The sequence below is a fragment of the Helianthus annuus genome, chromosome 2 (genome assembly GCF_002127325.2).
Source record: "Helianthus annuus cultivar XRQ/B chromosome 2, HanXRQr2.0-SUNRISE, whole genome shotgun sequence".
In the NCBI taxonomy this organism is placed as follows: Eukaryota; Viridiplantae; Streptophyta; class Magnoliopsida; order Asterales; family Asteraceae; genus Helianthus; species Helianthus annuus.
In genome coordinates, this window is record NC_035434.2 from 85235118 (window position 1) to 85307206 (window position 72089).

Below are 72089 nucleotides of genomic sequence, written 5' to 3' on the forward strand. Positions count from 1 at the left end.
CTCGAACTATCAGCAAAATGTGAATCTCTATTACCGAGGAAACATGCTAATGAACAGTCAATCATCGAAGATTGTTACAGCTTATAATGTTAAAAGCTCAAAAGATTCACCAAAAGGAAGGTCTTCAAGTTATGATCCCGGTTATCATTCCTCTTTAGCATCAAATCAAGCAAATCCCGATGTGATTCAATGCAACATCACCTTGAAGTTGAAAAATTCTCCAAGTATGAATGCTGATGCAGCCAAACAATAGATGAGTTTCTTAGCATCAATTATGGAATCATATGAAAGTATGGTGGCGGGTAGAATTGGAAACCTAGAAATGACCAAGGAAGACTACGACCAGATCGATCCAGAAGAGATGGAGCTTATCAACATTAGATGGTGCATGCCTAGTGTCATCAGGAGGGCACAGAGATTCATGGAAATTACCGGGAGACAATGTCTTGAAGGTCTAAACACAGAACTGGTATTTGACAAATCCAAGGTTACATGCTTCAGATGCAGGACACTTCAAAAGAGAGTGCTCAAACCGGGAGGTAAATGAAAATGTCAATCCGTTCCATGACGACTACTACCAAAAGGCAATCTATCATCGAACCAATGAACAACCGCCAAAGCTGAATCAAATATAGATTGACGAAGGGTCTTCAAGAGAAAGAAAAAAAGCTTTGGTGGTTACTCAAGGTGACGAAGGATTCAATTGGAATAAATACATTCCAAAAGAAAACAAAAGCAGATGGATGCAGAAACAGTAGCAGATAAAGCAGCAGGGGATTACCTTGTAAAAATAGGCCTTAAACAGATGACAGCAGAAAAGATGAATTGACACAAACTACAAGTACTGCTCAACCAGTCATTACCAGGCCACCATCTCCAAACTCATCATCAATAAAACCTCTCCCAAGAAACCCACTGGATTTAAAAATACTAAAGTGGAAATCTGACAAACAGACCCACATATTGACTTTGATCAAATCCAGTGGTGAAGTGAATAAAATATCAAGGGAACAAGCACTGGGCCTGGGTGTTGAAGATCTGCAAGATCTCCTTGATCTTACACTGTGCAGGGATGAGGATGATACAGATTCCTTGGACTTTGAATTACAATTCAAAGGGCAAGTCAGGGAATTATTGATGAGACAATAAAGATCCACAATAATGAAGGGTTTGGCATCATCTGTTCCAGAGGGAGATTGTTGGGATTGAACCCTACAGAAGAACAGTTGATTAAAGCCAAAACTGGATCAGAGCAGTGGATCCAGAATAAGTAGATGTTTGTATTCAATCTTTCCCTTTGACAGTGGCTCCAACACCTGATATACTCCAAGTACTGCCCTTCTCAACAACTGCTGATCCTGTAAACAACTGTTAAGTCAAAGCACTGATGAAGCATAAAGATTGAAGCTCAAACTACTGATGGGATCCAAGCACTGTTGAAGATCAAAGCACTGCCCATTCAAGGTCTGATCATCCTTTGAAGAAAGCACTGATGCTCAACATCAGTGCTTAGATTACAGCAGTGGAATGTAGAATCAGTGTTTATGTATCAGTGGTTAGAATATAATCAGTGTCTGTAGTGTCAGTTGTTATAGATCAGTGGTTAGAGTTTGTTAGTTTGTTAGATGTCACTTTCATGGTGACGTCAGCTTAGATTCTCAGTGGTTTGATATGTACTATAAATAGAACAGTTTGTACTGTTCTATTCAAGGAGTTTTCTCCTTCATCACCAGTTATCTTGTACGGTCAACCATTGAGCTCAGGCTGAGGGGGAGCTTAGTATGTATGCATGCATATAATCTTTTGATTGTAATCCTTCGACTAATGAGAAACATGTGTTTCCATTTCCGTTGCATCTAATCTCATTTTACTTTCATTCATTTGTTCAATTATGACAAACAAACACAATCATGATAGCCTCAGATCCTAACACAATATACTCGGTTACTCGCTCGAAACGATTCCTTAATTGAAAATATAGTACAAACTAATAGCAAAATCATGTTCAAAGTTATAAGCGCTATTCTTTGACAATGATAAGCTGGTTAATTATGCCATTAAAGGAATAAAAACATCGAGATATATTCTCTGATAATCATTTCAAGCAAATAGAAACACTGTAACATGTCGTATTTTTGATCCTTCTATTTTTAGTGTTATGGATTGTACTTTCCAGTTTCAGTCGTTTGTACTCTCGTTTTATCCTATCTTGTATTCGAGACTTAGATCATAATGAAAAATTGCATTGTTTTGATTATATACTTGTTTGGATTCTATGTTATGGTTAAACACGTTAAACTATGTCAAACGCGTAAAAACAGTGGAAAGATATCCTAATTTTGACTCTCGAAACAAGTATTATCAAGAGATTATCCTAAACCGTACAAAAATCGGGAATTCGTATGAAATTTGGGTTAAATCAAATAATTATAATAATTATCGACATTAAATAAATAATTTAATAATTTAATTGATTAAATAAATAAATTATTTTATTTATATATCATATTTTGTTAAATAAATAAATAAAGAAAAGAATTTTTATTAGATTAAACTAACTAAGTTAACCTAGTTCAAGTATAACCTAGTTAAAGATTAACTTGGTTAGTTTTATAAAGGAACCAACTAACTGAGTTAGAAAACTCAGTTAGTACAGTTAATCAAAAAAAATGAAGCAAAAAGGGGGTTCCTTGTACGAACCGCCCTCTCATAGACTCGAACTCGCGCCCCTACTGCCAAACAAGAGTGCCTTAACCAGTTTATCCTCCTTTCCGGAGCTGATAAACTTGGTTCCTGTTTAATTATATACGCGTTTTCCCTCCTTTCCATTTTTAAGATTTACCGCCAACCAACCACAACCGTTGACCTCCATCTTTGCAGCGAATTTTCCTGGTTACCATAACAGCAAATCATTTCCTTAATTTCCAATCAATCAAGATCATTTCCTGAATCAACCGGTTCAATCACAACCATTTCCAAACTTATCGAGACCTCCGAATAGTATAAAAGCCGAACGTATCTTCCCTCGAAACCACACCTCATTCCTCGGAGAACCACCCACACCTTCACCCGAAACCCACACCGTAACCACCTCGACCCACAGCCACTCTCCTTTCCTCACCGGAGAACCCACACTTCGCCGGTGAATCGGAGGCGATACCGGATCCTTACCGGAGTTCGAAGATCACGTCGGAACGCGGAACTCTCGTCGGAATCCTTTACCACTCGCCGGAACTTCCTGCTGCCATCGGAGACCACCGCCTGCCACCTTCTTCTCCGGTAACACCCTCATCCTGCTCTCCGATGCTTTCCGGCTAAACTCCGGCCGACTATGTTGATATATAAAACGTATCGTTGTAATATTATAACATCAGTGTCATTGTTAATCTTATTATTATTATTGTTATTATATATAACAGAAGCATTATTATTATTATTATTATTATTATTATTATATATTCAGTAACATATATATATTTAATCAAAATTTTCAGTATTAATATTTATATATAATCAGAATTGTTATTATTACTATTATTATTATTTCTAATAATAATATTATTATCATTATAATTATCATAGGAAATTAATATTGTTATTGTTAATGATATCATTAAAATTAGAAATTTATATCATTGTTGGCTAATTATTTAAATAACAAATCAGTTATTATCAAGTATAAGATTTATAAAATTCAGTAATTATGAAATAGATTATATATATATATTTATTCGGTATTATTGATATTATTATTATTAATAATATTACTTTTATTACTAAACAAAAATCAGTATTTTAAGTAAACCCAATTATCATTATTGTTATTACTATTAATAATAAATTAGGATATTTCAATGTTAGTTATAAATAATTCAATTATTAACACAAATTGTTATATCATTACATAAAAACCAGTAAATACTTAGATCATTATTATGTTAATCTTTTTCCCAACATTAATTAACGAATTCCAAATCATCAAATAGGGTAAATCTCTTGTGCTTGTTGCCACACTTTTGGATCCAACTCAATCTCTTCTTACTTTCCAAACGCAACGCAAACAATGTGAGTATACTCGATCCCATTTTCGTTTTAAACACTTTGGGTGCAACATGTATTCCATATTCAAATTACACAACACTTGAAACTTGTTATATGCACACTCTATCCATTTTAAACATGACTCAATTTGATGCTTGTTAATCTCGTATGCTAGGTAAACTTTTCGTGTCTATATGCTCATTAACCTTGTTAAACTTATTTAATCTTGTTAGACTTGTTAAACTTGTGAGACTTGTTAGACTTGTTGTACTCATTAAACTCCTATGCTATAGGAGTACGCATCGCCCTTGAGTGAGTCTTGGGGTGTTTGCATTTGAAACTTGGGTTTGACATATAGTGACACTGTTTCAGCATATTAGTAACTTGTATTATGTTGTTCATGTTGGATATGAGTACTTAAACTATTTTATTCTACTATGCTATGTATCAAACTTGTATACTCGTCAACATTTTTTGTTGATGTTATTTTAATACATGTTGCAGGTTGATAGATGAAGAATTCAAGAATCAAGTTAGGGTGGATTAGAAACACACCTAGAAATAAACTATGTTGGAATCCTGTTTTGTTTATTTGAACGATGTATGACATTTTAGAATTTATGAAATTGAATTTAAATTATATTGTCACAATTAGTGTTATGTTGTTTTGAGCAATTTGTTCGTCTCATCCCGATGTTTCCGCCATCGGTTGGGGTGTGACAAACACATACAGTTTCGATTATATTAAGAAACATATCGCCTTTTACTTGGACTGGTGTCCACAATTTCCAAACTAAAACTGAAATTGATCAAATGAGACATGTTAAATATGTATAAGAAATCATGTATGGGTCACTTCGTTTGACTTTTGGTGAACATCTGCTTGACTTTTGGTCAACATCTGATTGACTTTTGGTCAACATCTCATTTAGTATTCAACAGACGTTTGAATAACTCAAACAGTGGTTTTAACATCTGTTTGACTTTTGGTCAACAGTTCATGGAAACCCATGTTAGGTTGAACAGTGTTTTGAAAAGGAAAACAGTGCTAAAATATAAGAAGACAGTGGATCTGGTTGAACATCTGTTTCACTTTTGGTCAACAACTGTTTGACTTTTGGTCAACATCTGTTTGCCTGATCAGATTGGGTGTTAAAATATAGTCATTGTTTTGTTTTCTTGAATTTTATGTAATTTTGTTAAGAAGTACAAGAACAAACATTTTTACAAAATCCCAAATCACCCGATCACGTAAGTGAATTGAAGTAAAAGTGGAATTGATGTTATTCATGTGGTCCTGTTGTGCTTTTGTTTAACCTCTAATATGGGTTTATGATCTAATCCGGTGATGTGAAGACATTGTTGTTGAATCCAATTAGATGTTTGATGTAATGAGGTCGTATTAATAACAAATAATAATTGATATAACTAAGTTTCCCGAGCCCGGGAAGCAATCCCGGGTAATAACCTAGTATATATATATATATATATATATATATATATATATATATATATATATATATATATAGGGGTAAGATCAAGTAAAAAGTTCATTTTGCCTAAGTAGGATGAGAAGTAATCTTAACCATTCATTTTTCAAATCAATGATTAAGATGAAAGTGTAGGAAAAAAGAGGAGTGTAAAGGTATCTTGAGAAAATCCTATTTATTTACGTTCTCTCTCCACATGCAAGACACGTGCATATTTCACCCTCATTTTTTAAACGTTCATAACTTTTTTATACGACATTATTTTTTCATAAAAATTTCATTATAAAATCGAGCGTTTTTTTGTCTTTAATTTGAGTACCATATTGCTATATAAAATATGACGACTAAAAAAACCCATAAAAATGTGTTGTATTTCTAAGTTGTATAACATTTTTTTGTGTTAGATTTTTGTACTATATTTTTGTGCTAAATTTTTTGTGCTGAATTTTTTTGTCTTAATTTTTTTTCTCAATTTTTTGTGCTAGATTTTTTGTACTATATTTTTTATTTTTGTGCTGAATTTTTTCGTGTTATATTTTTTTTTTGTACTAGATTTTTTGTGCTATATTTTTTTACTGCATTTTTTGTGATATATTTTTTTGTACTGGATTTTTTTGCTACATTTTTTGTATTGGATTTTTTTGTTGTAATTTTTAGAAAACAAAAGAGGGTGACACATGTCATTTTCACACTCCTATTTATAAGGACTAAAATGTCCTTCCTTCCTACTTATATGGAATGACACATGTCGTCATCACAATCCTTCTTAGTCTACTTAGCTAAAATCTACTTTTTAGTGGATCCTTTACCTATATATATACATATATATATATATATATGTATATAGGGAGCCGCTAGAATAAGAACCACCTCCAGTTGTAAGAATCGTGAGAACCACTCTCAGCCAATCAGATTCAGCCACTAAAAAGGGTATTTTGGTCTTTTACTACAAAATGTCACTTCCTTTTATCTCTCCTCATTTAATATGTCACATCATAACCTCTCTCTCTCCTCTATTTAATGAATTCAAAAATTCATTTCTCATTTCATTTGTGTCTCTCTCTCTTGAAGTTGCAGAACTTATTTTTTTGAAGATGAATGTGTGATGAACACCTCTCTTCCTTCCCCCCACCATCCGATGAACATGCAGCCGCCACACCCCACACCGGCGACCCCCCCAAAAACCCACTACCATTTCTGCCGAAAAAAAAACCATTCACAATCGGTTCAGATGACCTTAGATCCGCGTTCAGATCCACGTTCAGATCTGCTTAGTAGGTGGTTGGTCGGTGGTTGGTAGGTGGTGGAAGACGGTGCTGGGAAGTGGTTGGTCGGAAGACAGGGGGTGGTGGGTGGCGGTGGGGGCAGAGGTACATTGTTCAAGGATGATTGATGGTGGGTGCCACCCCTGTTTGCCGGCGACCCACCCCTGTTGTCGGCTACCCCCAAACACTACACCTTTTTGGCTGATTTTGAGGGGGTTTTTTGGTGGTGTGTGGCAGAGGTGGGTGCCAGGTGTGCGGCGATGGTGGTTGAGCCAGGTGGTTTGTGGGGAGACGGTGGGGGTTTTTTGGTGGTGTGTGGCAGAGGTGGGTGCCCGGTGGTTTGTGGGGAGACGTTGCCGGGAGACGGGAGACGGTGGTGGGGCAGGTGGTGTTTCCGGAAGCCGGTGGTGGGGGCAGGTGGTTAGTGGGGCAGGTGGTGTTTCCGGAAGCCGGTGATCTTTGTTTCATCTCCGGTGGTGTCGGCGGAGGCGGAGGTGACCTTTTTATCACCGATGATGCCCCGGTGAACTCAGGTTAGTAGATGAATTTTTGAATTTTGCGGTTGATTTTTCTGAATTTTGATTTTTGCGGTTGTTTGTTTGAATATGGTGTTTTTTTAATAGGTTTCAAACAGTGATATGGTCCTTGGTGCTTTTTGATCTTAATATGGATATTTTGTTTTGATTCTGAGTTTAGTATGTTGGGGATTTTTGATCTGTGGGTTTTGATTTGTGATATTTAAATCTGTGGGTTTTTTATACGATCGATGGGGTGGCGATGATGTAAAAAAAAAGAAAAAAAAAACAACGTAGATTTTGATGACGATGGCGTGGCAAGGACGGCGGAGGGTAGGGTTTTTGATCCTGCAACCCCACTTTTGCAGCCTCTTGATTATTGGACAATCTGAGCCAAACCCCGTTTTTTTTTCGAGATAACCTTTGTTTTTTATGTTTGTTGGGTTTTTTATATTTTTTTTGAGGCGTCGATGATGATAGCAATCTATCTGAGACACTTACCAAGTAGCGATTTTCTGGGTGCGTTCGTTTTTACGTGAAAAGTAAAACGTAAAAAGTTTTACGTAAAACGTAAAAAATAAAAAGTTTTACGTAAAAAGTAAAAAGTTTTACGTAAAACGTAAAAAGTTTTACGTAAAACGTAAAAAGTTTTACGTAAAACGTAAAAAGTTTTACGTGCGTTTGTAGAACGTGAAACGTAAAAAGTTTAACGTGAAACGTAAAAAGTTTCACGTGAAACGTAAAACGTAAAAAGTTTTACGTAAAACGTAAACCGTGAACTTTTTTATCGTAAAACGTAAACTTTTTGTCGTAAAACGTAAAAAAACGGCGCGTTAAAACGTAAAAATTTTAACGTAAAACGTAAAAAAACGGCGCGCTAAAACATAAAAAATTTAACGTAAAACGTAAAAAACGGCGATTTTCTGTTGCGTTCGGTTTTGCGTTAAAACGATTTTGTAAAAAAAAAAAAAAAACCGTCAACTTGTTAACGTAAACCGTAAACTTTTATCGTAAAACTTTTATCGTAAGCGTAAATTTTTTCGTAAGTTTTACGTAAAACGTAAAAAGTTTTACGTAAAATGTAATTTTTTTTTCGTAAAACGTAAAAAGTTTTACGTAAAACGTAATAGTTTTACGTGAAGCGTAAAAAGTGTTACGTAAATTTTTTCGTAAGTTTTACGTAAAAACGGTGCATGAAAAAACGGCGCGTTGAAAAAACGGTGCGTAGAAAAACGGTGCTTGAAAAAACGGCGCGTTAAAAAACGTCGAAAAAACGGCGCATTAAACGGTGCTTAAAAAACGGCGCGTTAAAAAACGGTGCTTGAAAAAACGGCGCGTTAAAAAACGTCGAAAAAACGACGCATTTAAAAAACGGTGCTTGAAAAAATCGGGCGTAAAAAACGGCGCGTTAAAAAAACGGTGCCTGAAAAAATGGCGTGTTAAAAAACGTCAAAAAAACGGCGCGTAAAAAACGTGTAAAAACGGCGCGTCAAAAAAAAGGCCGATTGAGAATAACGACGCCTTAAAAAAACGACGCGTAAAAAACGTGTAAAAACGGCGCGTTAAAAAAACGCCGATTGAGAATAACGACGCCTTAAAAAAACGGCGCGCAAAAAACGACTCTTGAAAGGCGGCGCGTTAAAAAACCGCGTTAAAAACGGCGCATCAAAAAAACGTAAAACGTAAAAAGTTTAACGTAAAACTTAAATTTTAAAAAGTATAAAAATCTTTTAAAAAAATCTGAATTCAAAATTGTTTTTAATAAAGAAATTATGTTTAAAAAATAAAAGTATTTAAAAAGCAATTAATAAATAAGACAAAAAAATTAAATATAATATATATAAAAAGACAAAAAAAGTAATTTACTTAAATACCCTTTTCAATTAAAATATTAAAGACATAATAAGACAAAAACTACTTTATATTATTTTTAAATACTTTTAATCTCATCCATCCATCATCTTGATCTAATGGCTAGAAAGTGGTTCGCGCAGTTATTACAACTGGAGGTGGTTTTCATTTTAGCGGTCCCATATATATATATATATATATATATATATATATATAGGGGGCTGCTAGAATGAGAACCACCTCGAGTTGTAAGAACCGCGAGAACTACACCCCACGGGTGGGCGTTCACCATGATTTTTTTTTACAACTAGATGTGTGTATTATAAACACAGCCGTAAAAAAAAAAAAAAATTAAACGCCGCGGCCGAGGGGGTAGTTTTTTACACTACAAGTTTGGTGTTTTTAATTTTTTTTCTTTTTTCTTTTTTTTTCACCAAACTTGTGGTGTAAAAAATTACCCCCTCGGCCGCGGCGTTTAAATTTTTTTTTTTACGGCTGTGTTTATAATACACACATCTAGTTGTAAAAAAAAAATCATGGTGAACGCCCACCCGTGGGGTGTAGTTCTCGCGGTTCTTACAACTCGGGGTGGTTCTCATTCTGGCGGCCCCATATATATATATATATATATATATATATATGTATATATATAGGGTGAGGTTATTGTAAAAAAAGTGTTTTTTTTGTGAGAAGGGTAAGAAAGAATCTAAACTATTAGATCTTTAATCTAATAGTTGAGATCTTGATGACAATCTTGTAAATAGTGTAACAATTAAAATAATTAATTTTCTAGATTAAGGGAATAAAGGTAAAACTAACATTTCTAAATTTAGAAAGTCATATGCAATCCAAATGCAAGTTCCCCCTCCTTTTTTAAACGTCAATAACTTTTTAGACGTAACTCTTTTTTTTTAAATTACACCATAATAACGAATGTTTTTTTTATCTTTAATATGAGTACCATATTGTTATACTTATGTAGAGAAAAAAATAATGTTTCGATTGGATGTTTTAGTCCATGGTGTTTTTTCTATGTTCATACAACTGTGTTTTCATTGTATTGTGATTCAAGGTATTGTGTTTTACAATAAAACACCATATGGAAATATACAACTAATGCAGAAAACACCATTCAAAACTAACGATGTGCAAAAAAAGACACTGCAACGTAATATCTACAACATAACACCATACGCAACTAATCAAACTGTAGAAAAGAAACAACTGGTATAAAAAAACACCCTTCAACTTCAATAGTATACATCAAAACACCATGTACATATAAAAACACCATCGAAGGATTACGCATGGTGTCATTAAATAAATTTGATTTACTTTACGTTTTAATTCAATCACAATACTTATATAGGTTACCTCGGGTTCAATTCGATACGTCAAAATGCGCATTTTCATACAATTAACGCATTACACGACGTTTGGACTAATCCATTTGATGTTTGTGATGTTCTCGTTCTATACATCTTGAAAACTAAGTATTTCAAAAATTTAGTAGGGGAATGTTCATTGGGGAACACTAAAAAAGTGGGGAACAGCGGGGAACCGACTCAAACGAACTCCGATTGGACTTGTTCCAGCGGCGTTGGAACCGGCTCGTCGAACCCTAACTAGGATCTCTTAACCCTAAATCCTAACTCCTATACTCTAAACCCTAAAGCAAAAAATAAGGCTAAAACCTAAGCTAAGCCGTAAAATCTAAACTATAAACCCTAAAAGCTAAACCCTAAAGGCTAAACCTAAAGCTAAACCCTAAATCTAAAACCTAAACCCTAAACCCTAAAGCTAAACCCTAAACCCTAAAGTTAAACTATAAGGCAAAACCCTAAAGCAAAACCCTAATATATTTAGGGTTTAGGGGGTTATGATTTAGGGTTTAGGGTTAAGAGATCCTAGTTAGAGTTCGACGAGCCGGTTCCAACGCCACTGGAATGAGTCAAATCAAAGTTCGTTTGAGTCGGTTCCCCAATGTTCCCCACTTTTTTAGTGTTCCCAATGAACCTCATAAATTTAGTATTTATCACCGACAATAAATAGAATTAAACAAATGTAGCGATCGTTTCCATCAAGATTAGCGGGAAGAAGATGGGGAAGCAGTAGTTGTTTGTTTCTGAAGAAGAAGAAGTGAAGCGAGGCAGCGATTGAGGAATTAATTAAGGGATTGTGGTGGTGATGCAGCCGCTAGAAGTAGGAACTCGCGTGCTGTGCCGATGGAGGGACGGTAAACATCATCCGGTGAAGGTGATCGAGCGCCGTAGGCTTCAATCCGGTGGACCCAATGACTACGAGTACTATGTTCATTACACCGAGTGTAAGCAAGCCTCTTCTTCTTAACTTAAATAAATCATCTCTCTCTATCTATTTATTAGGTTTTACCATTTAGGGTTTCTTCCATCTAGGGTTTGTTCTTAGCTTGGTTAGGTTTCAATTGCCCAACTGCTAGGATGGGTGACTTGTTATAACTTTTGTTATGCATAATCATTGATTTTGGTTATCTCCATCTAATGTAACTGGCAAGGTTACTATAGCCTTAGAGGACAACAAATATATCATAACACAAGTCTGTTGCTAACTTCTTTTAATCTTATCATCTCTTTATTTTAATTTGCAAAAATGCAACAGTCCTCATTCACATGGCACTAGAAACAAAAAAATAATACCCTTATTGCTATCCAATTTTTTAAACAAAAAACAAGATACCACTGAACTATTCAGACCATTTTCTCACTTTTTTCTTGGACATTAAATTTTGATTTTTTTTTTCTTTTTTGATAAAAAGTTCAACTTATTTCAAGTCTTCTTCTTTGTTACATTATTGGTTAATAATAAATTTCAACAATTCTGGAAGAGATTTTATGTATTTGACAAATGGACACAAGCTATTAGTCTGCTAGTTTATATGTTAGAAAATGGTAGGTACTAAAGGATTCACATTCTGACTTTATCTGAGTCTAATTTCAGCAGTTATGCTATAATACATAAATGACCATCACCATGGACAAACCAAGTTTTAAAAAAACTATTAGTGCCTAACTACTTTTTTTGTTTTTTTTTGGATTTTCTTTTACTTCTTTTGGTATTTTTTACTGTATTTACGATTGAGATGTTTGTACGCGGTTAATGTTTTGCAGAACTAATGGTGTGTGTATCATATGTCATTTCTTTTGTTGACAGTCAATAGGAGGCTTGATGAATGGGTTAGACTTGAACAACTTGACCTGGATTCAGTAGAAAATGATGTAGATGAAAAGGTCGAAGACAAGGTAATATTTGATGTACTTTGCTCTTCTTAATGTTTCATCAGTATCTCGTAAATGTATAATGTATTGAAGTTTGGAAGAGGCTACCTGATTTACTACTCTTGGTTTGTTAATGTGTTTTAGGTAACAGGTTTGAAAATGACACGTCACCAGAAACGCAAGATTGACGAAACTCATGTTGAGGTTTGATTAACCATTTTAGCCTTAAGCTTTGTTGACGTTTAATCTGAAGCATTTATTTATATAATAGGGGCATGAAGAGCTTGATGCTGCTAGCTTACGTGAACATGAAGAGTTCACGAAAGTTAAAAATATTGCAACTATAGAACTTGGAAGGTATGAGATAGAGACGTGGTACTTCTCCCCTTTTCCACCAGAATACAATGATTGCCTCAATCTCTACTTTTGTGAGTTTTGTCTCACTTTTATGAAGCGCAAACAACAGCTTCAGAGACATATGGTAAGATATGTTACATTTTCTTCTCTTTCTTTTAATTTTAATTTGTCAAGTTAGATCATAAATTGTCATTCATCTGGAAATTGCACAATCAACTTATAACGTGATTGACTTTTGTTCTTGTAGAAAAAATGTGACCTGAAGCACCCCCCTGGTGATGAGATATATCGTAGCGGCACCTTGTCAATGTTTGAGGTATATTTTAACGCATGCTAACTCTCCAACATGTATGTATGTTAGTTAGTATATGCATACAACATGACCGCTGGGACTTGTAGTTTTTCTTCTGGTTTGTTAAAGGAATTTCACGGCACCATTTTGCATTAGTCCACTTTTGCGCATCTAAATTATTAGGCTCTCCTCTTATAACAATTTAAATGTGTAAGGTTTTCATCTAATAAAAAATTTGCACACAAAGCTGTTTAGCTAGTTATTATGAACTTTGTATGTATATTATTACACTTTTGGAGGGTGTGCAGTAGTGTAAAGTGAAACTTACCCTATGATGCACTTCAATAGAAGTAGGGCTTAATGAGTGTAAATTAGTCGTGTCATTCTTTTAGGCATGGAATGCTAGCTGTCACTCCAATTCTGCAATATCATTTGAGTAACAAATAAAATGATATAAAAATTCAACAACCAATAGTAGAAAGTATATCGTTACATGTGAGGTCCGTCCAACTTTGAGAAAGTCCTTGCTGCCAACTGTAAATCCTAATTAGTTAAGATCACCTCATTGAGCAACATGAATAAGCTAAATAGTTAACCAACATAATTAGCTAATAATAAGACCGTAGAGTTGTGACACTGGCTATTTGAACCAGCTCTGTGGAAAAAATGCATTGAAGGATGAGTTTTTGTGTGTTTGGACAGGTTGACGGGAAAAAGAACAAGGTGTATGGGCAAAATCTTTGTTATCTAGCAAAACTGTTTCTTGACCACAAGACCCTTTACTATGATGTTGACTTGTTTCTATTTTATGTGCTGTGTGAGTGTGACGATCGCGGCTGCCACATGGTTGGTTATTTCTCCAAGGTAACTAATTATCTATTAAAGAAGCTTTCCTGATTGGTTAATAGTAAAATCATAAAGTTTGATTTATTAATATGTTGCAGGAGAAGCATTCAGAGGAGTCATACAATCTTGCTTGCATTTTAACTCTTCCTCCCTATCAGAGGAAAGGCTATGGCAAATTCCTAATTGCATTTTGTGAGTTTCTTCTTCTTCTTCTTTTTTTTTTAAGCATTTTCCAACTTTCTTGTATATCTGTTCTGTTTGTATACTTGTTATTGTAATACTTTACAACATATTGGAGACTTGGTATAGATATAGCGTTCTTAGAAAGTTCTAGCTCCTACGTTAGTCATGTGTATACTTCAATGAACACTTGATAAAAATATCTTTCTGACATTTTAGTCTATCTTTTAATGTACAACTTTATACTAGAATTCTCAGTTGCTCACAACAAAATTACTTCATGGAGATTGTAGCATTTTATGGTTTCTGAGACTATGGAAATGCACTACACTTTTGTTTTCTTTTAAATTATAGAATATGGCCTATTATTGTCAAGTTTCAGCTGGTAGATTATTAAAATCCCTACAAGTGAGATGTAACTAGATAACTAAAGTGATAAATAGCTCTTGTAGATATGCTGCTATCTGTGTATATGAAAAACTATAAATCACAATGCTTTTAACATAGTGTTTATTCAAACTTAGATTCTTTAGGCTCCAAGGTGTTCTTTCTTTAGGTCACTTTGCCTTAACATGTTTTGTAGTTTGTTATATGTAGGGGTGGCAAAATGGTGGGTTGGGCAGGTTTGGGTAATGGGTTAGGATGGGTATGGGTTTATTAAGAAATAGGTTAGGATGGGTTTAGGTGAAGATGGGTTTTTGTCAAGATGGATTTGGGCATGATAGGCTAAAAATATAAATAAACAAAAAAAAAAATCAAAAAAATAACTCCACTCTGCGTAGCGCCATAGCAGCAAACAAAACAGGGCATGGAAATGCCAGTCAAAATATGCAACATTTACCTAATTAATTACGGGTGGGTTGGGTTATGGTTTATCTCTAGCGGGTCAAATGGGTTATATAAAAGAACTTAAATATTAACGGAGCAAACGCATCTCCAAAGTATATTCTATTTCGTAAAACCTTCTAAATTATATAACTTTTGTAATAGTAGAGTTTTCATAACCATTAATATTATATAAAACTGGCAAAAACCGGATAGAAAGTGTTCTTGCAACCTAACCCAGAATAAAAGTTTACCCATTTGGATCCGTTGCTCCAACAGTTACATGGAGACTCTACAATGATCATCAAGCAACAAAGGAAAGAGACAAATTCAAACTTAGAACTATATAGTTACAGGCAAACCTCCTGTTGCTATTTTCACTCATCTTGTTGCTATTTTCATGGCCCAGCATGAGAATCCAGTCAAAAAACATGAGAAAATTGGCCATAGGGTTCTTCAATTTCAAGCGATTTAGGCTTCAACACAGTGATGGTGGATCTAGAAGCGACTCAAAGAAAGTAATAATAGACTCAATTCTAAAACAATCAGTTAGGCTCAACCGAATGCAGTCTAATTTGGTTATTTAGTTGGACTGAAACGAAGGCGGCGGGCTGGCGGCGATGGTCGTGAGCAGAAGCGGTGGTTGATGGTTGGAGTATGGTGGTTTAGGCGTGCTCCGAATACGGTGTTGGTTGAGAGGCGGAGTTGTGCTGGTCGGAGATGGTGGAATGGAGGTCGTAGGATGGTGGTGATTTGGGCATGGGAGATGAGAAAAAAAGAAGAATGCGTTGGTCTTAGGGTTTACCCAAAGAAACCCATCCTGACCCACGATGTTATTTTGCTATTTTTTAAAGTTACCCATCTTGACCCTCGTAACAATTCTTGTTAACCCAACTTAACCCATCTACTACAAAAATAATACCCATCTTGTTATTTTGAGATTTTCTGAATAATATTTTTCAATTATTTGAATATAAATTGTTTTTGTTTTTAGCTTTTGATATGTAAATAATGGGATGGCTTTTTTTATGACATGGAGCTGCAGCTTATGAACTTTCAAAGAAAGAAGGTAAAGTTGGGACACCTGAAAGACCTCTTTCTGACCTGGGATTGCTTAGCTACAGGGGATATTGGACCCGCGTTCTTTTAGACATTTTGAAAAAGCACAAAGGCAACATATCCATTAAGGTCTCTTACTATTGCTTTAAACTTATTTTATATACCCTTCAGATTATATGTTTGACTTGTGAATAATTAAGGTAAAATGGGTATGTTTCATAATTACCAAGGAGGGGAACTTGACTATAAACATTAGATGGGGTTGTGGTAGGTGTGCATATAAAACTGAATATTGATAATATGCATATAAAATACCCCAAGATACGGGTCATGATGACCCACAAAAAAGTTCTTTTCCCCCTTTTTATAAACAGTTGATGTGCTATTTATAGTTAACAAAAATCATAGTACCATATGGGAATTTTTGTTTTTTATATTTGGGTAATAATTAGGAGGTTTTATGCAATTTACAAACAGTTTGACCTCTTTTCGTTTTATAAGTTATTTTTTTAAATTTCACTCATTTAACCCTTTAGAGATAGCTTTTAGCCCAAATTGACCGATTTACCTATAAATGGGTTGATATTGGCAATTTTGACCCCTTTTGATTATTGGCGAGTTGAGTCTTGTCTCATCTCAAGCAGGTCAAACGGGTAAACCTCTAAATAATTAGACAACCCGAAAATGGGTAAAGTCATTTGAAGTCACAAAGTCTACTTTTAGCGCATACAACCTCTTTACGTGTTTTATTCAAACATCTTGATCATAATTGTAATACTAATAATTCTATTTATCGTGATTAACAAATTAAATAATTATATAATCTTTTCAGACAAGTATTTGCGGGTCAACTCGTTTCAACCCTACTAGAAAATGACCCGATTCATTACAAACCTATTTTTGACCTCATGTGCCCATTTTGGCCCCTTTAATTGCTTGTAATGTTAAAAAGTTAGGGCTTCTTTTCTATTAGTACTAACCCAACTCGACCCAACCTGCAGGAGCTTAGTGACATGACGGCCATCAGGGCAGAAGACATATTGGCAACTCTACAGGCACTGGAACTGATACAATATCGAAAAGGGCAGCATGTGATTTGTGCAGATCCCAAGGTGTTAGATCGTCATCTAAAAGCTGCAGGTCGTGGTGGTCTTGAGGTCGATGTTAGCAAGTTGATTTGGACTCCTTACAAAGAACAAGGTTAACTAGTGGTTCCCCACTTCCTAATTGCAATTATGATTTCAAGTTGCTCAGATAATTGCTTTGTAAAAACCAGACAAGATTTTGCTTTTGATGTTTGCTTAAACAATATAGATGTCTTTTGCGTAGTTGTTGAAAGCCATCGCCTCTTGTGCCTAGACCCATTTTTCAGGTGAGGCAGGACAATTGCGCTTTAATTTTCCAGGTAATGGTTCAGACGCACATTCTGACGAGATTCATAGATTCCGGAGAGTTTCCGGCCAAATTCTCTAAATTCCGGCGTGATTCCATCCAGATTTCTACTTTTATCCAAGGAAAACTACTTTTCTACACTAATACACTAAAATTTTAAAATTTTCGGTGCTAAATAGATGATATTAATTAAATGTTATATAATAGCTTTTCCTTATATTATATGAAGAATAATATTATTTTTTCTAATACATAATATATTTTTTATATTCTTTTCATTGTCTGCTTTTTTTCTTAGACCCACGTTTTTTTGCGCTTTGTGCCTAGGCCTTAGGCGAGGCCTATGCGGCTGTGATAAATATGGTCTTTTGATGTTTACCACACACGCACATATACACTAAAATAGATTTTCTTTCTTAAATTAAAAAAATACTATAGCAATGCCATATATAAATTATAGAGAGCAAAATAATCGTTCTTATGATATAATTTTTTTCCAAAAAATATTAATGTCTTAAAAGGTTATAGCCTTTTATAAAAAAAAAATTGTGGAGAAAAGTTGGTTTAAAAGTCAACAATATATTTTCAAATGATTGTATCGTATGTTTTCAAAGTTGTATTTACTTAAACTCTTGAAATTAAATAAAATTATATTTTTGTCTATCTTATATGTATTATAATATAGTATAGATATAGATATTAGAATCTAAGTTGTGATTGTAAATTCATCATTATAGGTCTAGGTATATCCCGTCCATAAAAGGAAAAGAAGATGTTAGAGACACCAAAAGACACGCAACAAGTGAGTTTATGTCAACATTTCATAAAGTGATACATGCAATTAAATAAATCTGATATTTATATTTTGACTTATCACATGACCATCTATGTAATATATTTGTTATGGAGATAAAGGTTTACTACATTCAAGGATCTGTAAAATTTTGACATAATGTGATATAAAGTTAAACCTAGGTCTATGTGTATATAAAGTAAAACCTAGGCCTATAAACATGTAACTAATTAAAATGTGATATGTGATTGATGTGTTTGGTATGGTCTACTACACTTTATTTAAACTCTGAAAAATCCTTAAACTAGACCACAATAATAGACAAGTGTACATATCGTCTGTAATACAGCCTAATGGAAGTCCGGATATCGAACACTAAAGACACCAACAATAACTAAAACTAGACTCCGGAAAACACTATAAAAGGTTTAAACGATTTGATTGATTTGGTTTTTGAAAAGAAGGTTTTGAATTGGTTTAATTAATTTAAAAGAAACTATAACTAACAACGATCAAACTGACAACTAAGATGAACTCAAGAATTTGGAAGATACTATCTAGGCCAAGAATCCTAATTGTGACTATTTGATTTCTCTCGACTATGGAAACTTGATTGAACCGGGATCTTAGAATACGACACCCTAGTGGATCCCTGATCATTCTCCGAGTGACCTAAAAGGAAACCCTAAGGGGCGTGTGATACTCACCGGTTGGTCGGATTACCTCTTAGTCTCTCAAACAACCCTAATGTACCCAAATGACAAATGACCTCTTAGTCTCACGATCTCAATACACCCTAAGACGCAAGGGGTAACCTAAGAACAAGTTATAAGACACAAAATAACAAGGATGTTAGGAAATCTAGAGAAACCTCCTCTCAGAGCCTTTGCACCTAAACACCTAATAACAAAGATTACTTGACTATCTATCACCTCTCAGCTATCTAGATAGGCAAAATATAAAGTTCTAACAAACCCTCAATCAATGTTCATATGGATTACCGATGTCTAGCATAACCATAAACTAATCACAAACACACAATAAGTGACGTAATATGCATCTATAATTGAAAGATATTCAACAAGAAGCATATGGAACAAAGATTAACAATAAATCAGATTTAAATATGCACACACATTAAATCAGTTGAAAAAGGTTCTTTACATTAATATTAATCCTTCAATAATATCCATAAAACCGAGAAAATGTCCAAAATCAACAAGTATTCATCCAAAACCTAGGTACTTATAAGATCTAGCCAACAATCTTGTTCAAAAGCAAAGAACAAGTCTTACAAATCACAAACATGAAGTCTAATGATCTGGAAAAACAAAGAGAAACAAGAAACATAAAGCAAATAAGCGTAATCAACCCGATTCTTGACTTCTAGCTTCAATTCTTGCTTCCAATCACTTTCTCTACTCTTGAATTGCTCTAAAGTCGTAAACTTGACAGTTGGAAGGGATGTATATCGAAAAGAATGGCCAAAAGTATTTATATAATCGAATTAGGGTTTTTTCCGAATTCTGACGATCTTTGTGCGTCGGTAAGGCCTAACCAAAGTTTTTCGTGTGGCGCCAAAGACAAACTAATTGGGCCTGTGGGCCAGGTTCTTAGCATGTCGCCAAAAACCCCTCATTAGTTCTTCATTTGGTGCTAAGAACTAGAATACTTGATTTTTCATTTGCTTTTCACTGGTTTTTCCCGCGTGCGCGTTTTTCCACGATTTAGCTCCTTCTATGCACGGGTACCTGTAAAAATACAACTAACTAGATACAAGCTAAAAACAAATAAAACAACTAATTAACTAACTATAAACGTATAGAATCGTACGGAAATACAAATGTGTTTCGCAACACATCAATGATTTGCATGCATGAAGTTGAAAACATGTAGAATGCTATATACGATTTCACATGCATGAAGCTAAAAAAACATGATCAAGGATAACGTTTTGATAACTTTTTATGTTTCATGAGTCATGTAACATTAGCTAATGCATGTTATCAAGGGTGTATCTTTGATAATCATTAAAGAGGAGTTCCATGGAGAACTTTAAGGATTATTAATCCTTGTATTCCGTTTATTATAAACCGTTAATTTTCCTATTGTGAATACCATGAACGACCCTATCATAAAAAAAAGTTTTCCCCTTCTAAGTTTAATTTGAAATCTATTAATGTAAGCACTATTTAGGACGGGGTGTGACATAACACATCTTGAGGGCTAACACCTTCCTTGAGCTCAGTGTTCGGTGTGGAACCTTTAAAAATATCTTTCGGTTTCTAATCCACTACACCATGGTTGTAGTTATTTCACACTCAATTTGGTTTTTTGTTTCTTGTTTACTGTATCCATGGTAATAGGTTTTCAAATGTTTTAATGAAAATTTCAATTTTTCATGTATATTTCAACGTGTTGGTCCGCTTAAAGCTTTCAAAACCGGTACACAAATCCCAACAATTCTCAACTTACCACATGTGCAGTGCACTCTCTATCATTGTTAAATGTTTTCAAATATGCGGGTTATTACAATATAGGTCGATCATTATTTCATCACTAACATTCCTTATATATAAGGGATGTCTGTGATTGCTTATTAAAAACTCCTTTTTCGAAAAGTCAGTCCCCTCTAAGTTGTCTTTTTCAATTTCAAAGCATCAAAACCTCATTTTTAACCTATTACTCAAACATCATTTTATAAAAATCTCTTTTTTGTAAAAGTTATAAATCAATAAGTTGGTTAATAAGAAATCCAAAAAGAAGCCATAATTACTGTATATTAATAAATGAATTGAAATGAACAGTGATTTTAATATTATATATATTAATAAATTTAATATTATATATATTAATAAACGAATTGAAATGAACAGTGATTTTAATATTATAATACTATACAGTTTTTTTAATATTTTTATTATTTTAATATTATAATAATAGTTATTTTCTTTATTTTTTAACTTTAATCTTTTTTTTTTAATATCAGGGGTTGTGATAAGCTTGGTGACAACCGGTATCGAACCAGTACTGGTATCGAAAATACCGGTACGGTCCTGTTCGGTATCAATACATAAAAGTAAAAACCGACACTAATACAGAAAACGCCAAAAGTTGGTGTCGAATTGATATTGGAAATCTTTTGATTCGGGAAATTCAGTGCTGCTACCCGGTACCATTTGCTCATCCCTGATCACGATTACCGTACGAACAACAGTACCGTACAACTTTTTTTACAACTTTTATTAGTTTGATAATGAATGTATCATGTGTATAATTTGAAAATGTTACTGTCCTCATTCTAAAGTCATTATTTTTTATTGCCTTAAATAAATGCTTTCCTCAAAGTAAAGTAAAATAAAATAAAATAAAATGTAAGGAAGGGAAGGGAAGGGAAGGGAAATGTGAATGTCTGGGGCTAATATATGATCGATTAGGCAGGGAGGGAGGGGGAAGTGCAAAAGCAGGAGGAGGAGCAGCATCATCTTGTGTGATGGCGAAGGGGGGCAGTGAGGAGGGTGAAAGTTGGTGCTACTCCCTGGAGAAATTCAATCTGTACGAGACTAGGGCCCGGTACTATCTCATCGGCAGTGATCGGAACAAGCGATTCTTCCGAGTCCTCAAAATTGATCGAATGGAACCCTCCGATCTTAACATAAGCCAAGATCCAGTCGTCTATCCTCCTCAAGAGGTCAAGAGCCTGCTTCACCGGATTGCCGAGGGCAATCGAGCCACGGGTGGCTGTATCTTCGTCAACAAGGTTTACGGCATCGCCGGTTGTATTAAGTTCTTGGAGTCTTATTATTTGATTTTGGTTACCAAGCGTAAGCAGATTGGCTCTATCTGTGGTCATGCCATCTACAGCATCCAAGAGACCCAAATTCTTACAATTCCACATGTCTCTGTGCAGACCGATCTTGCTCATTCCAAAACCGAGCTCAGGTATGTATATAGTATCATCATTAATTTATTATTAGCATAAATAAATCATTATTATGTTCTTCTATATATGGAATGGAAGACTACTAGAAATGCATTCTCCATTTCCAAGAATGATTTCTTTGGTTTTTCGTCTACCCTTTTCATACCAATTAATATGAGAGAGAGGTAGGTCTCTCTCAATACTAAAAATGAATGGAAATACAGGAGGCGGTTCTCCTTCCGAATTGGCTTCTGGCTATGCTCAATAGATGATTATGCCTAACCTTTAACGACTCAATCAAGCATTCACAACTAATACTACTATACTTATATAGATAACGATACTAATTAAGAAAATATCAAACCATATTATATTATTAACTATGGGAACGATATAATTCTCATTAACCATATAAGCAGCATAAGTGTTGTTACCTATTTCATAACAACGTGGTTAGATTCGTGATAATAACCAAATGAAAAGAAAAGGTTATTGCCTACTATTTAAGTAATATGTAATCTCCCAATGTCTAAAGGACCCAAAGCCTACATAATAAAATCCATAACCCTAATGACCTCGTCGATATTTTATTTGCCATGGTTAGCAAGACACTTGGAAAACTACACTTACACGAAAATAATGACAAAGAATCCAGTTAATACATAAAAGACAAATAAGTAATATTGACTTGTAAGCGTGACCCGTCTCACTATTTTCTATTCACATATTGTTATAAACATCTAGTGGGGGAAACAGTATAATCGTCATATTAACCAAGGAAGGTAGCACAAGTACACCAGCCTATCGGTTTCTATTTTCTGTTTATCATCATCATCATCACTACAACTTGTTTCTAAACCCATCCCTCAATATTTGGCTGCACATTGGCATTTTTCTTTATATAGTTTGGTTACATTGCGTTCATCACATAAATCATTTCATATATCATCTTTTACTGTCTTCACATTCTGATACCTTGTGATTATGGGAACACTTTTCTTTATTTTCAGTTATTCCTCATAATCTTGACCACGTAATAAAAGTTTCAACATAGAATGCGTTGGTTTTGCGTAACATTGAAATGCATAATAAATTAATAATAAATATCAGGTTACGTTGATTTGAACATAGTTTATAATATTGCTGCAGGTATAAGAAGCTGTTATCCAGTGTGGATTTGACAAAAGATTTTTACTATAGTTACACGTATCCTATAATGCGAAGTTTGCAAAAAAATGTCTTATCCAATGGTAATGAAGGGATGCCATATGATGACATATTTGTGTGGAATGCTTTTCTAACACAACCAATTCGATCAAGATGCCATAACACTATCTGGACTATTGCTCTCGTTCATGGAAATTTTAAGCAGGTTTGTTGCTATTACACCTGTTTGTAGTATCTCCATGTTAGAGTGAAGGGTTTTGTTCTCTTTAGTTAGGTGAAAGCTCCCCTCTATAAATAATTTAAATACGGGTATCGTAATTCTTTTCTTATACCCAAAAAAGTTGGTAGGAGGATAATGAAGTTTTTTTATACATGGCGGACATTTTTAATAAGAATGCTGGCATAATCAATGAAAACCAACTCATTAGTACATCATCAGATAGAGGGGGTTATCTTTTCGTGTGACAAATCTTAACACGGCTCACATGTAGATTGAACAAAAAAGTTTGTTGGAATTCATCGTCTAGTTCATTAGAAGTTTTCAATGATAAAAATTCAACCGTAGGTGTTCTTTAGTTAAAAAAGGTCAGTAGATGTTTTGTGTGGATTCACTATTGTTGTATATATGATTACAGGTACGACTATCGGTTTTTGGAAGAGACTTCAGTATTGCACTCTTGTCCAAGAGATCTCGCCACTTTGCTGGGACACGGTATGTATAAATTTATATATTCTGTCTTTTGCTTACAAAAATGGTATGGACATATATTCTTATTAGCTGTGTATTGGTATTGGTTTCCATGGATACACAGTTACTTGAAAAGGGGAGTGAATGATAGAGGTAGGGTTGCAAATGATGTTGAGACGGAGCAAATTGTTCTTGATGAAGAAGCGGGATCATTCAAAGGGAAAATGAGTTCTGTTGTGCAAATGAGGGGCTCAATTCCCCTGTTTTGGTCACAAGAAGCTTCACGGTTAAGTCCAAAACCTGATATCATATGTAAGAAGAGTCACCTTTTTTCACACTCCTGTTCAATTTCAGTCGAAAATAGATAAAAATAATAATTTGCTTATTTATTACTTTGATATACTTAATAAGAGAGAAATAGTATGCTTATTTCTATGGTAATGGAAATATATATTGACACTAGAGGGGCGGTGGATTGTGAATCCACGATGCGCGGGTGGTCGTTTGCCCAAATTATATTAATCTTTGATCCTGGTTGTAGTGCAAAGATATGATCCTACATATGAGGCAACCAAACTTCACTTTGAAGATCTGGAAAAGAGATATGGCAATCCACTTATCGTGCTTAACCTGATCAAGGTTTGTTTTTGGAAAAGTTGATATTAGGATTAAAATACTTGGTAGTTAATGTAATGGTTATGAATGCAATGCAATGCAATGCAGACTGTGGAGAAAAGGCCAAGAGAAATGATGTTACGGCGTGAATTCGCGAATGCAGTTGGGTATCTAAACCAGATACTTCCAGAAGAAAGTCAGCTTAGGTTTATCCACTGGGATTTTCACAAGTTTGCAAAGAGCAAATCGGCTAACATCTTGGGTGTTTTGGCTGGTGTTGCTGGTGAGGCTTTGGATTTGACAGGCTTCTATTATAGTGGAAAGCCAGCTGTTGTTAAAAAGAAATCAATCCAACTCAGTAGGACAAGTACTGCCAGGTATAAACAATCAACTCTGCCTTTCTTTGGTATAAACAATCAACATTGCCTTTTTAGTTCTGAGTGATTGTCATCATTAAATCATTCCTTGATTAACTTATAGTCATTTAAGAGAGTTGACTAACAAAAAAAGTATAGCGAATAACTTGTTTTCATGTTAACGATGTCAACATGGCAAGTTTAAGATTTTGGGAGTGCAAAATACCACTTGTCCCACCCAAGCACAAGTGTTCTCTCATCCACAGCTAAGACGCTGAACGACAGTATAAGGCGTATGCTCTGAAACCTGAAAGGTGGTGTATGGCTAGCTACAACAACCTCATATTCGTATTGTAAGATTGTCATGATCGCCATGATATTGTCCGCTTTGCACCCACTAGCTCATAGTCTTTTTCTGTGCTTGTGGCCCCAAAACGCATCACATTTGGTCAGATCCCAGTAAGTTTGGGTTTAATTGTTGTAAGTTTGTGCAGGGATTCTTCTCTTAAAGATCTGAGAAATGGTTCAGGGGATCTGAGTAATAGTGATACGATGATGAAACAAGAGAAGAAGACTATTAAGAAATACAATAACAGCAACAATGGTCCACAGTTCCAAAGTGGAGTATTAAGAACAAATTGCATTGATTGTTTAGACCGTACAAATGTCGCACAATATGCATATGGTTTAGCCGCCTTAGGGCGCCAACTCCATGCCATGGGATTAACAGATGATCCAAAACTGGATCAGGATAGCAGTATTGCTGCTGCTCTTATGGATATGTACCTAAGCATGGGTGATGCTCTTGCACACCAGTATGGTGGTTCTGCTGCTCACAACACTGTATGTCTAATCTAATCCTTACTAATTATGATATGACAAATAATAATAATAATAGTAAGATCATGAATTGCTGCTGCTGCTGCAGGTATTCACGGAGAGGCAAGGAAAGTGGAAAGCTACAACACAATCTAGAGAATTTTTGAAATCTATCAAACGTTACTACAGCAATGCTTATACAGATGGTGAAAAACAAGATGCTATTAATTTGTATGTAATCTTCTATCTTACCTCACGTCTTCAGTCGTTCGTTAATCCCATTCATGATTCACCTTGACCCGTTGTCTATTTCTTGCGTTGACCAGATTTTTGGGCTACTTTCAGCCACAGGATGGAAAGCCAGCACTTTGGGAACTTGATTCTGATTATTATCTTCATGTATCTGGGATAGGGGATGACCTAGTCCCAGAAGGCTAGTAAGTTTCAAAATCACTCATTGGTTATATTTATTATTATGCAAGTTATTAATGAATGTTTTGGACATTTGCAGTTCACCTAGTGATGCTGAACCCGTAGGCATGGGGCGTTCTCTGACACCTATTGCAGCATGCAAAGAGGACTTTTCAAAGATGAAACTGACATCATTTTCGAAATTGATAGAAAAAACTTGTGGTTCAATAAAGAATGTTAGGCTTTGTAGTGAACTAGGTCACAAACCTGGAAATTCTGGGATGGCACCTGATGCAGTGTAAGTAAAGTATACTTCATTAGCTAGCTTTACTTCCTTCATGAGTTAACATTGGATTTTGCAGTGAAATACAACTGAGAAGTCCAAACTGGCTTTTTGGGCAGAAGAAGTTTGAAGAAAGTAGTTCTACAGTGAAAGTGGCGCCAGATGAACTAGGGCGTGAAGAAGATGAGAAGAAATTTGATGAATTATGTGACCCCAATTGGATTTCTTCCGCTAATGACACTAATCAGGAGGATGTATTTCAAAGGTATTTCTCTAGCAAAATCATCTTCTTCTTTTTATCCACAAAACTACGTGCTGCTTATTATTGGTGGCACAACATACAACATACATATAGCTGCTAGTGTTTTCTTACTCACCACTCACTATTACTACTCCTAATTTACACCCCTCAACCTCTAGGGGCTACAAGCCCTTTGATGTATAGCTGCTGCTAGTTGCTTATGTTGATACAATTTCATTACCAATACTGATTTAGCCGTCTGGACAAAAAGCTTATTCAGGATCACATATTAACAGTTTCATTCTTGATTTTGACATGAGCTATTCGTACCGTTTCATTTTTTTATATTAAACAAATTCTGTAACATATGCATCATTTTTTTTGTAGTTATCTTGCAATGACTTCAATAGACGAAGCCAATGGTTGGTACGGTGGTACCTTGCTTACTGAGCAAGATGAAAACAGCGAGGTTTATAGTCACTATGCTCACTTTTGTCAGGTAAAAAAATATGCTGATTACTACAGTAGCAGTATCCCTTTTGATTTTGGGTAAACGGGTAGCTAAAAGGGAAACAGGAGGTTGAAAGAGTAAAACGGTCAAAAGTCGCCTAGAAAAGTCGTTTCATTGCAATCATATGGCTTTGTTTTACCAATTTATATATATATATTTTTTTTGCAACAAGTAGAACCCAGCGATGGAACCTTTCCAAAATGACAGTGAGAAAGAGAAGCATTATGAGGAGGTTCTTCATTCAGTGACAGTTATAGATGATGTGGAAGGTGAGATGGAAGCAGCAGTGACGGAATACGAGGTAATCGGGTTGGATCTTGGGATCTGCCCCAAGGCATTCAATGCTCTTGCCGTTGACCCGACTCACTTGACCAGGTGGATGATTGGAGAACACAGGCTCAACAAGGTCTAAGCCTTGAAATCATCATCTTCTTTCTGTCTTGTACAGTGTTGAATGGAATTTGTGTTGACTTATCATTTTGTATGTATTTTTTTTTTTCAAAGAAGTGAAATAAAAATAGTATTGGATAACTGATTAGTTTAGTGGTGGTGAAAGGTGTCCTACTTTGAACCATGTTTTCTTTATCCACATTACCTACCTTTAAAAGCAGCAGCAGCAGCGAGTAATTGGACATCACATCATGGCTTCTCACATCCCTTCTCTCTCTTCCAATCCCATTATTATTATTCTGAATCGAAGAGGAAATATCACAACTCAGGCTTCAAAAACCACTGGTTTTTCACTTAACTCGGTAAGTTTTATTCATTACTCTCTATGTTACTACTAAAAAAGGGTAATTGCACGGGACCCCTGACCGCGGAAGGGATCTCCCTTCACAAGCTAGCGACCCGGCAACGCTGCCTGGCGGTGACTACCCAGCCGAGTTCGAGGGGAGCGAAGAGCCTACAAGCAGGATTCGAACCCGCGCCACTTTGGACTCCCGAACCGGTTTTAGATGGGTGCCGCCGGTGGCCACTGGGCTGACACCCTGTGGTTTCTCTGTGTTACTACTAATCAACCTTCAAAGTGATTTGATGGAACATTGTATATAGGGCAACAAATAGCGTATGACTGATGTAATGAAATGATTATGAGCATCAAGGGGTCTTAATTAACAACACTCTTAATCATTCTTGTAACTATAGATTGATAAAGGTACCGTTACAAAGATGGTCAACATTATTCGGTATGCAATTTAACCATCTTTCCCAACTCGGGTTTTTATTACTTCATACCTTTTCATTACTATTTCATTAATATCATTAAACGCCGGCCACATCAAACTATTGTATTGTTCTGTTTATCTTCTATTAATCTGTTTATCTTCTATTTGTGGTTGTTAAAAATGTCTCTAGTCCTTTTGACATTCAAATAAAGCTTTTAAGTTCTATATAGGGAAGCGTTATCTTGAGAACGCTAAATATTGCGAGAACCGTGAGAACGAGTGAGAAAAACAATCAAAACCGAGTTTTTTTTAATACAAACCTCATTCTAATTAAAATACATCAAAAAAGAATTCACAACATCAATTAATTCATTTCTCCTCTCAATATCACTCTTACTAGCATTTTTACACGTGTAAATATAACAAATCTACACATGTGTAAATGACAAACTTACACATGTGTAAATTTTAATTATTTACGAATTCACATAAATTTAAACGTGTAAAATTAATTTCTAACATTGTATTCGTTCTAGTTTGACCCCTTTTCTCACCGAAGAAAAAACTTCAAATATGTTTTGAGAGAAAGTGAAATGACTTGGTGGCCCATTGGACAACTTTTATAAATGCCTAGGTTTGAAGGTTTTGTATTCAAGTCCCACAAATGACAGGATTAAAAGGTTACACTGCATGTGAAACTACTAAAAAAATAATAATAGTGTATTCATAATTGTATACACAGCATGTACACATAAAATGCTTTTCTAATTTACTGCAATAATAATATGATATTTGCAGATTTTCAAGAAATGTGAAACCTGTGGAGGCCAAGGTGCCATCGACTGTGCTGGATGCAAGGTCTCATCATTTATCTTTTAACATATTTTTAGTTACGTATTCATATCTATCATCATTTATGTTTGTTTGTGTCAATTATTGTTTGCTTGTGTCGTTTATTTTATGTTTGTTTGTGTCATTATTGTTTGCTTGTGTCGTTTATGTTCGTGAACCCTTTGTTAAGAATTTTCAAACAACGAACATAAACAGACACAAACACGTTAATTCCTTAACGAACAAATGGACAAGAAAATCTGTTCAGTTAAAGTTAAACGAACCCGAACAGGTCTCATTCGTGTAAGTTCAATTTGTTTACATGCCTAATACTAAAAAATAAAAGTGGTTGCGATTATTTTTATGTTTGATACAGGGAACGGGAAAAAACAAGAAGAATGGGAATATATTCGAGCGTTGGAAGTAAGATCATTCTCTCATCTTCTGTTTTTTTTTCTTTTTTTTTTTAATTTATGGTGTTTAATACGACATATAAACTGAATTTTATTTTAAATTTTCTTCATAAAAAACAAGATTTATATGTATTATATAATCAGATTTTGTTATTAGGTATAGGATGTTTACATTAAAATGATTTGACATCAAAAAATATTCAAACTGATCGTTTTTTAACGTTTTTATTATCATCTACAGTCTTTAAATAAATATTAAAACTTTTATTCTAACTAGAATGTTGTAATTAAAATGTTTGAATAAATTCTAGTGAAAGAGCGGGTATTTAATTAGAAAATTTGATAAAGGAGTTGAGATGTAAAAGAGATTAAACACCAAAATTTACCCTTCAAAAAACTATTACGGGTATGTTTGGCATGGAGTGTTTAGAAGTTTTTAGGAGCTTCTAGTTTTAATCTTTTAAGAAAAAACTCATACTCAATAAAAATCTTTGTTTGGTTGAAGGAGCTTGAAGCTTTTAGGTTAGGAGTTTGAAACTTTTGGTTGAACGTTCCTACTAGTAGCGTTTAGAAGGAGCTACAAGCTTTTAGGGAAAAAATGACTATTTTAACCTTGAAAGAAAGATAATGAACTTTTTAATGAACAAACTTTTTAAATTTCTAATTATGTCCATCTTGGTCATTTTCTACATTTTATTAAAAGCTTCAGCTACTCTGCCAAACACCAAATATATCCAAAAAGCTATAGCTACTAGCTACTAGTTACCAGCTTTCAGCCACCAACTACCAGTCACCAGCTACTTTTGCCAAACATACCCTATAGCTTCACCTCCATTTATCCATTCCATCATGAAACCATTTATTCAAAATGGGAAAGGCTACTATGTTGAATTGTTGATGAATCAAGAACGATTCTGAAACGGAACACAATGAATTAACTTTGATTTTACTGAAATGATCTTTGATGGCTAGTTTTCTATTTAGTTTTTGGTTTTGATTTTGGTCCACTAATCAATTTTTTTATATTCACTTGTCTTCTTATACATTAATTTTTGTTGATTCATCATTGATTTTGATTTTGGTTCACTGGATGTGATGATTGCATATCCATGGAACTGAGAATGGGGTTGCAAGGGCAAAATCCCAAAAAATCAAGTGGAAAGGAGGTTAACACCCGTGGAGATCTCGCTATCAAGAGGGGCAACGCCTTTGGTGCGTGGATGGCGGGGTATTGTGGGTGGTGTGGAGGGGCTTTGCCCTCCCCGCTACACACCCCATAACATGTAGTCTAAGATGGAATAACTCAACTCACGTACATGGCTACATATGAGATTTGTGTACGGGTTTTAACATCTTTTATAACAAAAACAATAAACGTATACAAAACTTTATATACATTTAAAGCCACTTACCAAGGATCCATTTACAACAACTTAAGAAATCGAGAACACTCACTAAGGATCCATTTACAAGAACTTCTCACGCTTTTGATTCTGGTTGAGTCTATCATTATATGTCTTATGTGATAACGTTGAGTGAGAATAAAAGCTTTATTTGATTTTATCTTCGTTTTCTTTAGATATTTTTACAACTTATTTCTATTCTTTTGATAACTTAAACAGATGTTACGATTGCCAAGGATTTGGGTTAAAGAGCTGCCCAAGCTGCGGGAAGGGAGGCTTGACACCCGAACAAAGAGGCGAACGTTGATCGCTCATACATAAAACTTTCTTGTTTATATAATATGTCGCACCTGATATGAATAAAATTTACGTCTTTGTTTTAGAAACATCAATTCAGTGATGCAATTTACCTAACATCCTGACACATTTCTTATATAACAATAATTTAATCTGTTTCACCTGTTAGAGTTAAAACATATCCAAATAGATCGTTTCATCCATAAATAAGTGGGCCGACTAGCCTTTATTAGAAATGAAGAAACACGACCGGTGACTTTCTCTAGGTATGAGAAGAACTAATGTCCTTATCTGTATTTTTTTTGTCACCAAATTTCATTCCAATCAACAAGGAAAATTACATAAGGATAGCAGGTAGACGGGCAACAAAGTGTGCCGCCATCCCTTTCTGAATAGAAAACCCTAATCTACTAATGACAAAGCCTCGCCTGTGAGGGGTCGAAAAGTTGCTATGGACCACACGCTGAACTCTAGCCAAGAACCAAACCACTTCCGGCGCCAAAGAGCCGAACCTGTCAAACGCCAGGGGGGACAAAGGCATGCTGATTATCCTCACAAGCTTTCGCATGCTTTTCCACCTTCTTTGACTCTACTTTCAATACCGCTTGCCCCACCACAAACCCATTTTCCCGGAACCCGGCTAGGGGGGACAAAGGCATGCTGATTATCTGTATTGAAAACAAGATTGGTGATATTGAAAACTACATTCAAGAGACTTTTTCCCTTGATGATCACATCTTAGTCCTTTGGGACGTTGATGTCACACCCCCAAAATCCACACGCGGAGTATCACCGCTTGGGAGCGTGACTGACCAGGATCAAGCCACCAATCATATTGAACATGTAATTAATATTAAGTAAAATAAATGTAAACCGTCCATTCAATACGATAGGTGTTCAAAACATAACCATAGTTTCAAAGTGTAGCGGAAGCATAGTAAATAAACCAACAATAGTTAATAGTTTTAAATGTCATAATAGTTCAACGTAGAAACCACGATCCTTGCCCACAACGACCCGCTTCTCCAGTGCAAGCTCCAAGTACCTAACGATCTGCAAGGCATGTAACAGAATGATCAACAAACTAGTTGAGCGAGTTCACAGTAAGTAAATGCGTAACAGTATGTAACGGGTGGCTCTACAGGGCCAATAGTAAGTTATACAGGTGGGGGCTTCCCATGTTATGTGACCACTAGACTATTCGTATTATCCCTGTTCTTCGTCCGAGAACAGTAGCGCGTATGGGGTGTGCGTAGGTTTTACGCACGTATCCTTCATAACCGAGGATAGAAGTAAGTAATGCGTACACGTAGGTTTTACGTGCGTGCCTGACATCCGAGGCAGTAATTGGCATGTGACCACGTAGGTGTTATCCCAACCTACGGAACCGTCCTGACATCCGAGGACCATGATAGGTGATAGTCTAGGAAAAGCATATATACGTTCTTAGTCAATGATAACCTTTTACCCATTCCCACGACCCGGGAATCCCATGCCTTAGTAGGAGTGTGAACTCACCTTGGTTTGCTCGGTATGCTAGGTTATGCACTCACAAGTAATTAATCACGTCCTATTGTATGCACGTATAACAAACCAGTTCATGTTCGCAATGATACGCATGCAATCTAATGTCACATAGTGCTTGATAGCCAATATCATGCATCAATCATGTATCACATAACAGTCAGTTTGCATATCGGCACAACACGTATCATTTCACATTTAATCATCAGCTAGTGTACACGAATACAAATGTTAACATTCATCACCAAGCATGGCATGCCAAATAAATCAAGCATACATTCCATCATTCAAAGTATGTTTATAACCCCCCATTATCTTTCGACCCAACTGTTATCTTTCGACATATTAGTTATCACAGTTATCTTTCGGACCAATTGTTATGCTTCGAACCAAATGTCATCTTTCGACCACGCTGTTATCTTTCGGTCAACACTACTATGGTTCGGTCAATGCTATCCTTCGGTCAACACTACTATGGTTCGAAGGACAAGTATCTTTCGGTCACAACAACTATGTTTCGACTAACAAGTATCTTTCGGTCACAACTATGTTTCGAATAACTAATATCTTTCGATAAATATCAGTTACGTTTACTCAAAGTTTCCAAGTTTATCCGTGATTATCAATTAACACAAATTCAAGTATTCGGTTACCTCAGAATCGATCAAACAGGGAGTTTCATATTAAACCTCATGAACCCTAATTTAACCACATGAACAATAATAACACTTAATCATATTATGTTCCGGTTCCATGAACAATACAAATTCCGAATTGCATAATATCACAGCCGATCCACAAAACATTATCATTAAACATCATCACAACAGATCCGATTAACATACACATCCGATTAACATCCATATCCGATTAACATACATATCCGATTAACATCCATATCCGATTAACATACATATCCGGTTAACATACAAACCACATATTGCAAGACAATTGATAAATCATGAAATCATATACACTCAAAGCATCATCTATTAACATAAACAACATCACACACTAACCGGAAAAATCTGGGTTACGGAACGAGATCTTCGAACAGAGAATGGGTCTGCTATGCCGTCACACACACACAATGGAACTAGGGTTTTTGAAATAACTGTCGACTTACATGCATTCACGTATATAAAACGTATCACAGGAATGGGCCAAGCCCATTAGAAAGACTGGGCCGAAAGATGTCGAAGGATCCTATCTTTGTTCGAAGGATAGAGTCCTTGGTCGAAGGATATGTTTCGTGATCCTTCGAACCGAAAGTTGATCCTTCGAATCGAAGGTTATCTTTCGTGATCCTTCGATCTGTAAGTCATGTTTCGTGATCTAGACTAAGCGTTTTAATAATAATTCTAATATTATTTTCTACCACAGCAAGTAATCACATATAGGCAAAACGACAATACGTTTCATTAAAACACAACGCGTACAATTTCAAGTCCACAATCCAAACAACTAAACAGTCAAAGTCAACGCGCATCTAATGCGAAAGTGAAAGTCAGAAACTCGAGTTGTCACATTATCCCCAACTTAAAAGAAATTTCGTCCCGAAATTTGGTACGCACTCACTGAGGAAGCTAGGTAAGTTACATCGTTCACTGGTTTTCCTGGGGTGTCACATCATCCCCCCGTTGATTTGGAATTTCGTCCCGAAATTCAGTAGTAGTAGCTTCAGCCTCAGAAGTGGATGCATTGGTTTCGAATAGCTGGGGGTACTTTTCTTTCATCTGGTCTTCGCGTTCCCAGGTATACTCTGGGCCACGCTGGGAGTTCCAACGAACTCGAACAAGAGGGATTCTCTTGTGTTTGAGGACCTTAACATCCCGGTCCGTGATTTCAACTGGTTCCTCGACGAACTGCAACCGCTCGTCGATAGTGAGTTCCTTAAAAGGAACTATAAGGGTCTCATCTGATAGGCATTTCTTCAGATTCGACACGTGAAATACATTGTGAACTCCACCGAGTTCAGCTGGTAGGTTTAATCTGTAGGCTACTTTGCCAATCTTTTCTAAGATTTCGAATGGTCCGACGTACCGCGGATTCAGTTTGCCTCGTTTACCAAATCGAACCACACCCTTCCAGGGTGAAACTTTCAATAAAACCCGGTCCCCGACCTCAAATTCCAATGGCTTTCTACGCTTGTCCGCGTAGGCTTTCTGACGGTCGCGTGCTGCCGCCATGCGTTGTCGTATCTGCGCAATCTTTTCTGTGGCGTCCACTACAATCTCTGGACCCGTAATTTGACTATCCCCCACCTCTGCCCAACAGAGAGGTGACCGGCATTTACGTCCGTACAATGCCTCGAATGGAGCGGCTTGAATGCTGGTATGATAGCTGTTATTGTATGAAAACTCCACTAAAGGGAGGTGCTTTTCCCAGCCGTTGCCGAAATCGATGACACACGCTCGAAGCATGTCTTCTAGAGTTTGGATAGTTCGCTCAGACTGCCCATCCGTCTGAGGATGATATGCTGTGCTCATGTCTAATCGTGAGCCGAAGGATTTGTGCATCGCTTGCCAAAGCTCTGACGTGAATCGTGCATCGCGATCCGAAATAATAGAGGTGGGCACTCCGTGCCTCGAAACAACTTCTTTAAGATAGACGTCTGCGAGAGTGGAGAACTTGTCCGTTTCCTTGATCGGCAGGAAGTGTGCAGACTTGGTGAGTCGATCAACTATGACCCCATATTGTATCGTTCCCACGCTGAGATCTAGGTAGACCTGTAACAAAATCCATGGAAATTTCTTCCCATTTCCATTGCGGTATCTTAGGCTGCTGAAGTAGACCAGCTGGTTTCTGATATTCAACCTTGACTCTCGCACAGGTTAAGCATTTTCCAACGTACGTAGCGATGTGAGCCTTCATACTAGGCCACCAATAAGTAGTGCTGATGTCGTGGTACATTTTATCCGACCCTGGATGTACCGAATAGCGAGACTTGTGAGCTTCATCCATTACAAGCTCGCGTAAACCGCCATAAAGTGGGACCCAAATACGCCCCGTTACATAGTAGGCGCCGTCTTCCTTTTGTTCCATGCGTTGCCTTGAGCCGCGTAAGGCTTCAGCTTTGACGTTTTCGGGTTTCAGTGCTTCTAACTGAGCAGCTCGTATCTGTGCAGGAAGACTGGACTGAATAGTAAGCTGTAGCGCTCGCACGCGCTTAGGTAGAGTGTCTTTCCGACTGAGGGCATCAGCCACAACATTGGCCTTGCCTGGATGATACTTGATGGCGCATTCATAGTCGTTTAGAAGTTCAACCCATCTCCGTTGACGCATATTCAAATCCTTTTGCTTAAGAATATGCTCGAGACTCCTGTGATCGGTGTAAATCGTGCACCTGGTACCGTACAGGTAGTGTCGCCATATCTTAAGCGCGAAAACAACAGCTCCCAGCTCTAAATCGTGCGTCGTGTAGTTCCGTTCATGAACCTTGAGTTGCCGCGAAGCGTAGGCAATAACTTTATCCCGCTGCATCAATACACAACCAAGCCCCTGTATCGATGCGTCACAATAAACCACGAAGTCATCCGTGCCCTCTGGCAATGAGAGAATAGGTGCGCTGCAAAGCCTATCCTTTAAGTACTGAAAAGCGGTCTCTTGCGTATTACCCCATCTGTAAACGACACCTTTCTGTGTTAGCATAGTAAGTGGTTGCGCGATCTTTGAGAAGTCTTTAATAAATCGCCTGTAGTAACCCGCCAAACCCAAGAATTGGCGTATTTCTGTCGGTGTACGTGGTGCTGGCCAGTTTCTGATCGAATCAACCTTGGATGGATCGACATGAATCCCATCCTTGTTCACCACATGGCCTAAGAAGTGGACTTCACGAAGCCAGAAGTCGCATTTTGAAAACTTTGCGTACAATTGCTCTTTTCGAAGAAGTTCCAAGATAAGACGTAAGTGCTGCTCGTGCTCCTCCTGACTCTTGGAGTAAATCAAAATGTCGTCGATGAAAACGATAACAAACTTATCAAGATAAGGTTTGCACACCCTGTTCATAAGATCCATGAAGACTGCAGGCGTGTTCGTAAGCCCGAATGGCATGACAAGAAACTCGTAATGACCGTAGCGAGTTCTGAAAGCGGTTTTGGAGACGTCCTCATCCCGGACTCTCAGCTGATGATACCCTGACCTTAAATCAATCTTGGAATAGTAACACGACCCTTGCAACTGGTCGAATAGGTCATCTATGCGCGGAAGAGGATAACGGTTCTTCACCGTCACCTTATTGAGTTCGCGGTAGTCGATGCACATCCTGAACGTACCGTCTTTCTTCTTCACAAATAACACTGGAGCTCCCCAAGGCGAAGAGCTTGGACGAATAAAGCCCTTTTCCAAGAGCTCTTGTAGCTGCTTCGACAGTTCTTCCAGTTCGGTTGGAGCTAAACGATACGGTGCGCGGGCTATTGGTGCTGCTCCAGGAGCTAACTCAATCTGAAACTCGACTTGACGATGAGGAGGTAAACCAGGTAAATCTTCAGGAAACACTTGAGGAAAATCACGCACAACTGGTATATCCTCCAGCTTCTTTTCCTTTGCTGATGCGTCAGTGACGAGTGCCAGAATGGCAGTATGTCCCTTTCGTAAACATTTCTGCGCCTTTAAGAAAGAGATGATGCCAACCACAGCACCACTCTTGTCACCTTGTACTTCGAGAGGTTCTTGACTGGAGCGAGGAATACGAATAACTTTTTCTTTGCATAAGATCTCCGCGTGATGTTGGGATAACCAATCCATACCGATGACGACGTCAAAACTACCCAAAACTATGGGTATGAGATCAATCGAGAAAGTCTGACCCGCTAGAACAATACTACAACCCTTGACTACCTGTGCGGCTTCTACACTTTTACCATTGGCTAGTTCTACGACGTGTTTGGTGTCTAGGGGTGTTGGTGTACGTTTTAATAATTTACTCATTTTCAATGACATATAGCTTGTATCAGCACCCGAATCAAATAAGACAGTAACATAAATATCGTCGAGAAGAAACTTACCCATAACCACATTGGGATCATTCACTGCGTCACCCCGACCTAGCACAAAAGCACGACCCCGAGCTTCGTTGCCATTGTTGTTGTTGTTTCCCCCGTTATTGTTGTTATTGTTCCCGTTGCCCTGATTGTTGTTGTTGTTCTGGTTCCTGTTTAGCTGAGGGCAGTGTCTCTTGATGTGACCTTCAGCACCACAATTATAGCACCCCTTGTTGCCCTGTTGCTGATTCTGCTGTGCCGGTGGCTGCTGCTGATCCTGATTCGCAGGACGAGGGCTTCTACAGTCTTTGGCCTCGTGACCCATCTTGAGGCATCTTTGACAACGGCCCTTGTTACACTGGCCGTTGTGGTGCCTGTTGCAGTTGTTACACTTTGGAAGGTTTCCTCGGTATCCACCCTGCCTGTGGCTACCTGACGACTGCTGGTTAGGGCTTTGATAGTTGCCAGTCTTTCGCTGCTGATTCTGGGACTGAACCGAAATTGATGCTTTGCTTGAATCCCCCTCCCATTTCCTCTTGTTGTCACTGAGGGTAACGGGAGTAGCTGAAGGAGTGACTGTAGCAGTAGCGCTGACGCGCTTAGGCAGTTTATTCTGATCCACTGCCTGATCGGTGATGCGATGAGCGAGACGCTGGATTTCCTGGATGTTGTTGAGGTTAGCCGAGGTAACGTGGCTCTGTATTTCTGGTGCCAAACCTTTGAGATACAACTCAATTCGCTTGTATGGAGGGTCCACCATAGTTGGACATAACACAGCCAACTCATTTGATCTCTTGGTGTAAGCTTCGATTTCCGAACCAACCATTTTCAAGTTATACAACTCGTCCTCCAACTTGTGAATGTCTTCTCTAGTGCAGTATTCTCTCTTGACCAGTTCTTTGAAATCATTCCAGGGTGTGGCGTTAGCAGCTGCCAACCCTAAGATCTGCACTTGTGCGTTCCACCAAGTGAGCGCAATCCCTTCAAGTGTGCCAGTGGCGAACTTCACCCTGCGAGCCTCAGGGCATTCACACATTTCGAAAACCGACTCGAGCTTTTCAAACCAGTGGAGGAGTCCAACTGCTCCCTCCGTGCCACTGAACGAGCTAGGACGACAATCCATGAAATTCTTGAAGGTGCACCCAGGTTGTTGCTGAGCGGGTTGACCTGCTTGAGCGGCTGCAACTGCCGCAGCAACGAGAGCCTCTAGCTGGGCTTGAGTCATGTTAATTCGTGCGGCCATTGATCTTCACATCAAAGGCAACAAAAGTGAGAAAGGTTCGCGAATAGTGCGATGACAGAAGAGTGTAAGCACATAAGTATTCTCATGCAATGACAAGTTGTGAGCAAGGTAATGTAAGCATACTACGAGCAAAGTTCTATGCAAATTCTAGCATGTAGGCAATAAACATAAACCTTATTACCTAGGAAGTTGAGTCTTGCACGTGGAGCGAAGCGTCGTTGTGGATCGTTGAGAGCACTGTTCTGGTTATAGTCTGGTTTTAATAAAAACGTTTTTCCATATTAAAACCAAGTTCTCTATAACCAATGGCTCTGATACCAATCTGTCACACCCCCAAAATCCACACGCGGAGTATCACCGCTTGGGAGCGTGACTGACCAGGATCAAGCCACCAATCATATTGAACATGTAATTAATATTAAGTAAAATAAATGTAAACCGTCCATTCAATACGATAGGTGTTCAAAACATAACCATAGTTTCAAAGTGTAGCGGAAGCATAGTAAATAAACCAACAATAGTTAATAGTTTTAAATGTCATAATAGTTCAACGTAGAAACCACGATCCTTGCCCACAACGACCCGCTTCTCCAGTGCAAGCTCCAAGTACCTAACGATCTGCAAGGCATGTAACAGAATGATCAACAAACTAGTTGAGCGAGTTCACAGTAAGTAAATGCGTAACAGTATGTAACGGGTGGCTCTACAGGGCCAATAGTAAGTTATACAGGTGGGGGCTTCCCATGTTATGTGACCACTAGACTATTCGTATTATCCCTGTTCTTCGTCCGAGAACAGTAGCGCGTATGGGGTGTGCGTAGGTTTTACGCACGTATCCTTCATAACCGAGGATAGAAGTAAGTAATGCGTACACGTAGGTTTTACGTGCGTGCCTGACATCCGAGGCAGTAATTGGCATGTGACCACGTAGGTGTTATCCCAACCTACGGAACCGTCCTGACATCCGAGGACCATGATAGGTGATAGTCTAGGAAAAGCATATATACGTTCTTAGTCAATGATAACCTTTTACCCATTCCCACGACCCGGGAATCCCATGCCTTAGTAGGAGTGTGAACTCACCTTGGTTTGCTCGGTATGCTAGGTTATGCACTCACAAGTAATTAATCACGTCCTATTGTATGCACGTATAACAAACCAGTTCATGTTCGCAATGATACGCATGCAATCTAATGTCACATAGTGCTTGATAGCCAATATCATGCATCAATCATGTATCACATAACAGTCAGTTTGCATATCGGCACAACACGTATCATTTCACATTTAATCATCAGCTAGTGTACACGAATACAAATGTTAACATTCATCACCAAGCATGGCATGCCAAATAAATCAAGCATACATTCCATCATTCAAAGTATGTTTATAACCCCCCATTATCTTTCGACCCAACTGTTATCTTTCGACATATTAGTTATCACAGTTATCTTTCGGACCAATTGTTATGCTTCGAACCAAATGTCATCTTTCGACCACGCTGTTATCTTTCGGTCAACACTACTATGGTTCGGTCAATGCTATCCTTCGGTCAACACTACTATGGTTCGAAGGACAAGTATCTTTCGGTCACAACAACTATGTTTCGACTAACAAGTATCTTTCGGTCACAACTATGTTTCGAATAACTAATATCTTTCGATAAATATCAGTTACGTTTACTCAAAGTTTCCAAGTTTATCCGTGATTATCAATTAACACAAATTCAAGTATTCGGTTACCTCAGAATCGATCAAACAGGGAGTTTCATATTAAACCTCATGAACCCTAATTTAACCACATGAACAATAATAACACTTAATCATATTATGTTCCGGTTCCATGAACAATACAAATTCCGAATTGCATAATATCACAGCCGATCCACAAAACATTATCATTAAACATCATCACAACAGATCCGATTAACATACACATCCGATTAACATCCATATCCGATTAACATACATATCCGATTAACATCCATATCCGATTAACATACATATCCGGTTAACATACAAACCACATATTGCAAGACAATTGATAAATCATGAAATCATATACACTCAAAGCATTATCTATTAACATAAACAACATCACACACTAACCGGAAAAATCTGGGTTACGGAACGAGATCTTCGAACAGAGAATGGGTCTGCTATGCCGTCACACACACACAATGGAACTAGGGTTTTTGAAATAACTGTCGACTTACATGCATTCACGTATATAAAACGTATCACAGGAATGGGCCAAGCCCATTAGAAAGACTGGGCCGAAAGATGTCGAAGGATCCTATCTTTGTTCGAAGGATAGAGTCCTTGGTCGAAGGATATGTTTCGTGATCCTTCGAACCGAAAGTTGATCCTTCGAATCGAAGGTTATCTTTCGTGATCCTTCGATCTGTAAGTCATGTTTCGTGATCTAGACTAAGCGTTTTAATAATAATTCTAATATTATTTTCTACCACAGCAAGTAATCACATATAGGCAAAACGACAATACGTTTCATTAAAACACAACGCGTACAATTTCAAGTCCACAATCCAAACAACTAAACAGTCAAAGTCAACGCGCATCTAATGCGAAAGTGAAAGTCAGAAACTCGAGTTGTCACAGTTGATCTCTTCGCAATCAACAGTTTTGCCTTTACTTTTCAAATGGTCCAAAAATAACTCTAGCCCATGCTAGGTATGAGGAGAACCAATGTCCTTATCTCTATCGAGAAAGGAGATTGTTTGACCTACGGGCCGATACTCATTGGAAATCGATACAACCGAAAACTCTCGGTGAATACGATCATGTTGTGATCGTAAACGCCAAACCGAGCACAACTAAGAAGGGTTTCGACAAGGAGAAATTGTAAGTTCATCATTGTAAACACCCCACCACTTTTCTGTTTAGCTGACGGTTGGTTTTTTTTTGTCTTAGGGACATTGAAAACTGTCTGAAAGACACATTTCCAATTTACACATTTCCAAAACAAAGTTGGAAGCATACCTATCATTTCTAGTAGAGATTAAGGTAAGAACCAAGTATCGAACCTAAAGAATACGAATTTAATAGTTACCTTAAATTACCAACTAGTTTAATTAATTATCTTTTGTTATTTTTTATATTAAAACCAAAAAATAAAAACAAGTAATAGATGGTTAGTAGGGAATATCAAGAGCACGCAAAGTGTTGCTTTGGATCTCCGAATCCACTTGGGATGAATTATAGTTATTTTATTGGCAAGAGGTGAGGTTAATTAACTTAAAGACCCAGCTCCTAGCTAAGGTTACCGACAAATTTATATTAGATTTACAAGATGTGACTTTAAGGTTAAAATAGAATTTGAGCCGGTTAAAGAAAATTCATTGCCAAATCTTAGAGAAAAGTTCTTTTTAAGGAACAATCCCCTAATCTTGGGTTAGTTACATCCAACTACTCTTCTTTCTTTTACATGGTTCCCATGGCTTGTGATCCTCTATATGGCCTCCCTTTGTCTCACTTCAAAGGTAGCAAGGATATTTCAAAGTGCTCCCCACGGGTGCTAATTAATTAGGGTGATTGATCTTTATTTAACGGGTGGCGTTATAATAATAAAAAAATATATAAAGATGTATAGTATTTTAACACGGGCTCACCAACTCTTGGACCGCACCAAGTCTAACATATAGTTCGTGTTAGATGAGTCACAAGACAAATTTTTGGCTAATCATTGAGGCCTAACATATAGACCGTGCAGGCCACTAACGATATTCTTGATAAACGGGCCAACCGCTTCTCCAAGATCGGATTTCCCTTATTAGTATATGGGTTGTTACACACCATGTGTGTACTAATAAGCTTCACCTCATTTGGTTATCAAGAACTCTAACAAGATCAATGACCAAAACAATCACAAACTCATTACGAAAGAAGTAGGGTAGAAGGAATTATTAAAGACACAACACACCTCTTGCCAAAGATTAAACATTTAATTCATACCAAGCTTCATCTTCAACCCAAACAACATAAGGAGTTTAGCCTATAATGGCCATAACTTGTCCATGAACAATGATTATTGAGTGAAACATAATGGATCAAGTATGATAGGTTTAAACAACTTGCGGAAGGGTTGTTGATTACAAGTACTCTTTCTCTCAAACTAAGCTATTACAAGAATTAATGGAGTGATCCAAAATCCTTGTGACCTCTCAAGAGCAGAGGTTTAGTGTGTGAAACATGGAAGAGGAGTGGGTGAAATGGGATGGTGAAAGTGGGCAGCTAAGGCCTTCTATTTATAGGCTGGAGGAGACTAGGTTTGCACGGGCGTGCATAAGGGGCATGTCCGTGCCTTGTGAGGATTCCTGACACTGCTTGTCCTTTTTGTCCTTTCTTGAGCGAGTTCGTTGTGATTCTGTTATAGGCATGGGCGTGCATAAGGTGCACGACCATGCATACTGATGTGTCCCGAAAAGTCTTGAATATATGTGGCATTCTTAGTGGTTCTCGAACCTTCGTCTCTTGTCTTTTCCTTGAGCACGGGCGTGCCTAAGGTGCACGGTCGTTCCTGGCCTATGGTGGACTTTTGTTGACCAATCTTGGGTTGACTTAGGTTGACTTTTTGATGCTTGGTATTGTGCACAACCGTGCCCATAGCTTGGGACGGCTCCCTTCCGGTTTTCACACTCACTTAAAGTCCATTCCTTGCTCTTGCCTAATTCTAGGCTTAGACGAAAGAGCTCATTCATAGATTCCATCTTTCTAGCATTTCATGTCTTTCTTCCTTCAACTCTAATTCATGCCATGAATTGTTAAGTCCTTCTATAATAGCTATTGCCTTTCTTCTCACCTCCCCTAGAGCTATTGAATAAAAATCTGAGGCTCACTCGCTGCCCTAAGCCCTACAGTTCCTTCGCTTACCGCCTAAGATGAATCTATTGCCTCCCCTCCCTCCACGAGTAGATATTTAGTATTGAATAGTGTCAAACCCAATCCCAAGCAATATTCAAGAAGAAAAACTCAGGACTAGGAAAGAAAGGCAGAGACAGGGAAAGCTAGGGTGATAGCCCTATAGACGAGTAATAGGATAGGGAACACTCCGCTACACTCATTAGGACAACAACCTCCTACTACTATGAGTTAAGCAACTAATGGACAGACCAGACCGCATAAGACTACTGAAATAGAAAAAGAGAAGGGATTCACGGGCAATGACTTGTTGATTTCCATAGAATCTTGGGTATTTGCATCGTTTATGCTCGTATTCATCCTGAGACCTTAGAAACCTGCATTTTCCAAATAGGAACGATTAAGGTAGCATTTGCAACTAAAAAAATCATTAAAGTACTTATGATTCAGGGGTAATTATGCACTAAAAATGTGTATAATTGATGGCACAACATAAACCCCACACTTAAAGGTGCTTGTCCTCAAGCAATCTAACAAGTTTCTTTGATGAAAATAGTAGGTGATCCAAACGTCTTTAGGCATTGCACACCTCTAATTAGTTGCAATTTGCTAATACTTTTAAGGTAATGATTGATGTGGTGTGAATCATACTTCTTTTCCCTTGTATGTTGTACATTATTATAGTTAATTTGTATTCATTTTTTTATGTTTTTGGCTTGTAATTAGTTGTATATGAGTTTTACAGGTGTTCGTGTGCAGATGGAGCAAAAATGAGCTAAAATGTTAAAGAAACGAGCACACAGGAGAAGGTTTGGGCTTAGTGGAGGATTTTCATGGAATGGAAATGGATATTTAATAAGATGAGATTATAGAGAATTGAATTACGAAGATGTAGGCGAAAACGGTGAAGAAAACGGAGTTGAAATGAATAAGTTATGATGAAAACGATTTTCCGAATACTAATGCTCGTCGCGTAACGCGACGACAAGACTTGATGCAGGTCGCACGACGCTAGGACATGCTTGATTAGCATGAGAAACTTCAGTTTTAAGCCTGTTTAAGCTTACAATTTAACCCTAATACGAAACAGACTATCGCAGACGAATTTTAAAGGTTCCATAGGTGATTTTGGGTGGAAAGTTGTTGGGATCGATTTTGACATTGTGGGTTCGTGATTTTCACTATAGCAAGAAGTAAGTTCTTATTTATCTTCAACTTTGTGTTTATTGATACTTTTGGACATGTTTTGCTTTATGTTGATGAACTATTTCTTGTTTATGATTCTTGGCTAGAAACTTTGTTACTGCCTAGGTTAAGATGAACATAAATGTTTGATTTGTTTTCTATTGGTTTTGGAACTTTGATTGTGGATTAATAATGACTTAAAGACTTTGGAATTCATGATCTTTCACATATGCATATTTAATCTTGTTCATTGAATGATTAATATTCCTCGTGTTTCTTGATGAATGTCTTTCAAATAATAGGTGCATGCTAGGTCAATTACTATGTGTTCTTGATTATTGGATGGTTTGCTACACGTAGTTATCCATTGGAGTGTTATTCATAAATTGAATAGGGTTAGGTATTCTATCATTCTCGATAGCTGTGAGGTAAGAGATTGTTGTTTTGTCTTGAGTGTTATATTGCTAGGGTTAGAGCCTTTGTGAGAAGATATTCCTAGTTTACCTTTCATTCCTTGCTTACCGAGTCTGATCAGGATTCCATAGTTACATGTGACTTTCCGCTGTGAGGTAGATTGTCTTTGAGGGTACTTCGTTATTTGAGTTGGAAAGCTCGTGAGGGAATCCACTAAATCGGTAGTTTAAGGCTTGTAGGTTTCATAGGTTTCTTCTCGAGAAGGATCGAGGGTCTTTTAGGTCATCCTTTAAGTGTAGTATCTCAAGATCCTGGTTTCCACAATTAGTTCCATAACCGATAGAATGTGTCATTCATGTGTAGGATTCTGACCTAGGTAGTGCTTTCCCATCATCTGAATTCGTCCTCAGTCTTAGTTCATCTCTTAGTCAGCTTTAGTTAATTTTAACTAATTGCATTAGGTATTAGAAACCCCCTCCAAAACATAAAAACAATTAAGTCGAGTCAGTTTAGATAAGTAATCGAGTCTCGTGGGTTCAATACTCGGACTTACTTTAGCTGTACTGCATTGACTGGTACACTTGCCGGTTATGTGGTCTAGGTTTTAGAGAGTCTTAGTTATAAATCTAAAACTTAGAGTGTCTAGTTTAGGGTTAAAATTAGTTAGTTTAATTAGACCGCTTTTAGCACATCAATGGTGAATCGTGACATGCCTACTAAAACATTGGTTATACTTAGTCTTACAGACCTCACAATGTCCACTCAACTCTTGGCTATGTGTGGGGTGAGTTTTTATGGGTGTAACTGTGACAACCCGAACTTTCAAGGTTAGAAACGTGATTCTAACTCCTCAAAATTCTCTTTCTTTTACGCTCCTGTTATAGTAAACTTTTATCTCACTTCTTGTTTTCATAAACTTGTCAAATGTGAATCTATGTGGTTGTGACTAAGTGTATGGTTGGGTTCGTTTTAGTATTGGGTACATACACACACACGGGTTGTATGCGGGCCGCGGTCAGCCCATACATGCACATCGGACCAAATCATTTGAGCCCAATCCCCACCTTATTAGTATGTATACGTAATTAGAGTAGATGTATTATTGTGCAACTTGTGGCAAACCCTAATCCCCCAAAGCCATCGTCGACAGTAGATCCCATCCGAGCACTCCCTTCCCTAGTCGAACTTCTTGGTTAGTAGTCCTTATTTATTGAAATTCGTAACGGTTTGATGTTGATTATATGTGAACTATTTAACGAAAATTATATATGTGTAGTAATTGGTATTCCTGATTCTTGTATGACATGTTGATATGTGATTAAGTGTATAAACAAGCATGATAATAGAATTCATATGTGAACATAATGATCTCTGGACAATGGTTGTTGTGCTATTAAACAAGTGGTATGCAAATAAATCAACAGTGAGGTTTCTAAGATATATTATACATGCATATTTGATAGTTTAGTGTGTGATAGTATTGGTTGAATTATGCGAATCAGTGAAAGCCATAGGGTGTCTAATCCACAATTGAAGACTGTATAATATTGTTGGCATAAATTGTGTTAAAAACTGGCTGGTGATTGTTAATTTGTATTCCTTGATTGTCCTTAACCATAAGAGTAACTGTGTTAACTTAGATGCTAATGGCAGTAGGGTTTCTGTGCAAGATGAACTGCATGATGACGAAACACTTAGAGTTTTGCCACCTCTCCTTGCCGACGAAACCCCATGTTTCGCCACACCTATCTTCACGACGAAACACTATGTTTCGCCACATATTCCAACCCGACGAAACCCCATGTTTCGCCACACATGGTGTTTCGTCTCTGTGACGTTTGAAATGTGAGCTTGTTATACGGATTTATATGTATGCATGTTTGTAACACTTGGTTCGCGTAGGAAAGTTATGTGCCGATAATGATTGATGTGTTTATGTGCCGTCAATAATTGATGTGTTTTCTGTAGATTGGTAATGAATGAATATGAATATGATCTTGGTAGTTAATCGATTGGTATAACAGTGGGCATGATAGGAGTCCATGGGTTTGTTAAGGTTATTGGGTAGACTATGTTACTGATTACTCATAAATTGAAAGGGGTTGGGTGTTATTGAATGAGGACAAATAACAAGGATGAGTTCACAAAATTATGATGCATGATCTTGTTGTTCAAGTTGTTGTGATAATGTAAATTGTAGATGATCATTAGGCTCATAAACTTCAAGGTGAAACGACTTGATTATTGGAAAATAAGATGTGCAATGCAAGTGATGATATGTGCCGTACTTGTTTGCTACTTGTGTGACAACATATGTGGTGCAATGTGAATATAAACTGATGGTTGTTGGTAAACAATGATAGGACGCGTTTGACCGACTATTAAACAAGTAACTAATCTTACCGAGCAAACCAAGGTGAGTTCACACTTTCTACAAGGCATGGGATTCCCGGTGGTTGAGAATGGGTAAAGGATTTAATCAGAAACTGTGTGACCTCCTGGTTTGGAACACGTACCACATCCTCTCTATTGAAGGGTGATAACATGTACTAAGGATTTAATCAGAACCTACGTGATCTCCTGGTTTGGGGACACATACCACATCCTCTTTATTGAAGGATGACGACACTGATACTAGACCAAAAACTCTATCATGAAGTCCCTCATTTTTATATCGACTTAATCGCCGGGCCAATGGCGAGCGGGTCATTAGTTAGATAGCGCTATTTAGGTTTGACAAGCCTCACACCGTGCCGCAGAGGACGGGCATGAACTAATGGATCTGGGCACGTCAATGATGATAGACATTGACGCTAGGGCACCAATTTACTTCAGTCAGTAGTCGATATGGTAACGGGTCTAGTGGTTCACATGGGGTAGCCCCCACTGGTTATGGTTATGGTTTGGGAAACAAGGAATTGGTTAATACATGGTTTTCGAAAGAACTTATGGTTTTTGGAACAACTTTAAAATGGACAACCAACTGTGAACTCGGTCAACTTTGTTGTTGACTCGTTGTTACATGCCTTGCAGGCCTTTAGGTACATATGGTTGGATCATGCTGTCTGGGAAGCTGGAGTGGTCATGGGTCGAAATACATGGAATCTCAATACAAACTTACTGGTTTACGAACTCATGGTTTACGAAACACTTAACAAATGAGTTATGCTTCCGCCGTATTCAATGAATGATAAGTAGTGTTGTATCACTTTACGTTGATGAATAAAAGTCTTCTTTAATTATATTTATGAGTTCATCATGATTGGTGGCTTGGATCCTGGTACGTCACACGCCTCGCGGGGGTTTCCGCATGTGGTATTTTGGGGGTGTGACAGTAACACTCGAGTCAATCTGAATGCATGCATGAGTCATAGGCTTGCATGCAAATCGTATCTACACCAATTCACTTAGCAAGTTTGCATGAATCAATATGGCTTCTTTGGGTGATATGATAGGGTATATAGTGGTTTGGTAATGGATGACAAATTTTGGGATATAGTTGATGCTTTTCATAGAAAACTAGGTGATGATCGTTTGAAGTGGTTGAAATAGTTCTAGTGACTCTTTTAAGGTCAGATCTTCAAGACCATTCCACAACCTGTTTCGCCTAATTTCCTTCAATGGTAGATACTTCAACTATCCGTTCAACGAGTTTTGGCCTAATAGCGTCCAATAGGACTAGCTTCAATTCTACTTCTTGTTGGAGTCTTTTCTTCTTGGTGACACTTTTTTTTTGCGGAATCATGGCTTTGGATGTAGGCCACTTTCTGTAACACCTCAGAAATTCTAATCGAATAATATGGCAACACGTGTCCAATCAACTCTCAAAGATGCCAAATTATTTGGACGAGAGGGACTATATATGTATAAATATGGAAGTTTGGATGTGGAGGTGTAACACCCCAATCGCGTAATACAACAACACGCGGCGGAAAACATTGGGGAGTCACGTTACAAATTGTTTCATAACACATGGCTCATAAAATTTTGTTTTATTAAGTTAATAGATTACATTGTTTTGGAGAATACAATCAATACACAACAATTGTCTTGTAGATTTTAAAGTCACTAAGGACCGAGTCCGCCCTATGTGAAGCATTGCTCAAAATCAACATAAGCACCTGAAACATATGTGAAAATAGGTACGTCAGCATAAAAATGCCTGTGAGTAACATAGGTTTTGTGATGAAAATTCATGGCTTTGTTTTGTTAAAGAATGTTTAACTAAAAGTAGCCATGAACCTTTGTAAAATGTTTTACTTTGTAAAAATCATATGAAAATAAAATGATTTTAAAGAATGATGCATGGTTAACTTAATAACCAAAATATGTCTTTTGTGAAAGATGTCATGTCTTTGTATAAAATGTGTCATGTCTTTGTATAAAATATGTCATATCCTTGTATAAAATATGTCATATGTAAAACAATGTCTTGTGAAAAATATGTCATGTCTTTGTATAAACCAAGTGCCATGTAAAAACCAATGTCTTTGTGTAAACCAAGTGTCATGTATAAATCAATGTCTTGTATGATAAGCAAAAGGTCTTTGCTTAAACCACATGAGATAATGTCTTGAATAGTCAAATGTCTTGTATAAGACAATGACTTTGAATAAACAAAGGTTTTGCTCAATTCAAAAGTTATGTCTAATAAATCATTGCTTTTGTTGTAAAACATATATTAGGATTGTTGGCGAATACATCCAAGCCTTGTCGTCTGTCGGATAGACCCTTATAAAGACAAAGGTCTATCAAATGTTCATCGGTTTCTGCCATTCCCCAATGGATACTTCCAAACAAAACTAGAAAGCGGGAATGGGTTGTCAAACCTATGGTAAACCATAACATACTACAGGTCGGCGGGATAATGTTAATGAATGTATCATTGTCGAGTTCAACGCACCAATATTGTCACACCCTCAAAAGCCAAAAGCGGAGTATCACCGCGAGGTGTGTGACTGACCAGGATCATACCACTAATCATACTAAACGATAAGTAAAATAAAGTAAACACACAATCCCAACGTTTAGTGTTTATGAAAACGAAATCCCAAAACCAAGTTTAAATGTTAGCGGAAGAATAAAGTTTAAAACCCATTAAGCAAATTAAAAATCATAAAGTTTAATAGTAGGAACCCAACAGTTGATTCCTAGCCACAACATCCACTCCTCGTGCAAACTCAAGCCATGTACCTAACGACCTGCAAAGCATGCAGTAGGGTGTCAACAAAAAGTTGGCGAGTTCATAGTTGTTCTGTTTTAGTGTTGTTCCAAAAACCATAAATTATTAAGTTCCTTTGCTTGTATAAAAACATGCCATGGGGAGTTACCCCACTGTTTTAAACCACTAGACCCGTACCATACCGACTACTGACTAAAGTTATGTTGAGTGCCCCGAGTCAATGTCTATCATCATTGACTAAGTGCCCAAGTATATTAGTCCACTCCCGTCCTCTGCGGCACGGTGTGAGGCTTGTCAGACCTAATAACGCTATTTAACTAATAACCCATTCGCCATTGGCCCGGCGATTAAGTCGATATAAAATATGGGGGGCTTTAAGATAGAGTTGTTGTCTAGTAAGCTTAAGACATGTATTATAAGAGGTTGTACGTATTCTACCCAAGGAGAATACGCAAGTTGCATCCCACCCAAGGGGGATAGTTGTTGTTTAACCCATTCCCAATCACCGGGAATCGAGGATCTTTAAAGAAAATTGTGAACTCACCTTTGATTGCTCGATCGGTCTCTTAAAATGGTTAGGAGTCAAGGTAGGTCAATCACGTCCTAATACAATTACCATTTGGTTTATTAGTGTGTTCAAGTAAGGCACAAAGCTCCTACACGTATCTGACACGTACCATGCACTCACTTTGGCAACATACGGACATATACATATTCCACATATGATTACTCGAGATCAAAGCACACAATAATTCACATAACACTTTCGTTGACATTAAACAAGTTTGATCATTCTTAGATAGCATAAACATCATTTAGATACGCAAATAACAACTTATTACGTTTCAGCTTTGACGTCCAGAACTGGGCTGTTTTCGGGTATTTTTATAAAATAGTTTTCTTATTCCCAAAATTCTAAATAATTTGCAGAACGTTCTAAGCCGTCCAGGTCGCCTTTTGTAAAAATCTCAAGACCTAAATCATTACCAGTTATTTACTAAAAATCATCCAATAGGCTGTAGTCAGATTCGTCGCTTTCTGACTGCAGTCCATGGAAAAATTTATTTAAAATTCATCGTCTGTCCGAATGGCAAAATTCCAGTGGGAGATTTTCGGCAACATTCGTGCCCAGAAACTATACAAATTTCACGACCTAACTCTATCCAGATTACAGGTGATAACGAAAAGCGTAACATGAATTTTCTGCAGAAAAAACGCAGCTTTTGCTGCTTTACAAAACAGTCCTTTAAAAATAGTAAACGACCTCAGAAAAATGCGATTCTAGCGCCATTTGAAGTGCTTTTCAAAAACATACGTTTTGAACTTCAGAAAATCAGTTTTTCGATATATAACGGCCTATTTACAGCCAACTGAAGTTGGCTGTAAATGTTAATCAGCTTTCTGTTTTCAGCTTTTAACATTTTAATGCGAGTTGTATTGATTCTGTTTACATATTTAGCGAACAATAGCAGCACGCACACATAGGTTAACATCAAAACTCAGATTAATTATCAACTACTTTATCAAGAAACACATGATATCATTGAAACCCTAGTTCATACATAATACTAACACACTCATCCACAACCCTAAACATCATACTTGATTTCTAATGAACCCTATGCCACAAGTTATTATCAAATAACATCATATCCATCGAGACTCATCAGATTTAACAATTCAATAACACGAGCAATCATCAACATATGATAAACATTCAAACCCTTGTTACTAAACTAGTATTCATACCATCAAAACTATAATAAACATGATCTCTAGCAAACCCTAGTTCACAAGTAACCATCATATAAGCATCAAGAGTTCATGATAAGCAGAAAACGCAGCCGTGTATGAACACTATAAACCGGAAACAAGAAGAAGAAACATACCAACCAAGAGGGGTTGCAAGAGAGAGCGAGAGATGCGACCAAGAGGGATGATTTGTGAAGGGGGGGGGGGTGCTTCTCCTCTGCCGTCGCACACAACCACAAGAAAGGAATTAGGGTTTGGTTTCTCCATGCAACAAAACTTACGTATATAATTGCAACAAGGGGTGTTGGCGACTTGAGCTAATAGACCGCAGGGAGAAGGGGTGTGGGTTGGGTTGCATGGTGTCGCAAGGGGGAAGGGGATGGCGAGTTGGGTTTACTTGTTTGGGCCGAGCATGATCCAACAAGAAGGAGGAAGGATCTCAACAATTTGCAAAGGAGATGTGTGGCCCGGTTCGGTTCTAGTGCGACTAACTTTTATATTATAACACATACATACAACATTCACATAACGCCTTACCAAGTTCACAACTATTCAAATATAATCAAACACCATAATTCGTTTCATATAATGTACACGTAGTTACAAAGTAAAAGTGAAGCGTAACAAGGTTTTATACGAGTTGTCACATCATCCTCAAGTTGAAAGAAATTTCATCTCGAAATTTAGCACATAGTCACTGAGGAAGCTAGTTGTGTTGTATGTTTTCTTGGGTATTACATCACCCCCCCGTTGGTTTGGAATTTCGTCCCGAAATTCCGAAGTAACTTCAGTACTAGACTCACCTTTCGCTTGTTTCCTCCTATGTCTTCCATTATCTTCATGATGCCTCTTCATCGCAACAAACACTCAAATGTCCGAGCTAGGTGCTATTATAGCTCAACAAGTAGGCGTCGTACTCCAGAGGACCGTTGATTTAGCTATCACCATGACTCGCCTCAGGGATGAAGCCATACAAGGGAACTGCTCCATGGTGTAATCAATACAACCGTCATCATCCGAATCACATACCCTGTTTCAAGTGTACCCACTATGGACGATGGGGACATTTGGTTAACGTGAGCTGCTTTGCTACCCAAAACAAAGCTGTTGCAAATCCTGCTGCTGATCAACCTCCTGCAAGGAAACCTTATGCCGATACTGCGCCGATGTGCAACAAACGTAAAGCACCTCACCGAGCTTACCTGGAGTATCGTCTGTGTGCATCATGTGGACGACTCGGTCACCTGGCAAATGCTTGTCAATTCGACCCAATCCAAGGTGGTCCAAACCAACCCCAAGTCAACCCTGCTCAAGCTCGTTTTCCGTCTGGTACTTGGTACAACTACGGCGAGACGGGTTATCTCAGGAACAAAAGCCCAAAGATTTTCAATGCAAATCTGACCCACGGATGAGCATTTGGCTGATTAGAAGAAGCTGCTGCTGTGAATAATTTGAATCGTATGCTTTTGTTTCTTTTGACGAACTCTGAAACAGTGTGTTTATAAATAAATCATTGTTCGCAATCCTGATGTACAAGTGTAGTTACATGTGTGTATGGCATTCCCCTACGATACCTACACCAAAAAACTATGTTCTTTAAACAAACTACTCTTGTAATTCTCCCTTTCAAGTGATCGCTCATGATTTCCTCGAAAATTTTAAGTACTCGTTTCATTCTAAGAAACAAAGTACAGAATATAAGTGACAATTTTAGACGATTATTCAAAATGTCACTTTAAATCCTTGGTTAGATTACTAAGGGTATTTTCGATCTCATACCCATATCATTACATTCTGGTTTTCATAACAACATGCATAGTATATATTTTTCAAAAACAACCTTCATGATTTCAAAATATTTCATATAGTTTGAAAACAATTTTAACACAGTATATTTACTTGATATATCAAATGCATGATTTCAAAAGCATCATCCATGTTTTCAAAAAAAAAAAAACACCTTATACATAATTTCAAAATTCATCTCGCATGATTTTAAATCATTTTACCTAATACACCTACCACATGATTTCAAAAGTATTACGTAAGGTTTTAAAAACATTAAACACATTTCTAAAAGAACCCCATGCATAGTTTTCAAAAATATTCTGCTCGTATGATGGACTTAACATACGTAGTACCCAACCTCCCAAGTTCCGCTTCATATGTCGCCTTGGCATATCTAGCGCCTCAACTTCATGAGCATCCTACCTCGTGTATCGACTTAAGCACGTCCAGTGCAAGGTTTCGAAACATCTTCCAATTCCAAGATCCATGTTTGATCTTCTTATCTTCATAATTAGATCCTTGTGGATGATTATCTTTCAAGTCGGAACCCTTATTTGAATTCTTTGTATGTTTTAATACGTACATTACGATTCAATAAGGACAAAGCCGAATTCCTATTAAGATCTTCCTATCTTCATAATTAGATTCTTGATGATGTTTAAAGTGCCAAATGAAATCCACGGATTGGATTCCTAGTGTGCTCTAAATACTCGTGTTCAAGTTAACAAACAAATTAACAAAATAATAACAAATCAAAGATCAAGATAAATAATTATGTGTTTATGTGTTTTCTTTTATGTTTTGAGTTTTTTGTGTAATCTGGATATTCGTTATCCAAATCCTCGTAGAATCTTCCATATCTTCATATGAGGGATTCATAGTAGGATATTCAAAAGGTACTACCTTAAATCCTTAATGGGCTTCTACGTAATAGTTAAGACCCTTGGATTATATGGTAGCATTTCATGATTCAAAAGAGACCCTTTGAGTGGTCTAGTCAAAAAGATTGATTCAGGATCTGGTTAAGAATGACATGTGATGCTATAGCTGAAAAGACTCCTTGGTAGTCTATTTAAAGAGATCAATTATTGATTTAATTAAAAGGACCCTATGGTGGTCTAGTCACAATCATCACAAGTTCGTTCATTGTTTTCTTCCCCTACACATTATAAAATGCACTGTGTGAACTATGCAAGGAATTACGTAATTATGGATGCATACCTAATTATGAAAATTCAGTGCACGAAAACCACAGTAAGATTTATCATGTGTAAGAACCGATAGTGGCAACAATAACAAAACGTGAACAATGTAATGGAGGTACGGTGGACGCACCAATGGCGCTTCATATACTTGTATATGAGTGTCCCTCTTACATTGCAAGCATGATGTTATTGAAAGTTACTAGAAGTTCAGAACCCTAACCAGTGTTTTTTTTATCTTTTCGACTTCATGTTTCGAGCTCTCACAAGTTTCCTCTAAATAAATTTTGGGACGAAATTTCCTGAAGTAGGGGAGACTGTGACATCTGTGCCTCCACGGCCATCACAAGAATACAAAACCAATTCATACTTGGGATTTGTATAAATATGTGCATCATTTGCACATATCAATTCTTGTTCGATTTCGAGCTCTAAATCGTTTTCTGGAAAGTTATACGCGAACATTCCGGAACTTGATCATAAGTTAAACATTCCCTAAATATCCTTTAAATAGCTTAGAGGTGTTTGGTGCGCAAAAATAAACTTATTTGATCAACATGGACTAAAAGCGTCAAAAAGTGCATAAGTTTGCATTTTCGCGCATATCTTACGTTTTGAATATATAGGGACATCCAAAAATTTATTTAATCGTTAAAATATTTATTTTAGTGATTGCCATGATAAAATTCCATTCGTCGCGTAATTTGGATCATTTTTCGCGTCCGTTCGTGTTTCGTTGTAATTAACCGAACAACGCAACCGTACGACCAAACGAACCGACATCCGAGATGTTTTTGAGATTGTTTCATGTTCCCTATACTTAAACTTCATTATAGAGCCTTGAAATGAGGTTAACGGGGCTTAAACGTATCAAAAATGCATCGAAAAGCAAGTTTGGGACATGCGTTAGAACAAAACCGCATAGATGTTTGTATCAGTAAAGCATGCATTTTACAAAACATAACTTTTGATTTAAATTATGATTTATCAAATACATTGTTTTGTACATTTCTTTCATATAGGGTTGAGTAAATGCTTTTATTTAGTAAATGCTTTTATTCACTATACATTACATTTGGTTATACATGAACATGTTTCACATTTGGCATTTGACATTGTTTACACATAAACATTTTGACATTGGTTTAAACAATACATTTTGGTGGTTTGTTTGGGTAAGTGATTTAAATAACGAGGCATGTGTAATATGATAAAAGCATGGTGGATACGCCGCTGGTACTTCCTATATATAAGTGCTTTTATGATATTACATATCGTAGCGTTATTTAAACCATTTCAATTTTGACATATTACATTTTACACAAATAACATATCTTTACAAAACATTGTTTTACAAACAACATATTATATACAAACTCATTTTTACTTGGTTATTCAATTCATTATGCATTATTCTTTTATATCATCTGATTTCTTATCGATTTTCATTTGATTTCTAAAAGAAAATATTTTAAGGTTCATGACTACTTTTGTTAAACATTTTCTTTTAAACTTACAAGTCATGAATCCTGTTTTAATAAAACCTATGTATCTCACAGGCATTTTTATGCTGACGTACCTATTTTCACATGTGTTTTCAGGAGCTGATGCATAGGATGAATAGAGATACACTTAGGCGGACTTGGGCCTTAGTGACAATAAAAGATGCAAGACTAGTTAATTATGTTATGTTTCTTTGTTTTAAGACATTGTAACCTCTTTTAATTCAATAAAACAAAACTTCAATTTCCATGTGTTATGAAACAATGATTCTGTTACGACACTCCCCGATGTTTTCGCGGCGGTTGTTGTTTTACGCGGTCGGGGTGTGACAGAAAAGTTGGTATCAGAGCTCATGGTTATAGGGAATTAGGTTATTAGTAATGCTTTGACCTAGTCTATAACCTTCCTAGGACCCTAACACAAGATTCTTGTGTTTAGATCTTAAAACAATACCGTCACTTATCCTTAGGTGACGTGACAACCACAACAAGAACATAAATTTCGAATCCGCTTTGAAAACCAATCATCTGTTCTAGGATGATTTATTATAAGGTTTTGAACCCTCTAAGTTTTCAAAATCCCGTCAAAGTTGGGTCTTATAATGTGAACACGTGCAATCTGGAAGAGTGGATGCCTGTACTCTGAGTTTTCTGTCTAAGGCTAGAGCGTTTGTACAAATCCACATAATCGGACCAGTCACTCTTACCTGGGAACTCTTGGGGTGAGTGTCCACTTATAGGCTAAAGCATGTCTTCGCGATACATTAATATGACCCTCTTACTTTGATTAGTCACCGTCTCATTTGTTTGCCTTAGGTAACAAACAAATGATCCCAATTTTTATGCGTTGTCATTCAGTTTTGATTATCTTTCGCTTGTTTCCTCCTATGTTTTCATGATGCCTCTTCATCGCAACAAACACTCAATTGTCCGAGCTAGGTGCTACTATTGCTCAACAAGTAGGCGTCGTACTCCAGAGGACCGTTGATTTAGCTATCACCATGACTCGCCTCAGGGATGAAGCCATACAAGGGAACTGCTCCATGGTGTAATCAATGCAACCGCTTTGCTACCCAAAACAAAGCTGTTGCAAATCCTACTGCTGCTCAACCTCCTGTAAGGAAACCTTATGCCGGTACTGCGGCGATGTGCAACAAATGTAAAACACCTCACCGAGCTTACCTGCAGTATTGTCTGTGTGCATCATGTGGACGACTCGGTCACCTGGCAAATGCTTGTCAATTCGACCCAATCCAAGGTGGTCCAAACCAACCCCAAGTCAACCCCGCTCAAGCTCGTTTTCCGTCTGGTACTTGGTACAACTACGGCGAGACGGGTTATCTCAGGAACAAAACCCCAAAGATTTTCAATGCAAATCTGACCCACGGATGAGCATTTGGGTGATTAGAAGAAGCTGTTGCTGTGAATAATTTGAATCGTATACTTTTGTTTCTTTTGACGAACTCTGAAACAGTGTGTTTATAAATAAATCATTGTTCGCAATCCTGATGTACAAGTGTAGTTACATGTGCGTATGGCATTCCCCTACGATACTTACACAAAAGAACTATGTTCTTTAAACAAACTACTCTTGTAATTCTCCCTTTCAAGTGATCGCTCATGATTTCCTCAAAAATTTTAAGTACTCGTTTCATTCTAAGAAACAAAGTACAGAATATAAGTGACAATTTTAGACGATTATTCAACATGTCACTTTAAATCCTTGGTTAGATAACTAAGGGTATTTTCGATCTCATAACCATATCATTACATTCTGGTTTTCATAACAACATGCATAGTATATATTTTTCAAAAACAACCTTCATGATTTCAAAATATTTCATATAGTTTGAAAACAATTTTAACACAGTATATTTACTTGATATATCAAATGCATGATTTCAAAAGCATCATCCATGTTTTCAAAAAAAAAAAAAAAAAAACCTTATACATAATTTCAAAATTCATCTCAGATGATTTTAAAACATTTTACCTAATACACCTACCACATGATTTCAAAAGTATTACGTAAGGTTTTAAAAACATTAAACACATTTCTAAAAGAACTCCATGCATAGTTTTCAAAAATATTCTGCTCGTATGATTGACTTAACATACGTAGTACTTGTGGCAACCCTCACCAAAACAGGTATCAGTACGAATTAATTAGTATTTAATTAATGCTTAATTACTGTGCTTGCTTACAGTTGTGGTTAAACTGCTACTTGAATTCTGATAACATACTTATACATGCATCATACTTTATTAACTGTCACTCCATTATTTACATACAAACTATAGTGACAAACTTGATGCACAAAAGCACAGTAGCACAATGAACGGATAACCCAGTAAACATGATGACATAGCCAGCATCAGACAGACACTGTCTCTAAGGCCAGTATGAGCCGGGAATAGTTTACTACACTAGTAGGGAGTGTAGGGAGGTGAGGATTGTTAAACCGCGTCACCAGGTGATAGTTATAGTGACCGGATGTGCCTAAAACATGTTTTAAACACAAAATTCTGCACTTTAATACAAAATTCAGCATTTAAGCTAACTAGTAAAGTGCAAAAATATGGGAAAATAATACTAGACACTTTCCGAAGTGTCGGGAATTCATTGTGTTACTAAAAATAATATTAAAGACACTTTAAATGCTTATTAAGCACATTAACGGATCAATATCCAACCGAACAACCGGACCTTACTCGGAACATAAAAATATTGACAATGACATTGTTTTTCCTTTTCTGAGCTAGTTAGGGTCCCCGAACACCCTAACACCCGTTACAAAACACTACACACTAGTAACTTATTTAAACTCCTAATTAAACTAACTAGTTACTAACTAACTAGTTCAAAACAAACCAACTACCCCCCCCCCCCCTGACCGATTCGGTTCCCCTTGGGAACATCCTTCACAAGATTTTGATTATTTTAATCAAAAGTGTTTCATATCTAGATGACATTTTATCCTAAGGTTAATTAGGTTGAATGGTTTATAAATAAGAACAATGGTCCACCATTTCATTCATAAACACTCAACAAAAATTTCACAACTCTCTCCCTCTTCTCTTGTGGTCCGCCGAGAGCTCACCCACACCCACCATCACTTTCGAGTTTTGATCTTGCAATTTCACTTACATACAAAGGTGAAAGAGTTCATACAAGGAGGCTCGGTGCTTACGGAATCACAAGGACCTCTCTACATCGCTATTAACCACCTTGTTTTCGCCTTGATTCTTCCCTAGCCTTGTGCTAGTTGTAAGTGATTCTAAACACCCTCTTGATCTTGTCTAAAGTGGCTAATAAGAGATTTAACAGATAAAAATCATAAACACTAAAGATCAAAACTAAAAGTCTTGTAAGAATGATAAACTTGATGGTTAAAGAGTAAATAATGGTGTAAAACTCATGAATCTTGTTTAGTTATGGTTATTTTATGTTGTTGGTTGTTAGTAGTGGAACGGATGGTCATCTAACCTCGCTAGATCATGTTCATGGAACATGAACTAGCATTATGTTAAGTAGGAAAATTACAAGGTGACGAACCCTTACATACATAAACATGAACTTGTGTAAAAATAGTTTTTCTGGTAAAATGGAGTTCTAAACTAGTAGATCTAAAGATCTACAAGTGGTATTTTCGAAGAACCAAGTGTAAGATGCAAACCATGTTTAAAAGCCGGATCTTTCATGAACTAAAAGCACTTTTGTGAACTAACAAGTGTGTAAACACTTGTGTGACAAAAGGTTTTATCAAAGAAGTATTTTCGTAATTCTTGACTAAGAAGTTGTAATGTTACATGTTCTTTGAAAGTAAAGTTTTCAAGAAACCGATTTTATTTTTAAAGATAGAAAGATCTACTAAAAGTGTTGGAAGATTACTACGTATTTTCACATAACTTACAAGTTCATGTGTTTGCGATTTATACTTGCTTTGACTAGTTTGATGTTTGAACATTATTTGTTGATGATGGAAAAATTGATTGATTGAGTTGTTAAAAGAAAATGATACGCTTGTAAGCGTGGCCACCTCCAGTTACAGAGGAAACTCTGGCGAAATTTTTCCAGAAATATAACACTTGGAAAATATTTTTACAACAAGTGTTATGAATATATTTTTAACTTATTTTTCAAATAAAGTTCGCCATGATTTTATTACGAAATCTCCAAGTGTCGGAGGTGGGATTTTCATAAATAAAACTTGCTAAATATATATTTAGAATATATATTTTTCATAGTAACACTTATGTGAATTTTATGATTATTTTGTGAACTACATAAATATTATTTTTAGGGTAAGAATAATATTACTGGAACATACTGAACAGTAACGACTCCAAAATAATACTAACGCCTTCACGTATAAATATTGAGTTACACCGATACTATTATTACCACCCGAACTTTAAATGTAACTTGTGTATTTTCAAGAAAATGCTCTTACATGCGTATTTTGACAAAGGTATTATTTTGGAAAATTGTATGGAATAAAATATAATATATTTTTGGAATTACAAGAAAACACACATGTATTGAAACCCCCATCCTTGGGAAGGAACGTAATTAATAAATAATTACGAAGTATAAATACGAAATAGTTGCCTAACTATTTCCCAAAAACTTAAACACTACTGCTCCGAACTCCATGTTGTGGGTAGTGTAGCTCTTTTCGTGAACCTTGAGCTGGCGTGATGCGTAAGCAATGACTTTCTCACATTGCATCAACACACAACTAAATCCTTGGATAGACGCGTCACAATAAACAACAAAATCTTCTGTGCCTTTAAGTAACGAGAGAATGGGTGCGCTACAGAGTTTCACCTTCAACTATTGAAATGCAGGTTCCAGAGCAATATTTCGAGTCAGAGCTGCGAGGGTTTATGCATATGATCAAGAAGAGCAGGTTTTGTGACGCTAAAAGTCGTATGTTGGAGACTTAACATAAGGTTGTTTGTGTTGCAGGAACTCCATGGTAAGGCATAGGTATCGTTTGGATTCCTACTTGTTCTTGGAGTAGCTTCGGGGGTCGTCGAGGGAAACAATTGGCATATCCGTCAAGGTAGGCTAAATTCGAATATCGTGACTGGGAACCTTTATCGGTCGTATCGGGTTTTAAGAATAGTGCTTGTGATACCTTCATATATGTGGCGTTTATGGCCCAATGCTTCTCGAGTATCGTTCGTAGAGAGTAACTCGTCCAAGTGAGAGTTCACGAAGGATCATAGGATTCGAGAAGTTTATCGAGAATGGATGTGGAAACATGCAAAAAGGGTAGTCGCAATCGATGCGTAAGCGTGTAAGGATCCGTAAAAGGAGTTTACTTGATGTCAAGAGTATAGTTGGTCGTCACAAGTTGCGTGAGGTTAAAATGAAGAACACCATTTGTCAAATTGAGATGTCACATGGATATATCAATCATAATAATAATTTACCATAGAAGAATGGGTGTTGCACGAGTTTGTAGTGTTAGGGTTTACTGGAGCTTTCGTCTAAGTTGTCGGGCTCGTTTACGTGCGAAGGAGGAATAATTCACCTTGATCCATGAACTTAGTCGAGTTTGCGGTTTATCGAGTCGGTAAGCAACTAGACTCGAAGGAGTTTCCTTAGGTCATGTGAATGAATCTGAAATATGCCTGTGTAGTCAAGAGGTTTCAAGAAAGGAAGCGAAAACATGTTCAAGAGGGTATGATCATATCAACAACACATCACTATCCTCAGGGTTTCAAGAAGTGATCACCAATGATCGAAAGTCGAGCCTTCCAAATTCTCTAAACTAGAGTGAGTTCGTATTAGTGTCGCACCCTGGAGAAGCGAGGGCGTAGTGTCAATGTGGTAAAGGAACGATGGTTGTGTCTAAATCAGTAGTAGGAATTAGGCATGGCATTAATCAACAAGCATAGATCGGTACAAAAGCTAGTGAAAAGATTTCACTTGATTGAGATAAACTATCATGGGATCAAAACGCGACTCTTGTAGTGTAAGGGGGGGGGTCTCGAGTAACTGGTTTGTCTATGTGTTATATGCCCGAAGGGGTTGGGCAAATATAAACATTTAGAACAAAATAATACCTAACGAGCGTCGGTTCTAGGGTTATGAATGGAAATAGAGGGGATGTTAAGTAGAGACTTACCCGTCACGATGTTGGAATCAATCCCTGCTTCGCCTGAGTCATTCGCCAAAATTCACTCTTTGCTCCGTTGTTGTTTCCAGCTCCTTGGTCCCCTTGAGGGCAATTCTCCTTGATATGCCCTTCATCTCCACGCTGATAACATTCCTTGGTTTTGTTCTGTTGTTGCTGCTGATGTCGCTGTGATTTTGGGTTCCGATTGACTAGACGCAGGCTCCTGCAATCCCTAGCCCCAAACCCCTTCTTATTGTACCGTTGACACCGTTTCCTCACACACGACCCGTTGTGGTGCCGCTGGCACTTGTTGCACTTCGGCTTAATTCCTAGGTATCCACCCTGATTTTGGTTGTCCGACATACGCTGCTTGAACTTCCTCTACGAATCTTGTTGTTGCATAGAGCTAGGACCCTCACCTTGGTAATTATTCCATATACGCTTGCTGCTACCAAAAGCATTTGTAGTAGTAAAGTTACGCTTGGGCAGTTTGCCCTCTTCCACTGCCTGATGGGTGAGCTAGTGCGCCAAACAGATGACTTGCTGGATCGTGGGGAGATTGGCCGCAATTACTGAACCTTGGATTTCCGGAACTAAGCCTCTAAGGTCGAGCTCGATTCATTTGTAGGCAGGATGTGACAAGTTAGGACATAAGGCAGCCAAATCGTTGGACCTTTTTGTGTACGCCTCGATCTCCGATCCTTCCATCTTCAAACCGTAGTACTTCACTTCAAGCTTCAGAATGTCATCCCCGTGACAGAATTCTTCCTTGATCAATTCCTTGAAGTCGCTCCAGGGAGTGGCATTTGCATCTGCCAATCCGAGCATCTGAACTTGCGTGTTCCACCAGGAAAACGCTTTCCCTTGTAATGTGCCAGCAGGGTACTCTACTCGTTTGCTGGCAGGGCTTTCACATTCTTCAAATGCAGATTCAATCCTTCTGATCCAGTGTAAAAGACCTATTGCTCCTTCGGTGCCGTCGATTGAGTGCGGTTTGCATTCCAAGAAAGCCTTGAAGGTACCAACTCGGAATTGGGTGTGTGGGGGTTGACCTCCTGGTTGGGTTGCTAAAGCCTCAGCAACCCGAGCATCTATCAGGGTCGTTATCTGGTCCTGCGTCAGGCTGATACGACCACCACGTCCTCCACCGCGTCCACTCATGATCTTCACATCAAGAGAGCACAAGTGAGAACGAGGATGTAAGAGTGCGAAAAGTAGGACAAGGGAGAGTGTAGACCAAAGCACATAAGGTTCCAAATAACAGTTAAGTGTTAAAGATCGCACATTAGAGCTATTAAGCACCATGCTGCTATAACTCTAACTGAGCATACCATAAACAACACGCCATGCAAAAGTAAACTAGCAAGTAGGAAATATAAACATAAATCATACCACCTAAAGTGTTGGGCCTTGCACGTGGAGCGAAGCGTCGTTGTGGATCGTTGAGCACTGAGCAGGTTATAGTCTGGTTTTTGTCAAAAAGATTTTTCCTCTTTTTAAAACCAAGTTCACTATAACCGATGGCTCTAATACAAATCTGTCACACCCTGAAAAACCACAAGCGGAGTATCACCGCGAGGTGTGTGAGTGGCCAGGATCATACCACTAATCATACTGAATGATATGTAAAATAAAGTAAAACCATCACAATCCAAACGTTTAGTGTTTATGTAAACGAAATCCCAAAACCATGTTTAAATGTTAGCGGAAGCATAAAGTTTAAAACCCATTAAGCAAATTAAAAATCATAAAGTTTAATAGTAGGAAACCAATAGTTGATTCCTAGCCACAACGTCCACTCCTCGTGCAAGCTCCAGCCATGTACCTAACGACCTGCAAAGCATGCAGTAGGGTGTCAACAAAAAGTTGGCGAGTTCACAGTTGTTCCGTTATAGTGTTGTTCCAAAAACCATAAATTATTAAGTTCCTTTGCTTGTATCAAAACATGCCATGGGGAGCTACCCCACTGTTTTAAACCACTAGACCCGTACCATACCGGCTACTGACTAAAGTTATGTTAAGTGCCCCGAGTCAATGTCTATCATCATTGACTAAGTGCCCAAGTATATTAGTCCATTCCCGTCTTCTGCGGCACGGTGTGAGGCTTGTCAGACCTAATAGCGCTATTTAACTAATAACCCGTTCGCCATTGGCCCGGCGATTAAGTCGATATAAAATATGGGGGGCTTTAAGATAGAGTTGTTGTCTAGTAAGATTAAGACATGTATTATAAGAGGTTGTACGTATTCTACACAAGGAGAATACGCAAGTTGCATCCCACCCAAGGGGGATAGTTGTTGTTTAACGCATTCCCAACCACCGGGAATCGGGGATCTTTAAAGAAAAGTGTGAACTCACCTTTGATTTCTCGGTTGGTCTCTTAAAATGGTTAGGAGTCAAGGTAGGTCAATCACATCCTAATACGATTACCATATAGTTTATAGTGTGTTCAAGTAAGGCACAAAGCTCCTACACGTATCTAACACGTACCATGCACTCACTTTGACAACTTACGGACATATACATATTCCACATATGATTACTCGAGATCAAAGCACATAATAATTCACATAACACTTTCGTTGACATTAAACAAATTTGATCATTCTCAGATAGCATAAATATCATTTAGATACGCAAATAACAACTTATTACGTTTCAGCTTTGACGTCCAGAACTGGGCTGTTTTCGGGTATTGCATTCCACCCACTTACAACTTGCGCGTGGAAACAACACTGGACTGGGGGGACTTGAAGGGGGTATTGTCCCAAATCTCGCACCAGGCTTGGGCGCGAGTGACCATCACCCGGCTCACTGTCCCAATCGATGAATGACTTAACTCAGTTCGTGCAGGCACGCGCGAACCCGGTTTGCTTTCTCTCTCGGGGAAAGTTGAGAAAACTCACCTTGTATATGAAAATAATTGTTTTCGTTAACATACAAGGGGTGCGGTGATTACTACCAAAGATGATAGTAGTTTACTACATTCACTTTCTGTCAAACACATTTCCATGCTGCGGTTCTTTGCGGGCGCACAGAGTGGTGGCACATGTGCATAGTTTACCGCACGTAGCGATGCGTTGAAAAACCGCATCCTATTGTTATACAAGTGGAACTGCCACTTTGACTTTTGTAACCAACAAACAAGTGGTATGCCCGGGCACTGACAACAGTGATCAGCTGACCGCCTAATACGCAGCTGCCAAACCCATATGCATAAAGCTAGTGAACAGACTGACAACCCTAGCAGGCCACGTGGCGGATGTTCCTTCGTGCAATCGATACAGCATGACACATGCCAACACCTCTGCTGACTCCAGGATCCGGTGAGTTTGACGGAGCTTCGGTCCCGAAACAACGTGTTCGGTGTGATTATTACGACTAAGAAAGGAGTAGAAGATAGACATGACACCGATCAGTCACTTATAATCTGGTCTCTATTGATTATTCAATGTTTACAACACCACGAGACCAGTTGGATAGCATGTCCCCTCTGGGAACCAAAAGCTTGTCCAAATGGGAGCCCCAACCCCCTATTTATAGACAACCACATATGTGTCCATCCGATCGGATTGCCATCCGACCGGATGGTCATCCGTATTGATGGACCTTTACAATATCTAAACCTGTACGACTTTCTCTATTCTATACAATATTCAACACACGCTCTATCTAACTATTCGCACAGTGGCAGACATACGAAATATGCACCAACAGATTCCCCCTCGGATGTCACTGTCGAATCGTCTTTACAACTTTGAGAACCTTAAGCCGTGTTTGAATATTCTGTAATCTTCAACTTTTCTGCAACTTCAATCAGGTATCTTGAAATCTGATTATCCAAATTCCCCCTTGATTGATGATTCGGGTTCGCTTTTGCCAAAGTAAAACACGTATTCCCCCTAGAATGAATCTTCAGGTCTTTTGCATAGTTCACAACTCTCCTCTGATTTGCTAAACTGCAACCTTCACGAACAATCACCAACTTGAAACTAATCAATGTAGCATCCTCTGTTTCAACTTTAACCGCATCCGAGTTCAGTTTTTGATATCACAAGTTAGCACCACGATCTCGCATTCCACCTGCTCGATCTAAGAATGTACAAAAACTCAACCGACAATTGATAGAAACTTCAATTACCCCACTGGTTAATTTCAAATCCGTGATTCCCCCTGAAGATCTGATATCCGTTTACTGTGATCCACGTTAACGCACCATGAGAATGACAGATCCATGTAAACGGTATTCTCCACAATCAACAAATATTCATCGGAAAAACAAATCATTTGGTAATGTAATCCGATCTCTGAAGCATTCGTCCACAATCAGATTCATCTCCTCGGATAATCTAGATCTCAGAAGTTATCATCCACGATCACTCTCAGATCTCCGATGCTCGATCAGATATCAACACCTCGGATCATCTTGATCTCGGAAGCTTACACCCACGATCAAATTCACATTACCTCTGACAATCTGAAGTCGAAACTACCCGAATACAGTTGCAGTGTCATGAATTTCAAAAATGCCGGAATTTCAACATACGACAGTGAAATTTTTATTCCCCCTCATTTTTGCAAATTCTGACGTCTTTATCACTGAATTCCCCCTCAAACTGAATTCAGTTTTCAATTCTCTTCTCCGGAAAACTTGACCAAACTAGAATATCACATTATTCGCCACAAATGTCAATTTTTTGCCTTTGCGGATTTTACGTTTTGGCCCATAAATAGTCATATACCCTGAAAGATAAACTTTTTGCACCAGTATCATGACTACCCCACTAACTTTCACAATCTGTGAACGCATTGTGACAACTCGAACTTTAGACTCGCTTTGTGTAACGTTATGTGCATATGTGAACTAGACTATATGGTTGGACTTAATAAATGTTTTGTTATTGTGTGTTATGTGAGCTTTGTGAATCATGTGTTGTGTTATATTGTATGTATGTATGTACCGAACCGCACAAGAAACGCACAACACACACACACCTACATTGGATCGCACAAAGCCGTTGGGCTTTACACCTTGTACACGGACCAACATGGCAGCCCATGTAAGGGCCAGCCCACCCCCTCTAACCGTGTAAACACTTAGGGACTTGATCCTTTTCTCATTTGTTACAATTCACAACACAAGAGCACACACAAGAACCCTAGTTACTATTTCTCTCTCTCGCTCATTGCTTGGAAACCGACGGCAGCACAAGGTCCCTATTCGGATCATCCTTGTCCTTTCACTAATCTGGTTAGTATGATTTTATGTTTGTTGTTGCTCTTTGATGTTAAGTGATTGTATGGCTATTAGAGTTTGTATGAAATTTAATCGGCTCATGTGTATGGTTAAAGCTCACAAGAAATCGGATTATAGTATTAGTTGATATGTTGTTGTTAATCGTATGATAAAGTGATCGGATGTATGATAAATCGACTGTTATGTGATATTGTTCGGATATTGTGCATGTATTCAAGGATAGGAAGCAAGAACACGAATCCAGGATGTTACATGTTTAAATGTTTTAAGTCTCGTACATGATTTAATCAATTAGGGTTTATACGAGTTCATGATGTAATGCCCTGTTTGATCGATACTAGGATTAACCGGATGATTGGATTATGTTAATTGATTGTTGAAAAAGGAAACTGATAAACTCATTGTAACTGATTTGCTTGAATGGTGGAATTGGTTAAACCGACCGCACAAGACTTCTTGGTGTACAAGAAGTCCAATCACACAAGGTGGTCCACTCGCACAACTGGGTCAGTCGCACAAGCTGAACCAGCCGCACAAGGCTGTGTGATGGGCCGGACAGCCCAAGTCGTTAATCGAACAAGCTGCTTGGGCCGGACTACCTTGGATCGCACAAGCCCAAACTGCCTGGTCGCACATGTTGTTTGATTGTGGGCCGGGCAGCCCAGTCCGCCTAGACGCACAACTGGACCTGGACCGCACAAGTTATTGTGTGGGCCGCTCACACTATTGGACCGCACAAGTTCACTAAGTGTTATAATTGGGTCGTCCACGTTAATTGACCGCACAAGTTGTTTAATCGTACAAGGCTTAGGTTGGGCCGGGACTTTATTGTTTGACTTCTTATCTGGGCCGTATATAATGAACTGTTTGTTTATAGGTTGGGCCGAGAATGTTTGGGCATATACATTCACATCGCACAAGATGGTTGGGCTCGCACAGGCTCAATGGCCCAACCATCCGAAACGCACAAGCATGATTTCATTTCACTCTTGACTGTTTACGTGCTATACGATGTTGCCATGATCTATACGTGATAGTAACGTGTTAACTTATGTGAATCATACGTGCATTATCTTAGTCAAATCCTGACTTGTGTGGTAACCCTGTTAGGACGTGGTTGACCACCCTTAGTTCAAGAATCTTTTATTTGTGTATCTGCCGAGCAAACCAAGGTGAGTTCACACAGCCAAGGCATGGGATTCCCGGGTTGGGAATTGGGTTGGATATGTTATTGTAAAAGGAGTTACTCGTACTTACGCATATACCAGACTATAGACCATCGTCCTCAGGTTAGACAGGACACGTTACGTAAAGCCTACGTAACCCAGTATATTTGCCATATGTCTCCCGGGTCGGGAGGACACGTTACGTAAAGCCTACGTAACCCAACACCATCCACTGGCTTCCAGGTCGGAAGGCCACGCTGCGTAAAGCCTACGTAGCCCCCACGCGTACCACTGTCCTCGGGGAAGGGCACGTCACGTAAAGCCTACGTGACCCTGTACGTTTTCCTGTTCTCGGTAAAGAAGAACACATGGTCGGAAGTTAGTCTAGTAAGTACCATAATGAGAAGCCCGTTATAAAGGATAAACGTGAGAATTCCTCACCAATAGAATACACTTGCTTGGGAAGCTTTATTAGATGAACTGACGCACGATTATTACAAACTTATTTCCTGTGAACTCGCTCAACTAGTTTGTTGATTATTTGCTGCATGCCTTGCAGGGCCTTAGGTATACTTGGAGCTTGCACCAGAGGAGAAGCGGGTCGTTGTGGACAAGAACTCGTGAATGCTTGTTTAACACTTTTACATTCACACATTGATACTTATGATTTGGGTTTTACATTTAATGCTTCCGCTACTTAAACAGTGTTTGGTTTTGAACACCAATTATGTCTTTGATTATTATTAAATGCTATGTTTGATATAATTGGTGGCTTGATCCTGGTCAGTCACGCCTCCAAGCGGTGGTACTCCGCGTGTGGGATTTTGGGGGTGTGACAGATTGGTATCAGAGCCATTGGTTATAGAGAACTTGGTTTTAATATGGGAAAACGTTTTTATTAAAACCGGACTATAACCAGTACAGTGCTCTCAACGATCCACAACGACGCTTCGCTCCACGTGCAAGACTCGACATCTTAGGTAATAAGGTTATGTTTATTGCCTTTTTGCTAGAACTGCTTAGAACTTTGCTCGCATTACGCTTAGATACGCATGCTTTGATTTCATGAGAACACCTATATGCCTACGCTTTTCTGTCATCGCCCTACTCGCGAACCATTCTTATGTATGCTACTTGTTACTATGAAGATCATGTCTGGACGAATCAACATGACACAAGCCCAGCTAGAGGCTCTCGTTCAAGCCCAAGTCACAGCGGCACTTGCGGCTGCTCAAGCAGGTAGGATAACCTGTAGTCATAACTTACACTAGGATCTTTAGATCCTACACTCTTAAACTAGCTCTTGTATTTAAACTTTGCCCTACTCGTACACAATAGGTCAACACGCGCAGCAGCCTGTCTGCACCTTTAAGAATTTCATGGACTGTCGTCCAAACACCTTCAGCGGCACAGAAGGAGCGGTTGGACTCCTCCACTGGTTCGAGAAGCTAGAATCAGTATTCGAAATGTGCGAGTGCCCTGAAGCTCGCAAGGTCAAGTTTGCTACTGGCACTCTGGAGGGAATAGCACTGACTTGGTGGAACGCCCAAGTCCAGATCTTAGGGTTGGCAGCTGCTAACGCCACCCCATGGAACGACTTTAAGGAACTCATCAAGCGTGAGTATTGCACACGTGAGGATATTCACAAGCTGGAAGACGAACTGTACAATCTGAAAATGGTTGGATCGGAAATCGAAGCATATACCAAACGGTCGAATGAGCTGGCCGTTCTGTGTCCTACTATGGTGGACCCTCCATACAAGCGCATTGAGTTGTATCTCAAGGGATTAGCGCCAGAAATTCAAAGCCACGTGACGTCGGCTAACCTCGAAAACATCCAGGAAATCCAACGCCTCGCTCACCGTATCACCGATCAGGCAGTGGATCAGAATAAACTGCCCAAGCGTGTTAAAGCTACTGCTAACGTCACCACCTCAGTTACTCCTGCTACATCTGGTGACAGTAAAAGAAAATGGGATGGAGATTCTAGCAAAAGTTCAGCATCCGTTCAGCCACAAGCTCAGCAACAGAAGATTGACCACTATCAGAGTCCCAGTCAGCAATCCTCTGGTAGTCACAGACAGAGGAGATATCAGGGTAGTCAGCCCAGGTGCCACAACTGCAACAGGCATCACCACGGCCCGTGCAACAAGGGTCGCTGTCAAAGGTGTCTTAAGATGGGGCACGAGGCCAAAGACTGTAGGAGTCCACGGCCTGCAAATCAGAATCAGCAGCCTCAGCAACCAGCTCCACAGAACCAGAATCAGCAGCAGCAGCCACAGCATGGAAACCGGGGATGTTTCCAGTGTGGAGCTGAAGGTCACTTCAAACGCGATTGCCCTCAGTTGAACCAGAACCGCAACAACAATAACAACCAGGGCAACGGCAACAACAACGGCGGAAACAACAACAATAATGGCAACGAGGCAAGAGGTCGAGCTTTCGTGTTAGGACGAGGAGACGCAATGAACGATATTTGAACTTAAAACTTGTTTTGGGTTTTTCATTATTATGTATCTGTTACTCAAACAAAGTTTGACTTGAACATCCATCGTTTTGGGTTTTATGAATTATTTTAACTATTACACCTTATGTTTGACA

The 72089-nt window shown here is 37.9% G+C and overlaps 3 protein-coding genes across 4 annotated transcripts; all 3 read left to right on the forward strand.

The window, feature by feature from the left end:
* The first annotated feature begins 11214 nt into the window (after positions 1-11214).
* LOC110918835 (histone acetyltransferase of the MYST family 2) lies at positions 11215-17331 on the forward strand. Of its 2 annotated transcripts, none has more exons than XM_022163118.2 (9): positions 11215-11488; positions 12352-12440; positions 12561-12620; positions 12688-12897; positions 13021-13089; positions 13768-13929; positions 14010-14103; positions 15956-16104; positions 16977-17331. In XM_022163118.2, exons 1-9 carry the CDS (start codon positions 11350-11352, stop codon positions 17178-17180), a joined length of 1176 nt encoding a protein of 391 aa, XP_022018810.1. In that variant the 5' UTR covers positions 11215-11349; the 3' UTR covers positions 17181-17331. The 2 variants fall into 2 exon arrangements, with proteins under 2 accessions (XP_022018810.1, XP_022018813.1); XM_022163121.2 differs by having other exon boundaries at positions 11216-11488; positions 15962-16104.
* Positions 17332-21545: 4214 nt separating this feature from the next.
* LOC110918845 (phosphatidylinositol-3-phosphatase SAC1) lies at positions 21546-31415 on the forward strand. The gene is made up of 16 exons (XM_022163127.2): positions 21546-22102; positions 23232-23454; positions 23885-23961; positions 24062-24249; positions 24479-24576; positions 24661-24929; positions 25403-25751; positions 25837-25958; positions 26054-26164; positions 26239-26436; positions 26501-26686; positions 27050-27161; positions 27349-27925; positions 29138-29197; positions 29547-29593; positions 31206-31415. Exons 1-13 carry the CDS (start codon positions 21654-21656, stop codon positions 27583-27585), a joined length of 2619 nt encoding a protein of 872 aa, XP_022018819.1. The 5' UTR covers positions 21546-21653; the 3' UTR covers positions 27586-27925; positions 29138-29197; positions 29547-29593; positions 31206-31415.
* LOC110918852 (protein PHOTOSYSTEM I ASSEMBLY 2, chloroplastic) lies at positions 27469-31437 on the forward strand. Its single transcript, XM_022163133.2, has 4 exons — positions 27469-27925; positions 29138-29197; positions 29547-29593; positions 31206-31437. The coding sequence occupies exons 1-4, from the start codon at positions 27815-27817 to the stop codon at positions 31291-31293; spliced, it is 306 nt and encodes a 101-aa protein (XP_022018825.1). The 5' UTR covers positions 27469-27814; the 3' UTR covers positions 31294-31437.
* Positions 31438-72089: the final 40652 nt, after the last annotated feature.

What these genes read in the sequence shown, in the direction of transcription:
- LOC110918835 (XM_022163118.2), top strand. Translation starts at nt 11,350, where the DNA reads ATGCAGCCGCTAGAAGTAGGAACTCGCGTGCTGTGCCGATGGAGGGAC. An exon ending in TTGACGAAACTCATGTTGAG is followed by an intron (nt 12,621 to 12,687) that starts GTTTGATTAACC and finishes TTTATATAATAG; the next exon opens with GGGCATGAAGAGCTTGATGC. An exon ending in CAAATTCCTAATTGCATTTT is followed by an intron (nt 14,104 to 15,955) that starts GTGAGTTTCTTC and finishes TATGACATGGAG; the next exon opens with CTGCAGCTTATGAACTTTCA.
- LOC110918845 (XM_022163127.2), top strand. Translation starts at nt 21,654, where the DNA reads ATGGCGAAGGGGGGCAGTGAGGAGGGTGAAAGTTGGTGCTACTCCCTG. An exon ending in CGCCACTTTGCTGGGACACG is followed by an intron (nt 23,962 to 24,061) that starts GTATGTATAAAT and finishes ATGGATACACAG; the next exon opens with TTACTTGAAAAGGGGAGTGA. An exon ending in GTTCTGCTGCTCACAACACT is followed by an intron (nt 25,752 to 25,836) that starts GTATGTCTAATC and finishes CTGCTGCTGCAG; the next exon opens with GTATTCACGGAGAGGCAAGG.
- LOC110918852 (XM_022163133.2), top strand. Translation starts at nt 27,815, where the DNA reads ATGGCTTCTCACATCCCTTCTCTCTCTTCCAATCCCATTATTATTATT. An exon ending in CTGGTTTTTCACTTAACTCG is followed by an intron (nt 27,926 to 29,137) that starts GTAAGTTTTATT and finishes TGATATTTGCAG; the next exon opens with ATTTTCAAGAAATGTGAAAC. An exon ending in AATATATTCGAGCGTTGGAA is followed by an intron (nt 29,594 to 31,205) that starts GTAAGATCATTC and finishes TAACTTAAACAG; the next exon opens with ATGTTACGATTGCCAAGGAT.